This window comes from Ochotona curzoniae, unplaced genomic scaffold (assembly GCF_017591425.1).
Source record: "Ochotona curzoniae isolate NIBS_2020 unplaced genomic scaffold, NIBS_Ocur_1.0 contig_2235, whole genome shotgun sequence".
Classification (NCBI taxonomy): Eukaryota; Metazoa; Chordata; class Mammalia; order Lagomorpha; family Ochotonidae; genus Ochotona; species Ochotona curzoniae.
Genome location: NW_024465384.1, coordinates 2,965,132 through 3,026,079, shown reverse-complemented (window position 1 = coordinate 3,026,079; position 60,948 = coordinate 2,965,132). Strand labels below are relative to the sequence as shown.

Here is a 60,948-nt window from a genome sequence, read left to right as displayed (position 1 = left end):
GAGTGGAGCAGGCATATGGAAGATCTGTCTCTCCTTCTCTCTGTACATCTGCCTTCCCAGTAAAAATGCGTATCTTAAAAAGAAAAAAGTTAATTAAATTTGTAATTTAAAAAAAACCCATGCAATTTTCTCATAACTGAAGAACCCTAGGAGAAAAGTTATTTAGGCTAAGGTGGAATGCAAATCTTACAGGTGAAATAGGCTGTTCAAGATCAGTAAGTAAGGGATCCACGTAACACCAGTGACCACAGAGTCTGTGCTTTTCGCCTGTTCCAATGAAGAACCCACTAGAAGCTCAAGGCTGACAGAGAGCAGACCAGCAGAAATCACCTATGTATCCCCTGGCACACCTTCAACTATAGTAGCAGACGCCCAAAGACGCCTAAACTAAAAGCAAGCATGTCCCCTACGGAAAAACAGAAGAGCTTCAAGGAGAATGCATGACAGCGTCCATGGGAAAGAATCAAATTTTTTAATGAACAAGATGTTTATATCTATGGTAAAGAGCCCTAGGGGGAGAAAAAAAGCATTTTTATAAACATCTTGTTTTAAAATTATAGCATGAGCCTCACGAAGGAATAGCCATCAAAGAGTTAGCAGTTATGAACTCCAAGAATTGGGTCATTTACCTCTCGGCTCGACGTTTAATCAAAGAGGAACATGCAGAATGCAGGGAACTTTTTTTTATTGAGGCACAACAAGGCATTGTAACTCGCCTGTACTTGAGGCAGTCAGTTTAGTAAGCCGAACGTGAATACAGTTAAGGTTTAAGTGCAAACAACATACATTCACAGCTGGACTCGCGAGGCTACATCACAATTTTATAAAGTGCCAGATTAGTGCTAATTGTCATTCCGCCTGAACTTTTTCACCTTGGGGAGGAAAACAAAAAAAAAAAAGTAAGGCTCTCCTCCTTCCTCTAGGATAAGAAAACATTTTGTGACACCGATCCGTGCCAAGGGCAGGGATGACTCTGCCCTCCACCGCACGCGCCGTGAACACGAGCCTTTCACTGCCAACTCTGTCCTTTCAATCCTGGTACAGAAGGTAGCCTGAGAATGTGGAATACTTCCAGGTGCTGCCGTAGATGGCCCCCCTGTGCAGGCGCAGCCAGATGCGATCCCCCTGGAAGAGCTGCAGGACGGCGTGGTTGCTGGCCGTCTCGTGGTCCGGGGCGCCGTCGTTGGCGTAGGCCGAGACCAGGACCTCCTCATTCTTCATGAGGTTGACGTACAGGGGCACGTTGACGGCCAGCTTCAGCATGTGGAAAATGAATACGTACGTGCCGTTCACCGGGCAGTTAAATCTCCCGAGCTGCAGGTCGAACGTCTCCCCCAGGTTGTTGAGAAGGAGATCAAACACGATAGGCTGGTCCAGGGTCCCAGGCGCCAGGTTGGAGGTCCTGGCTGCCGAGAAGGCCACGCGCATCTGCTGCGGCAACGGGTACACATGCACTGGCAGGATGGTGGCGGCGGGGCTGGTCACGGGCACATCCACGGGGGTCATGCTACGCGAGTCTCCTTGGCCCGAGTCGGCGCTGTTGAAGGTCTCGCTGTCTCGTTCCGGGCTGCTCACCTGAGAAGAATCACTCCACCCTGCTGTTTTATTAGCAATAGTGAGTTTCTCATACTGAGGCAGTTAGCTTTGAACACAATAGTTAACATTAGTCGGCTACTGAAACTCAGACCCGAGACACATTTTATACCCAATCCCAAAGCAAAAGCAATGCAATGCAACTGGATTGTATTTTCCTAGGTACTTTTGGTCCTGGGTTTTCATAATATTGTTCTAAGGCCACAAGAGATTAGGTAATCTTGTCCTTTTTTTAGGGAAGGGAGGCTGTAAAGAAAATGTGTTCTCCAAAGGACTGGGCAACTTCACACAAGTAGTTGAAGTTAACAAAGATTAAAACATTCTCTCAGAATCCCTCAAAATTCATCTTCTACTCTAAGCGTTGGTGAAGAGGCAGGGGTTTGGCACAGCAGTTCGAATGTCACTGACATCCGTCTCCCTTACGAAGTGCCTGGGTGTGAGAGCCTGCTCCCCTCTCAACCCCAGCTTCCTGCTAACACTCACCCTGGGAGGGCCTTGGGGTCCCTGCCATCTATGTGGGAGACCAAGGCTGAGTCTCTGGCTCTAGAATTCCGGACCCAGCCATGCACAGCAGGCATCTGCTGCATAAACCAGTGGATTATAGAGCTCTGTCCTCCGTCTCTACCAGTTCGTGTCAAAGAACTGGGGGAACCCAAGCCTCAGCACAGAAGCCCACTTTTTGAAGGACGTTCTGGGCTGGTTCTCAGACTGGGATGAAGGCTCGTTTTTCATTCCCACGTTAAGGTGACATCACGAAATTTTGATATTTTAATTACACTGCAGAAACACTAGGCCAGACGTACAGAGTGACCACATAGCGACTACTGGCTTCCTACTCAAAAGAAGAAGAATGATGTTTCCTATCACAAATTCAGAATAGCAGAAGAGAAGAGAGAAAGAGACAGAGAGAGACAAAGACAGAATGACTCTTCTGTCCACTGGTTCACTCTCCACATGACCTCAGCAGTCAGTTCTGGGCCAGGCGAAAATCCGAAGCCAGGAACTTCACGCCGTTCTCCCACACAGGTGGCAGAGACTCAAACAGCTCCAGGCACAGAGGCCGGAAGCTGCATGCGAGTCCACCCTGGCACAGAACAAGCCCGGACAGTGGTCATCACCATGCCACCATGCTGAGCCCTTCAGGAAATCTTGACTTTTTCTCCCCCTTAAATTCCATGGAACCTTTAAATAGTCTCACGTTTAAAAAAAAAAAAAATGATTTCACCTACACTACTTTTGTCTGAGTAACTAAAAGTACTGTATCATTTTCTTAAAAAAAAAAAATACTATCAGCCTGCAATGCCACATGAAACCACGTGCAAGGAGGCAGGAATGAAAACCGTTTCTAAGTTTCTACCTGTTTCTAAGGTTCAATTAGGCTCTGATGGGAAACATTCTTTTTAGAAATCACACACTTCTGAGCAAACTGACAGCTGGCTGCCTAACTTCTCTAGTACCATGTCTAGTACCGTGACAGCTGGCTGCCTAACTTGTCTAGTACTTGCTTCTCTAGCAAGCAAGCCGGGCACCTCAGCACAAGGACAGGGAGCAGTGTGGCCTGCAGAGAGCCTGCCACATGCACGAAGAGCTCGCCATGTGTCTGGGTAAGCCACCCACATAACAACCCTTACCTCTTGAGTTTGCCCGAGGACCACCAGAAGCCCCTCCTCGCTTATAACACTGCTGGAAATTCTCCTGAAAGGAACACACAACATTCACCTTGGAGGACTGTCATCAGTGACTGCACAGCATTACAGAGTGGTCAATAAAAGATTCAAGCCCCTCGGTTCTCCACCAACCACTCCTGGAGAGACCGGTCAAGCAACAGCAAGGGTGGCAATACTGGCTTCATCTGTTAACGAACCTGCCTGATTGGAGCATTAATACTTAGAATTCTATGTGCAAAGCACACTGCCAGGGACAGCACCATGGTACACCGGTTATGCCCCAGCATGCAAGGTCTGGATAAGGCTCCGGGCTCCTGGCTTCTGCCTGGCACATGTATCCCTCGCAGATGAGGGCATTTAGGGAGTCAGTCAGTAGGTGAAGATCTGTCTCACTCGCTCTAATTCTCTGCCTTTCAAATAAATAAATCTTTAAAGAAAAAAAAAAAACTTCCTGGGTTGTATGGACAAAGCCAGCCTCCATATAACTCTGGAAAAGCAGTACCAATACAGGAAACTGTAGCAAAGTATGCACAATGACTGAGTCAGCTCCTATCCCTTCCCAGCAGCAACCACTAATTTCTTAGGTTTCTCAGGAAAACACATAGAACAGCATATCCAAGTATTGGAATACTGGGTTACTAACAGGCCTGGTTCTGAACCAATCAACAGCCCGCCCTCGCGTGGTTGCAGAAGATCCCGGGACAACAACTACACATGCCCGCGCCACGTGCTCATGACCTGTTCATTTAATCCTCAGAGTATCCCATGGGAAACCCTCACCACTCCTAACTGAGGCCCCTCCTAAGACAGCGGCACTCTGGGGAGGAAGCTGGTGCCTGTAGTACGGGCATCCCATATGGATGCTGCTTCGAGTCCCAGTTGGCCCGCTTTAGATCCTGCTCCTGTACCTGGGAAAGTAGTGGAAGATGTCCCAAGTGCTTGGGCCCTTATGCCCACATGGGAGATTGGGAAGAAGCTCCTGGCGTTGGCCTGGCCAAGCAACGGCCTTTGCAGCCATTTGGGGAGTGAACCAGTAGATGGAAGGTGACTGTCCTCCCTCACGTAATGAGGCTCTCCGAGGGCAGGCACTCTGGGTATCACCTCCAGCTCACACAGGCCCACCCATGGCCACTGCTTGCCACATCCTCATCTGCCCAGCACTCTGAGGAGGACAGGCACCCTGACATGCCCAGCACCCGAGCTCAGCCACACAGCACAGGGCAGAGTGCCACTCAGCTCCCCGCATGACTGCTGGGCTGGCATGGGGCGGTGCTCACTGCCCAGGTCACAAGGGGGGGTCCATCTGCAGACGGCAGCCTAGGGAAAGGCAGGAACCCAAGGCACAGAGTCCACTGCATGCATGCAGCTAGACATCACGGGCCACAGCACCTGCACATGCTGAGACACCCCCAACTGCCAGGCCTGGTGTGGATTAAGCTTACAGTCAGACACAAGAAGCAACAGGACGCCCGCTGAAACATCCTCCTGCCGTCCTTGCATTGTATGCAATAAAGAAAATCTGCCGAGCCATTCCAAGCAGACCTCAACCACGATACAAACTTAGAGAACAGCATCACCACACTTGACAGGGAAGCTACAGTCAACTTAAAGACTGGGGGCACTGGGCACGGCGGTTAATACGCCACTTGCGAGTTCAGATCTCGCACCAGCATGCGTCGGTTTGAATCTCTAAGTTCAATTCCAGCTTCCAGCTAAAGCCTGGGGTACGGGCATCCTGGCCGTTAGCAGGCGACAGCCGAGTACCTGGCTCCCAGCCACCCTCCCAGCCCTCTCCTCTCACAGGAACACTAGGACTGAGTTCATAGCTCTGGGCTTTCTCCAGGTCCACCCCTGACTACCATGACTATTTGGAGCAGTTAATCAATGAAGGGACATCTCTCTGCCTTTCAAACTAAAATACAGAAATGAAAAAAATGTTTTTAAAAAATGATGAGCTTCAGAGTTAGAAACAAAAGCTTCTTCTAAGTTCTCCCACCTACTTTGCAGAGTGACCTCAAAGTTACTTAGGCTCCAGTTTTTCTTGTAAGTTGAGGTGAACGTGAACAGCATGATTAAAGACGGGCCTGACACCCTTGGGAGCGGCAGTGCCACCTAAGCACCAGGGGCAATGAGGACGGTGTCAGTGCAGCCCTCCCCAGGAAGTCCAGGCTGTTCTCAGACTAAGAGCACTTTCACGAAGCCACCGATGCTGCTGCCCCAGCTGAACCACAGCGGACCACCAACGCCTGCTGCACTGGCCGTGAGGGGCACGGCCTCTTACCCTTTGCGAATACGGGGACCCGGGATAGTCTCGGCCTTGGAAATGCAGCTGGCTGTAGTTTCCATTGGAAATGGAGGGGAGGCCTCTGTAAGTATCAAAGCCTAAGGAGTAAAAAAGAGGGCAGGTTATAGAAAAGCAGGGATAAAAAAAAACCCACACCGAAAGCCTCAACAGTTCCCATTCTGAACTGTTCTAAAGCTCTGTTGATCCCACAACACCATCCCGGGCGTCAGGCCTTATGCAGGGACTATAGAACTGCAGAGCCAAACAGACAAAATATCCCGCTTTCTAATAAGTCAGGCTTAGAAAGATGCTACGAATGGGAGAGGGACTCCCTCCCCCCCTTCTATAGAAGATCCAAGCAGAAATCTCTCCACCTTGCCCCTCTCTGGCTACGCTTCCTGTGAGCATGTTTCTGTGGTTTCCTCAGATTTCAAATAAACTTTACTGAAACACAGATACATAAAAGCATGGAAAAAGAAATTTGTACTGCTGGAATGCAGGTGGAGGTTGAGGGTGGTACTGTAATCAGTTATTTAGAGCCTCTTTCCAGAATATTCTCGCTAATACTAAGCAGCCACTGAAATATTTAACAACCATACTGAAATTTAACAGTATTACTCTTGGAAGTCGCATTGTAGGTTTTGAAAAAAAGAAATTCTATGTTCTAGTCTGTGGATACAACAGCAACACCTAGAAAATAAGCATTGATTTAAGGCACTTTTTACCAAAACAAATTAATAAAAAGAAAAAGAATTTATTAGAATATGAAGACAAAATTTATGTCCTTCGAAACAAGATGGAAGCAGGCTGCTGTGATGCGGCCAGTCACGCTTCACGTGGCACACTTGGCAAGCCATGCTGCAGTGCCCGCTCCAAGCCTTGCCCGCTCTGTTTCCAAGCCGGCTTCCTGCCAAGGCAGCTGGGCAAGCAGCAGATGATCCCCACGGCCAGCCACGGGGGAGACCCAGAGGCACTTTCAAGGTCCTGTATTTGGCCTAGCCTAACACTGCCAGGGCTGCTGCAGAGATGGAGAAGAGGGAGGAGTAAAACCGCAGAGGGAAGATCTTTGTCTCTCCCTTTCACTCTGCTTTTCAACTAAATCAATCTGAAAACAGAGGTCACGATTATGGTGCAGTGGATGACGTCTTGATCTGTGACACTGATATCCCATATGAACACACCCATTCAAATCCCAGTTGTTTCACTTCAAATTCTGCTTCCTGACAGCGCGCCTAGGAAGGCAAACCGAAGATGGCCTATGTCTTAGCTTCAGACACCCACATGGGAGACCAGGATGGAGCCCCCGGTTCCTGGCCTCAACCTGGTCCAGCCCTGGCTGCTACGGGCATTAAGCTCTCTATCTCCATCTGTCCCTATATGCCTTTCGCATATATTTATCTTTAAAAGCCAACAGTCAGCCCTCATCATCCAGTGGCCCCCAGAACCCAGGTGCTTTTCCTGCAGAAAGCAAGCTCCTCAGGCAGGGCAGGTACATTCCATTATGTATCAAGCATTCTCCATCTTGTTATCACAGGCCAATGTGGAAGGGAACAAGGCAAGGCAGAAGCAGGCTCCACGGTCAATGTGCAAACTGCCAGCGTGACCGAGCTTCAGGCAGGGCCTACCTTTGTAGCCACCCGGCGAGCGGTAGGAATTGGTCAGTAGCCTGCCTCCGCGAGCACATCCTCTCACTGAGCCCCGGCTCCCGACGAAGGGCTGGGCAGCTCTGGGAAACACGCCGGTCTGTGCTGGGTAAAAGGCAAGGCTACCATTGCTTACTTGAATAGTTCCATCGGGATGATGATTTGCTGCTTAAGGAAACAGTTCAAGAGTCCAAGAGTTAACAATCACAAAGGGCCAATGCGCTTACTTAAAAGTGAGGGGTGTCAAAACCCATCACACTGCCTTCAAAATAAGTGTGTACATGTGAGAACACACACATGCAGCTATATACGGATGAAGGAGAGCACAAAGTTGCCTGATAAAGGAAGGTATTCTGGCACACGCCATGACACGGGCTCACATGAAGACACCGTACCATGTGAAATAAGCCAGCTCCGAAGGACACTTGTTGCTGATCGCGCCACCTATTTGAGTCCTGAGAGGGGTCGGGTTCAGAGTGAGAAACAGATGGGGCTAGTGCTGTGTTGTAGCAGGTTAAGGTGTCAGCATCCCGCAAGGAAACTGGTTCAACTCCCAGTTGCTTCACTTCTATCCGATTCCCACTGAGTGCCCGCACGATGTGCGAAGCTCCTGGATTTGGCCCAGCCCAGGCCCAGCCTCTGCAAGCCATTTGCAGAGCGAACCAGCAGGATGGAACAGTCTCCAAGCAGTGGAGGGGAGGAGAGCAGGAAGAGAAAGTTGATGGAGAAAGAGGAAGGTGACAAACTTCTGTAAAACACACCATGCTGTGGCTGTAGTTAATGCCATAAAACCATATGCCTAAAAATTGTGAAAATGGTTATTTTTGTGTTGTACATATTTAAACAAGGCAAATGTTCCAGGTTCTGGAGTAAAAGGAAAAGAATTCTAATTAGAATTCATAACTCGGAAGACATGATGGAACCACCTTGTCGGGTGAGAGTGTCAGTGCCAGGCAAGAAGTTACAAGAACGCATCAGCTGGCTGACCCAGGGCTCTGAACACCAGTGCACACCCTGGCAAGGGCACAGGGTCACAAAAAAAAACAACACCAATGTGGAACGTTGACACCTGCCGTCTACACGTGCTTTTCAATAGAAACGTGGATTTTTTTGTTTTTCATGATTTATAACAGCCCAAAAGATCAAATGTTCTCCTATCTCTAGGGAAATAGCTTTATAAGCACAACAAATTGTACCTTCCCATTCATTATTGTTTCAGCTACAAGGAAAAAGGACAGGCGTTCGGTGTATCATGTAAGATACAGCTCAGGACACCTGCAGCCCATTGAAGGGTTGCCTGGATTCATGACGTGGCTTCACTTCCGATTCCAGCTTGCTGCCACTGTGCCCCGAGGAGAAAGTAGGTGAAGACTCAAGGAACGTGGGCCACTACCACCCTGCAGAAGGCCATGGTAGGGCTCGTGGTCTCTGGCCTCTGCCTGGCCCACTCTGCTCTAGTGGCTTGGGGAGGTGGCCAGGGGACAGAAGAGATTCTTCTGTTTCTCTCTACCTTTTAAATCACCTTCAAAACATTTTCTTTATGATTTACTTTTATTGGTAGATCAGATTTATGGAGAGGACATGGAAAGTTCTTCCATCTGCTGGTTCATTCCCCAAGTGGCCACAACAGCTGGAGCTGAGCCGATCCAAAGCCAGAAGCCAGGAGCTTCCTCTGGGTCTCCCATGTGGTCGCAGGGTCCCAAGGCTTTGTCCTCTACTGCTTTCCCAGGCCACAAGCAGGGAGCGAGATGAGAAGTGGAGCAGCCGGGATACAAATCAGTTCCCACATGAGATCTCAGCAGTTGCAAGGCAAGGATTTAGCCATTGAACAATTGTGCCAGGCCCCCCAAAAATTTATAAAAGAGCAAGGAAAACAGAAAAGGCCAAATAATTATGTTTCTGCATTTTTCTAGGTATTAACAGAATGGTTTCAAAACCTGCAGGAAAGTACATCAGCGTCTAATCTACCTCAATCACCATGGATAGTAATCAGTCTGTAACAGTATTATAAAGGAGCCTGGTGTGGTAGCAAAGCAGGCTAATCCTCCATCTGTGGTTCCGGTATCCCATTTGGGCACCAGTTCAAATCCTGGCTGCTCCACTTTCCAGCTCCCTGCTAACGGTCTCGGAAAACAGTGGAGGATGGCCCAAGTCCTCGGGCCCCTGCATCCATGCGAGTGGCCAGAACAAGCTCTAGGCTCAGCTTTGGACAGGCCCAGCTCTGGCCACGGCAGCCGTTTGGGGAGTGAACCAGCAGATAAAAGATCTGACTCTCCTCTAACTCTTTCAAGTAAAATGACAAATCTGCATTTTTTTAAACATTAATTTTTTTTATTGGAAAGTCAGGTTTACAGAGAGGAGAGACAGACAGACTGTCCATCCCTTGGTTCACTCCCTAAGTGGCCATAACGGCCGGAGATGAGCTGATCCGTAGTCAGAGGCCATCAATTTTTTTCTGGGTCTCCCATGCGAGTGTAGGGTCCCAAGACTTTGGGCCATCCTCAACTGCTTTCCCGAGGGAGCTGGCAGGGATGAGGAACAGCCAGGACGCAAACTGGTGCCCACATACCGACACATGCGGGGGGGGGGGGGTGTTAGCCACTAGGCTACCCCACCAGACCCCAAATAATAACTATTTTAAAAATATACTATGGCAACCAACTGAGTACCACTGCTACACAATTAACATGGACATGTGAACTGAATGATACAGAGGAACTGTTCAAGGGACACGTGAAAACAAGAGCTGTCCCGCTCATGAAAGAATGCCCAGCATTCACTGCAGGTTGCTCAGCCACTAGCTCACCACCCAGCCTCCTGACCACTGCACGCCAACAGCTTACCAGTCTCCGGGGAAAGGACAGTTTGCTCCACGTGTATAGCTGGCAGCTGGCATTGGGGTGGGGTCTGTGTGCTCGCTGTAGTGAAACTCTGATTGTAGCCCGGTGAGTAAGGGGGGTCCTTCATCTCTTGTTCTTTCCGTGGAGGCAGAGGCGCGTTCGCATTAAACACCTTCAAAGACAAGGGTACACCGAGCCACCTGTGAGGCAAGCTTAGAGGTGACAACAGTCAAACATTGCTCAGGCCAAGGGCCCGGCAGGCATCTCTCGCAGGACGACAAAGGGTCGATCAACACAGGAAAACGTGCTCCGTGGGCCCAGGCCTTCGAGGAACGTCAACGAGCCTCGGGAAGACACCATCTCCTACCCACCGAGACGGCTATCATACAGAAGACAGAAACGGGCAGTGGGGAGCTGTGCAGACAGCGGAACCATCGCACACTGCCTGCAGGAACGGGAAGCGATGCAGCCGCATGGAGAAGGGCACAGTGGTCCCGCAGGAAGCTCAGTGCATCCCCCCCGCCACCCAAGGATGAAAAAAAGCAGGGACTCAGACAGACATTACTCCCATCAGACAAAGGTGCAAAAAACACCCCCATCCATCAGCAGACAGATGAACAAACAAAACAAGGTGCGCACACGCAAACCACAGAGCCCTGGTGCACACCCTGGCGACACCCATCACCCCGGGAAACACTACGCCGGGTGAAATGAACCAGAGCCTGGGCGACTCTCCACATGTGGGGTACTCAGACCAGGGAAATTCATGGACCCCAAAATGGAACAGAGGTCACCCGTGGCTGGGGGAGTGGAAAACAGCGGCTGACAGCTTAACAGCTAGGGTTTCTGTGCGAGGCCATAATCAAGTTCTGGAAACATTGGAGATGGCTGTACGATACTGTGAACACAGCCAGTACCACAGTACTGTGCTGCACCACGGGCGAGAAAACATCCTTCTACGATGGTATTGTAAGTTTGTGGGAAAATGCAACGATAACTTTATTTTAGTGTTGAAACAAAGCTAGAAATTTATGCATTTTTTTGTGATATGGACTTTTTTTTAAGCATCTAGATTCCTCATGTTGGACGCTGACAGCCAAGAATAAAAGTTTATGTTCTCCCTATTACGTTTTCATAGTACTGGAGGGCAAAGTGCTGGCACTTCCTTGGGCTTTTCCACGCCCCAGCCAGGGTGTATACAGGATTCCCGGGGGCCCCTCCAGCAACCCCCACTCGGCTCCCTGTTCCTCAGAGCAGGCTCTGCTCTCTCCAGACCTCCCACCTCCCTACGAAAGCCAAGGGTCCCGAGCACCAGGTCGCTTCCATTTTCAGGGCTGCAACCCTACAGCCTGGCGGCAGGACTTCCTGTATAACAGACAACCTGTCTGGGTTGGGGAGCTGTCCAACAGACAGGTGTGAGCCACGAAGACCCAGAGCAAGAATGCAGAAGGAGTCTGGAGGGGCGGGGCGTGGGCAGACCCCTGTGTCAGGCTGGGGACCCCACCCTGCAACGCGGCACTGCGTGCTTTCAACCAGGCTCAAGGAAGTCAGTACAACTGAGGCAGCAGTCCTCTGGGGACAGGAATACAAGGCAACTATATTTATTTTAGGGGCCCAGGGCCACATGGGAGTGTGAGCGAGCCATGGCGTCAGCAAGCAGCTGCTTCTCTGTGGCTGGGGCTGTCCACTCCGGCTGCATGAAGGGCTCCATTCACCACTGTGGGGCACCAGGCGCCATCAGGAGTGGCCCCTGTTGGCTCATGCTGGTCTTTTTCTCCCCCAGAATTGTCTTATACTAAAGTTTTAGCAATGCTGGGGGGAAGGTGGGCATGCCCCCAGTGTGGTAGTATATCAGGCCAGTCTTCCGTCTGAGGCACCAACATCCTATGTGGGTTGTGGTTCAAGTCCACTTCTAATCCAGCTCCCTGCTTGTGGCCTGGAAGAGCAGTGAAGGATGGCCCAAGTCCTGAAGCGCTGTACCCACGTGGGAGATCCAGAAAAAGCTCCTGGCTCCTGCTTTGGATTGGCTCAGCTCAGGCCATTGTGGCCATCTGGGAGTGAACCAGCAGATGGAAGATCTCTGTCTCTCCCTCTAACTCTTTCAAACGAAAACTGTATCTTTAATAAATAAACCTTTTTTTTAGAAGTTTCAACAATGACAGAACTACTGCTAGAATGCAGGTGAGGGCTGAGAGCAGGCGCAGGGGCGAGTTGTGCTGGTGCTGAGCTGCCACTGTGTGTCTTGCGTCTCTTGTCCCTGCGGACCATCCCTAGTATGCCAACAGCAGGGATCAGAAGTCTGTTCCTGGTGCAGCGTCTCAATGATGGCAGGCGGGTCCTCACGCTAACCTACCACTTGCACAGGGAAGCAAGCTCAGATCAAATGCCCTGTCAGACCTGGAGAGGCCGTGCAGTGACTACTCTGGCCACATGGAAATTCTACCACCCCCAGGACCACTAACCCAGGGTCCCAGCAGCAGATGTCAAGAAGCAACGGCCGTGCAGGGACAGTGCGCTGCAGCCACAGCCGCTTCATACTCACGGTCTGCATAGCTTGGAAGGGTGCAGTGTTAATGGTCACTGAGCTGCTGCTGCTTGCGGGAGGGGACAGGGAGCTCTGCTCAGAGCCCTTGGACATGGGCACGCCAGGCGAAGACGGCCGCTTGCTGGCGTTTACGGCGGCCTGGGGAGGACAAAGGCCATGTCAGCCAATCACCTGTCACGTAACGGGCAGCTAGCTCCCACTAAACCCCAAACTGGTGGAAGTCAGCAAGTTCTTTACGGTGGCATTTGAACACAGGAATGCAGAAGAACCGCTTTTGCTTACAGTTCCAAATCTCAACTGCTGAGGAGGCACAGCCGTGCGTGCTTTGTGCAGCTTGCTGACCAAGGGAAAGTGTCTTCCCGGCATGCGGGCCTTGCAGACCTAGTCGTGGGCACCTCGGAAGCCACTGCTGCCCCCAAGCCACACTGCGGGATTTGGCATCAGGCGAGCCTGGAGTGACCTTCTCTACATTAAATCATCCTCCTCTACAGCCGCGGACTCTTATAAACACCAACACATCATAAACCCCAAAGCTGCCTGAAATCTGTCCCTAGCACACAGCACAGCAGACAACTTGGGGTGACCCGGTGACCACTCCTCTTCTGCCAATGATGACCCAAGATTTCAACTGGGAGCAAGTCGGCACCACAGAAAATGACTGTCTGTATTTGACTGAATACACACTGTTACACAATAGTTAACTCCTAGAATAAGACCTAACCGTTGCTAAATGATCTCACCCCTAAATATTCACCTTCTGCCACTATGCCTCTATCAGATGCATCTGTTCAAATCTGGCAGACTAAAATTTGGAACTGGAAGCACAAACATAACATCATCAGAATGCTTCTGATGGAATTACTCAGAAGAGAATAGCTCATTCCAACTGAGCCCGTGCTAACCAACATTGCCAAGTCACTGTGTCTTTGCTGATACGATAAGTGGCTTTTCCCCTAAATGATCCTCAGGGCAAGCACACTGAGAAATGTGGCTGGGCCTATCTTAGACTTTCATCCTTTTCTATGTTCAAAATTAAGGAAATGAGGGGCCAGCCACCATCCCATATGAGGACCAGTTCTGGTCCCAGCTGCTCCGCTTCTGATCCAGCTCCTTGTTAATGGCTTGGGAAAGCAGTGGAGGATGACTCAAGTCCTTGGACCCCTGCACCCATGTGAGGGATCTGGAAGAAGTTCCTTACTCCCAGGCTCGCACCAGCCCAGTTCCAGTTACAGTGGCCACTAAGGGACAGAACCACAGGCTGAAAGAACTTTATCTGTCCTTCTCTCTGTAAATCTGCCTTTTAAATAAAAATAAACAAACCTTTAAAAACAACTGGGAAAACTATTCCATGAGATAAGGCAATACAGCGCATCATCTACTGCCATGGCGAAGCCACCATAAAGAAGCCGCCCAACTGCAAGAAGCAAACACACTGGCGATCTAGAACGTTCCCTCGCTCAGCTGAGGCAGACCTAGCCACCCCAACGAGAAGCCATTTCTGCTGCAGTTTAAAGACTGAGGAGAATCCCTCTTTTAATTACCTGAGGAGTCTCTGAAGTCACAAACTCTGCTTCCGTTCCCGAGGACACCTGGTCGGTAACGACCAAGCCAGCAGTGGCGCTGCAGGTGATGGGAGAAGCAGCCTGGACGCAGGAAGACAGAGAACACCGTCAGAGCCACCCCGTGAGCAGGTTCTGGACCTGTTCTAGGCCCTGGAGTTCCTGACATGCGCTGTGAATGCTCACTGCAGCCACGCCCCCTGCCAATGCTTCACACGCATTACAACACTCCATCCTATGCACTCAACCCTAGCAGTGAGGTCCCACTGCTCATCACCAGGGAGAGCCAAAACAGCTCACAGAACTTGCCTCGCATCCCACGAAGATCCAGCAGCAGAGCCAAACAGGCTGGGTCACCCAACTCCTCGGACCCCCAGCTCTGGAATCAGGGGTCCCGCACCCCAGCCTGTGACATGCGCAGTCCTTCAGGCACCCTCACAGCTTGCCAGGGAGCGGAAGGTGACCACTGCACAGGGCCACAGGGTTCCGCAATGCCAGGGCAGGGCACAACTGGGTACTGGGGCTGCAACTCTCAAGGAGCTGCCAGGAATGGAGCCTGTACACAATAGAGACCCAGGATGACCAAGCCTACAGCTTCAGTGCGGGATGCAGGGGCTCTGGCCACTAAAGGAAGAAGCCCACATCTTTGACAAAGTAAGCTTTTCAGCGTAGAACAATGACGACTGCCCAGCACTTCCAGGACTGCTGTGATGACAGCCAAGGTGAGAGCCACAGGAGGTAACCTGCCGGGCAGGCTTTCAGGAATCTGAGTTTCAGCTAAAAAGTTCACTGAACCAACATAAAAGAGACACGTTTTCACCATTCCTACTGCGCTAGTGCTGCCATTCTTGCTTCCAAATGAGCTCTCTGCTACAAGCTAGCAACAGGAAGATTCAAGTACGCTGGGACACCTGGTAGATGAGACCGCAGCTCCCAAGATGGGGAGACGCACCAAGGGAGGTGACACCCCTGAAGGTGACACCACTTTCTGCTCCTGGAAGACTAAGGCAGACCCGAGAAAGACATGGTCAGGCCTGCCCCTCAGGACAAAGCCGGCGTGGGGGGAAACTCGTCAGAGGACAGCCTTACGTTGAACACAGATGGGAGCTGACCAAACAGATCTGTCTTTGTTAAAGCAGTGAGCGGAGTGGAGACCCCGCAGGTGCCCCAGACTGCAAACACAGTTTGAAAACAGAGGCTGAGAGCCAGCTCTTTGGCTGAGCAGGCAAAGCTGCCAGCACATGGGCACCGTTTCGAGTTCCAGTGTGCTTTTGCTCCAGCTCCCTGCTGATGGCCTGAGCAAGTGGCAGAGGGGGACCCAAAGCCTTGGGATCATTTCCCGTATGGGAAGCAGCTCTTAGATCCTAGCTTTGGACAGGCTCAGCACTGGCGACTGCAGCCATTTGGAGAGTGAACCAACAGACAAAAGATCTCCCTCTGTAACTGTCTTTTGAACAAGTTAGTAGCGGTTTAAAAATTTAAAAAAAGCAAAACAAAGAAGAATAAGAAAATCGAGCCCCATCTTAGCAAATGGCGTAGAAGCCACCATGCAGAAAACAGCGTTCACTGGGCAATTTTTGGAGAAGCAACATTACCACGGTCAGCCAGTCCAAAATACCCAACTTCCCATCACTGTAAGGGATGCTGCCAAGGGACCCCGAGACCAAGGCTTTGAAAGGCTGAGACCAGACACTGGTGAATGCTGGACCAGCCCAGCGGGGAAGGCAGCATGGCCCTCTGGACCTCAGCGGCCTGATCCCTGTGGCCAGCCAGGTGCATCCTGAGTAAGCAAACCAGTAAGGGAAGGAGGGCCATGCAGTAACTACAGTTCAAACTGAACGAGCTGCCATCTCAGGGCAGTGGCCTGGGCCCATGTACCAAGATCACAACGAGGAACTCAGACAAGGGCCCCAGGAAGACCTCAGGCTTGCTCATGCCTTACCAGCTGCTAATGTTATTACAACAGATGACTTCAACACAGCCATCAGAAGTCATTTCAGAAGGCTGGCACTGTGGCATCACGTGACACCAGCATCCCATGGGAGCTCTGGTTCGAATCCCAGCTGCTTCACTTCTGATCCAGCTCCCTACTGATACGTTGGGAAAACAGCAGAAAACAGTGCAGGTGCTTGCCCCCAGCACTCACAGGGAAATACGAACGGAGGAGCAGCTTGTCTAGGGTCAGACCCAGCCTGCTGGATCTGGCGAGTGAACTAGTGAACAGATAATCTCGCTAACTCAACCATTCCCACAAATCTCTGTGGGAGAGCAGGAGAGATATTTTAGGACCTGCCGCACTTAACTTTAAAAATTAGCTAGAAACTTGGAACTTCAATACACCGGAACCATTCTCCTCATGCTTAAGAAAGCGAGAGGCCCTCCGCCAACAGCAAAGCATCATGCACGAGGAATAACCTTGGCGACGTTACCTGCGATGGCTCCTGAAGAGACTCACTGCGGCTGGACAGCTTCTGCTCCATCGAGGCTGCACAGATGCAAGTAACAGACAGTTACGGCTGCCCGAATGTCACCGTGCACCCCCCAGGGGGACTCTCAGGGTCACACTTAGTTGTAACAGCAGGAGTGGGAAGGACCAGGTCTCACAGCCCTCAGGCACTTCGGAGCGTTAGAGCGAGAGCAAGCAGCACAGGAACAGGAAACGCTGGTCCCATCTGCAGCACACGGGCACATTTTAAGGCTGAACAGGCAAGAGCTGCACGTCAAGGCTTCTAAAACTAAAGAACTGAGTTGTAGATGTCACTGGTGACCTTGGCTACTGCTACAGCCTAGCACGTGAAGCAGCAGTCTATGACGCCAGCACCCCATAGGGGCGCCAGTTCACGTCCCAGCCACTCCGCTGCTGACCCAACTGGCTGCTAACGTGCCTGGGAAAGCGATGGCAGGGACTTAGAAGCCACAGTTCACACCTAGGTGGAGAGCCAAAAGGTCCTAGTTCCAGAACATCCCAGCTCCAGCCAGTGCAGCAATCTGGGGAGTGAACCGGTGAGTGGGAGATCTTTTTCCTTCTCATTCTGTATAACTCTTTCAGATAAATTAAATAAATCTTAAAAACAAAAAAGCAACCTGGTGATAGTCACCTATAAGATAAAATCTCATCTGTTGCAAATAGCAATTAATGAGTCTCAAAGTAAATTTTAGCTAGGTTATCTATTTAGGTTTTCTTATTCTCTCATGTAATAATGTAATAATTACACTTTTCCAACTGCGCAGATCTCAGCACAGTTCTTCCTGTTCATTCCTCTCCATTTACTGTTTCACCCAGCCTCCCACGCCTGTCTGCGCTTCCTGCAGACACGCCTGGCTCTGAGTCTGTTCTTGTCCCCCGAGAGAGGAAGTTGGAGCAAAAACACTCAAGTTTAAAGCCCCAGGCCAGACCCTGATCTACACTCCACCAGCTCTGGAGTCAAGATCCAAGAACTTCAGCCCCAGACTGCAGAGTCCAAAGGAGGCTCAAGTCCGAGGCAGCACCTGTCCCAACAGAGAGAGCTGCAAGTTCACTGGGCAAGTTCACTCACCCACAAGGAGACCTCCAACATGCAAGCTAAGCACTAGGACACTCATCTCCTAATGCTGACCTTCCTACAGTAGCGGATGACGGATGGATGCAGCTAAGCCAGGTCACCAGAGACGCAGCAACACCCTCAGAATACCTCGAGGGAAATTCTGTGCAAGCCAACACCTACAGGCCCCATGCGGTCCAGCCAAGTCACCCACCTCCTGGGCTCTCCGGAGCAGGTGAAGGCGGCTGTGACGATGGAATTGCACTTGAAGGTTTCTCAAACTCCAGGATTGATTCCTAAAACAAGATTTGAAATGACCAATAGGAACAATTCTTCATTTAAAGGCTGTCATCATTCATGATGCTACCCACAACTCATCAGGGTCAGGTAGTTAATTAAAGGTACAAAAGTATCCAGCTAATAACCATCTCAGTGTCAAAAAAATAAACTAGAGTTAAAAATAAAATCTAGGGCCAAGCACGGTAGCCTAGCGACTAAAGGCCTCGCCCTGAACACGCCAGGATCCCATATGGGCGCCGGTTCTAATCCCGGCAGCCCCACTTCCCATCCGGCTCCCTGCTTGTGGCCTGGGAAAGCAGTGCAGGATGGCCCAAAGCCTTGGGACCCTGCACCTGCGTGGAAAACTTGGAAGAGGCTCCAGGCTCCTGGCTTTGGATCAGCTCAGCTCCGGCCACTCCAGCCACTTAGGGAATGAACCAAAAGATCTTCCTCTCTGTCTCTCCTCTTCTCTGTATATCTGACTTTGCAATAAAAATAAATCTTTAAAATAAAATAAAACCTAAAGTAACTGACAAACCTCAAGACTTTCTCAAGCGTTAAAACAATATTAAAAAGGAGAAAAAAGAACTAATAGTAACATAGACATACACTATGCAAAACCTTCCCTAGCTCCTGAAATGCCAAACTTGGGAAACAAACAGCTGACCCGAATCTTGGGCATAAGCATTCGTCCTGGTCTAGCTGGAACCTGCCTTTTCACTATTGCCAACAGTGAAGGCATCTGTCTTCCCAAGCCCAGGCTGCTCATCGCTACCACTGTGAGAACTCAGTCTCGAGCTCTAACATAAGGAGTTACACACTCAGCATCCGAGGCTTGTAGTTCTGTTACCTTCCAACCCACTGCAGAGACAGGTAAATAGCTGGAGGGATGGGTACTTGACACATCAGAAATCACAGGGCTGGTGAAGTTACAATAGGAATTTAAACCCACGCCTAAAATGCTCAGAATCCCTCCCCAGGACCAAGAACCACTCTACTAGCCTCACGTTTCACATGAAAAAAGCTGAGCGGCAGGTTGTCTGCCTCAGCCCTCACAGCAGAGAGGGCAGGCCCGGTGCTGGTTCCGGACACCAAGCCCTGCGACCAGCAACAAGGCCCCTGGAATACCTCCACAGCGCCATGTGTGTTGCGTGAGGCTTTGTAAAATGACTCATACTTGCATAAAATTACAGGTTCCTTGAATCTGGGTCATCAGATCCTGCAGCTTTTCTTTCCTCAGGACTGGATCCTTTGGGAGGGCAGAGGAAGAACCTATGGGCTGGTGCACAGGGCTAGGCACCTGCAAGACAAACAGATCCACAGTTCCGAGAGGGCAACTCAGCATCCACCGGCAGTGCCTACTTCTCAGACCTGCCACACGTGCAGAATTGCCACCTGAGCGGTTTTTTTTTTAAGTAATTTAAGCAACTTGAAACAGTTCAGTTCAAGAAAATTTTAATGAAAACTTAGGTATAACACAAATGGTGCTTAAAAAGCTACAGTGCAGAACTTCCTTGTTAAGTGCCTTCATTTCCAACATCAGTAATAGCGCCATTCTATAACATCACTGGCTACTGGGAAGTATCGAGAATTTATTTTCGTCCATGGTAAAAACCACTACTACATTAAACATGCAAACCACTTTAAATGGCTCAGCACTGTAGCCTAGTGGCTTAAGTCCTTCTCTTGAGTGCACCAGGATCCCATGTGGGTGCTGGTTCATGTCCCAGGTGCTCCACTTGCCTTCCAGCCCCCTACTTGTGGCCTGGGAAAGCAGTCATATGGACGGCCCAGAGCCTTCTGACCCTGCACCTATGTGGGAGACCCAGAAGAAGCTCCTGGCTCCTAGCTTCAAATCGGCTCAGCTCCAGCCACTGGGACCACTTTGGAGTGAACCAGGAGGTAGGTAGAGGATCTTTCTCTGTCTCTCTTCTCTATAAATCCAGCTTTCCAATAAAAAAGTAAATCTTTTTTAAAAGACAGTTTTAAAGATGCTGCTAACTTAAAGGCATTAAAATGTTAAATACATACATACACACACACAGAGAACACCCTAGAGTTGAAGTAAATTTAATGATGTTTATTTTTATTGGAAAGGCACATCCACCAAAGAGAGAAAGATCTTCCATCTGCTCATTCACTCTCCAAATGGCCACAACGGCCAGAGCTGAGCCAATCTGAAGCCAGGAACCAGGAGTTTTTTCCAGTCTCCAACATGCATGCAAGGTCCCAAAACTTTGGGCCATCCTCTGCTGCCTACCTGGGCCACAAGCAGGGAGCAAGATGGGAAGTGGAGCAGCTGGGACACACATCAGTGCCCACAGCAGGGATTCCCAGCATTTGCAGACAGAAGACTAGACAGCTGAGCTGTCACGCCAGGCCCTGAAATAAATGATTATTCTCTTACAAGCTAAATGTATTCTTGAGGGCTGATGCTTACAAGGTGGTTGGTTTTCACACTAACATGCATCAAATTCACACAAATTAGACCAAATGCACAGTCATTCCTTACAACATTGAACCTGCCCAGCTCCTGTCCTCACTCCCCAAGAAGTTACACGGGCTGAACTAGTCCAAGGTAACAGGTGTAACGTGCAGACGAGGGGTTCTTCTAGGGGACAATTGGCGCTGCATGACCGCGTCTCACCTCCCGGGTCTGACCTCGCCTGTGTCCCTGTTCTTCTTGCTCACGCTCTGGGCAGCTGACACAGAACACACTCTTAGTCATGGGGGGAAACCCCACAATCTCAACTGGCCCTTGTATCATTAAAGCAAATTAACTGCAAGTTCTGACCTCGCCACAAAGCATCGCAGATTCTAAATCCTAAAGCAACAAAGGGCAAGTTATCACAACGCCGGTGCAGTCAAGGCTCAGCATCTTAAATGAAGCTTTTCAACAGGTTAGAGTTTTGAATACTTAAGTTTCTCGAGGTAGTTATCACACTACAATTATAGTTGTGTGAAATCCAGTTCCTAAGGTTACTGATCTCCCGCAGCACGGGAATATGATAAAATTAACAAAAGGAGGACAGTGTGCAGGTAACTACAATTCCCTTCTCGTGAGGTGGCAAGTGCCTTCCCACTGGCATTGCTTCTGCACTGTTACGAGGACTCAAGACTTAACAGAAAAACCTATTGCTGGAGCTGTAGAGAAGTACAAAGAAACCTATCCCCAAGAGATTGGGGGACTGGGGTGAGGCCGGAGCCCCACTCCTCAGCTAACAGCAGGTTCACACCTGGGAATACTGCCTCCCCCCCCCCGCCCAAGGACCTTCACCACACAGCTGGCCCTACCAAACAGGGCCTCATCCACTCAAAGTCGCACTTTAAACATCTAGGGACCAAATATTTTTAAACCTGTATTTTGAAATCTCTGGAAAAAGCCTTACTTTGAAACAGAAGTAGAGAATGAACTCAGATCTTTCTTCAATTCCATGAGTTGCCCAGAGCCACCGTGTATCTGTTCTCAAGTAGGGGTACCACTACTCTACGGAGTAGTAAATGAGCCAAGAGAAGCCACCCTGGAGCCAGCACATGGCTTAGCGAGTAAAGCAGCTGCCTACAGTGCCAGCATCCCATAAAGATGCTGGTTCATGTCCTGGCTGCTCCACTTCCCATCCAGCTCCCTGCAGTTAGGTGTGGGAAATCAGAAGAGGATGGCCCAAATGCTTCAACAATTGAGATATCTATGTGGGAGACAAAAACTCCCAGGTCTGGACCTGCCCAACCCCAACCATTGAGGCCATTTGGTGGGGTAAACCAGAGAAAAAATAAATGAATGAATAATCACCTCTCAGCCTTTTGGCTAAGATCAAGTGAATGAATAAATGAACAAATGAATTGGAGGGGAGGAGGGAGGGAGGCAGGCAGGAAGGAGTACTCCTGCCAAAGTTACCCATGCACAGGGTAACTGCAACTTCATACAAATAACACCTCACCAGCTGCCTGTCCTATGAGAGACACTTCCTTCTGAATTCACAGTTACCACTGTGCCTGACAGTCATACTGGGCCACTGAAATTATGGCATTAAGACTTGATCCATCGGACCAGGGCTATGGCTATCAAGTTAAGCCTCTGCCTGTGACACCAGCATCCCATATGGGTACCCGTTTGCATCTTGGTTGCTTCACTTCTGATTCAGCTTCCTGCTGAAGGCCTGGGAAAGCAAAAGATGGTCCAAGTCCTTTGGATCCAGCTTCAAGAGCCCAGTAGAAACTCCTGGCTTTGGACAAGCCCAAGCCATTGTGACCATTTATGGAATGAACCAGCAGAAAAAAGATCTCTCCCCTTCTCTCACTGTAACTATCTTTCAAACAAAAATAAGAGAAATGTAAAAGATTTGACACTTAATAATTGCAGAAAGTCCATCTTTGGTTAGGTTCAAAGACATTTGCTAGTGAAACTAGATCTACCCGTTGAACAAATGAAACCCTTTATAAACATCAGTTTAGTTTGGATTTTGCTGCTCTGTTTTTGAAGAGAACCAACAAGTTACCATTACTGCAAGTCCTTTCTTTAAAAAAAAAAATGCCATTCACATCTACTTCAAAGGCGGAACAAGAAAAAGGAGAAGCCTTCTATTACTGCTTCTTGCCACAGATGTCAACAGCTAGCTGTCTAGCTGCAACAGCTAGAGCTTGGCCAGTCCGGAGCCAAGAGCCCTGAATTCCATGTAGGTCTTCCACCTGGTGAGGCGCAGTACCCAAGGGACTTGGGCCACCACTGTTGCCTCCCAGGAGGCATTAGTGGCTAGGCAGACTAGGAATGGAGCAGTCCGGACTTGAATAGGCACTGCAAAATGAGATGCAGGTACCCTGAGCTGCAGCTTACCCCACCATTCCACTATGCCCTCCTCCCCTGTTAGTTCTAAACGCCCAGGAGGACAGAGGCAAGTGGACACAGAACGACTCACATCTTTGGGTTCCGCATTGAACTTCCTGGGCAGCAGTGGGTCACTGGGCATGAGGCTTGCAGCAGCCGCCCCCCAGGACTTCGCAGAAATCTGTGAGTGCGGTGTCGAGGAGTGCTTCTGACCCCTCACCCCGTCCTCCCAGGTCTTCGGGGACCCGAGCTGTTTGGACTCCTGGTCTTCGCCCAGGGAAGGGGTCCAGGACTTGGTCAGGCCCTGTTCACTGTGCACTGGAGGCGTCCAGGACTTGGGCGGCGATGGCTTCTTGGGATCCTGCTCTTTCTGCTGCTGACCAGGCCAGGGCTTCGAGGGCCCCTGTTCCCTCTGCTCCCCTGCAGTACAGCTGGCCTTGGCCTTGGGCACTTCCTGCTTCCTCTGGCTGGGGGCCGGCTTGGCCTTGGAAACGCACTGCTTCTTGGGATCTTCCTGCAGAGTGGACCTAGGCTTCGGGGCCTCCGGCTTCCTTGGCTCCAAGCACACAGCCGGCTTGGCTGCCTCTGGGGGCTTGGCTGCAGACTCCCAGGATTTGAAGGGCTCCTGCTGCTGTTCCTGGCCATCTGGTTCAGCCAGGACATTCCAACATTTGGGGAGATTTGGTTTTCTAGCATAATCGGCTTCCCATGGCTGCTCTTCTGGTTTGCTTGAATAATCTACTTCCGTCATATAGTGCCTGTTAAGAAACTAAGCCAGAGGAACACGGCATTGAAGTCCCAGAATTCGAGGTCATTTTGTATTCCACTGATCCAAGCCCCCCGTGCTAACATGAAGTTTTATCCTTACCCCTCTTGAATAGATTAAGTTTTTTGTTTTGTTTTTCAAATCTGAAATGCAGATTAAGGAACAAAAGGAAGGACAGGGAAAGCTCTTATATTCATCAAGCTCACCTGCCAAATGCCTGCAAAGCTGGGTCTGGGCCAGGCTGAGACCAGGGTCTAGGAAGTCATTTGGGTAGCAGAGTGCCTAATTACCACCTGCTGCTGCCTCCAGGGGCACAGATAAACAGGTTCAAAGTAGAGCCCAGCGTTGAAGCCAAGGACTTTGAAAGAAGTTGCAGGCAACCCAAGCTGCAGGGTAACCACTGCATCAAATACCCACTCCTAGAGGACTTCTTTGCCTTTTTTCCTAACGTTAGCAAAGGCAAGGGCTTGATACTTTGAAAGCATCAAATGGAGCCTGCACTGAGCCACAGCAGGGTAAACCACCACCTTCTGCACTAAGACCCCATATGGGCACTGCTTCAAGTCCTGGCAGCTCCACTCCCAATCCAGCAGCAACTGACGCCTGACTCACTCAAGCCTGGCAGGACCCCATTGGCATAATCAGGCTCTATGGGTACTCTGCCATTCGCAGCCTCAAAACCCTGCTACTCAATGCACTCCCTTCAGAACTGAGAGAGAAGACAGGGGCTGGAATCATAGTGTAGCATGCTGAGCCTCTACCTGTATAACACCAGCATCCCATATGGGTGCCGGTTCGAGTCCTGGCTGCTCCACTTCCACTCCATCTCCCTGCTTACGGCCTGGGAAAATGGTAGAGGATGGCCAAAATTCTTTGTCCCTAGCACCTACATGGGCGAGTCATTAAAAGTTCCTTGTTCTTGGATTCAGGTTTCCAGCTGTGGCCATTATTACAGCCACCTGGGAAGTAAACCAACAGATTCAGGTTCCCTTTTTTTTTTTTTTTTTGGTAACTCAGCTTTTTAAATAAAAATAAATTACCTTGAAAAAAAAAAAAGATTGTTCACCCAGAAGAAGTGGTGCCATTTCAACGTAAGCTGATGTTCCCTGAATCACCAGAAATTTCACTATTTCCCTTAAGTATTAGTTATTTCATGCTTTTACTTCTCCAAGTTCAGAAAGCAAAGACACACCCTTTCTATTCGTGATGGCAATGAACTGTGGACACTGCAAAGTCCTGATCATCTTGAAATCCCAATAGAAAGGGCAAAACCAACCACAGCAGTTAATGCTGTGGGCACTCACTTGCATGCCAGGCCAAATTCTAAGCAATTCCAAATGCAGCGAGTTCCTTCCATCCTCATGATACACCCAAGACAGAGGTCAATGTCTAGCCACATCTTCCATGCAGGAATAGCAGACACAGCCAGCCTACATCTGGCCAGAGTCCTAAGCTCGGAAGCTGCAGAGAGCCAGGGGGTGAGCTCAGCCTGGCTGGCTCCCGAGCCTGACCGCGGACGCAGTCCTGAAAGCTACCATCAGCACATTACCTCTCGGGATCTTACCTCTTGGGGCTGTATTTCTGGCTGTGCAAGTTCCAGCAGAGCATCTGCAAAGATCAAAGAAGAGTAAATCATTAGTAGGTAAGCTACAAACCTAAATGTAGTTTCCAAAAAAGGTTCTGAGAGACCTATGTATAAGAAGAGTGTTCCCAGCTAAGGGTCATGTTGCAGAAGGCTGCAGGTACTGAGGGTGGGCTGGGCTGGGGCCAGGAGCTAGGAAAGCAACCTACATCTCCCAAGGAGGTGGCAGGGTGTCAGGTCCCTGCCCCCATCATCACAACTGCCTTCCGGGGGCTTCTCCACTTCTCCAACAGGAAGCAGGAATGAGAAGCCAGAGCCAGGGATCAAAGCCAGGCATTTCAAGGACTTCACGTCTTACCCATGAGGCTAAGCAGCACCAGCCTTGTTAGGCTTCGCATGACAATTCCAGCAACGTATCTCAAATGACTCAGAAGAGCAATGCAAAAAGCATATTACAATGCTGCTTAAAAAAAATTGTGTCCCAAGGTTTCAAAAACTCAGGGAAAAGGCATATTGCAATAATAATAAAAAAAAAAGAGGCTGGTGCTGTTGGGCCACCTATGATGCCAGAATCCCACGGCAGCACCAGTTCAAGTTCTGGCTGCTCCACTTCTGAATCATCTCCCTGCTAATGCAAATATCTGGCAAATAGAAGGTAACAGTCCAAATGCTTCAGCTCCTTCCAGCCATGCAGGAGACCCAGACAGAGTAAACCTGCTGAATTCTTACATTTTCCAGGGACTTTTTGAAGAACCTATAGGCTCTCCTATAGGCGACATTTCGCTACAAGAAAGTTTCAGTTAAAAATTGATTTGTGCTGGAAACATTATCATCTCCTCTTACCAAACACACCTTCCTTTTCCAAGCTGAAATTACAGCTCAGATCTCAGCAGTCATTGTCCACTGCAAACCATGGCCAGGAAGACCGTCCCCTGGGCAGGTTAAGGTCAGCAAATGATCACGGGAGCCACTGAAGCACCGGGCTTGATCCTGACACCCAGAGGGGACAAGGCCTGAGACAGGACCAGGCTCTCACCAGTGGCTATAAGAACCTGGATCCACCTCCTCTTGGGAAGACACATCTCTTTCTTTAAAAAAAATATTTATTTTTTATTGGAAAGGCAAATATACAGAGAGAGGGGGAGAGAGAGAAAAATCTTCAATCAGCTGGTTCACTCCCCTAGAGGCCACGACCGAAGCTAAGCTAACTCGAAACCGGGAGCTTCTTCCAGATTTCCCATGTGAGTGCAGGGTCCCAAAGCTTTGGGCTGTCCTCTACTGCCTTCCCAGGCCACAGCAGGGAACAGAACGGGGAGTGGAGCATTTGGGACACGAATCAACAGCGCCCATATGGGATCCCAGCAGATACAAGGTAAGGCTTGTCACTAGGTTATCATGCTGGGTAAAGAGACACATTTCTTTATGATACTAATCTATTTAGACATTTAACCTGAACAAACATAAGCAGAAGTGCCACTTGCTCAAAATATCGCTTTCCCAATTGGAGAGCAATTTCAGGGGCCAACGCAGTGGAATAGCCGGCTAATCCTCTACCGTGTGGTCCTGGCATCTCAAATGGACATCAGTTCCTGTCTCAGTTGCTCCACTTCTGATCCTGTTCCCTGCTCACGACCTAGAAGAACAGCAGAGGATGGCCTAAATTCTTTGGTTCCTGTACCTGCGTGGGAAATAGGGAAGAATCTACTGGCTTTGGATTGGCTGAACTCCGGCTATCGCTGCCAACAGAAGAGCTCCATCTCTGTCCTCTCTCTAAAATCTGTCTCCCAATAAATAAATCTTAAAAAAAATAAAAGGATAGTTGAAATGTACATGACTTCCTTCACAAATTTTAGCCAATGTTTTTCCTGCATCAGTATTTTAATCATACTTTATATTCTTCTACCATGTTATTATAATCTGTAGGACACATTTTCTACAAATTTACATAACATTATTTTACTCACGGTAAACAATAATTCACTCCAGTGTTTAAAGCACTTCATTAAATTTAACCCATGTGTTCTACTGGAACCAATTACAACCTCATGTTTCTATCAAGGTCCACACCACAAACCACACAAGTAAAGGTCAGAAAGGTTTTCCAAACTTGTAACTATCCTACAGCAAGTGTTACCTGCACATAGAAACCCACAGAAAGAAATAAGGCCACCAGGGCAGGTGTGCTGGCACAGCAGCTTACCTGCCCCCCTGGGATGCCTACATCCCACACTGGAGTGCGTCAAGTCCTGGCTGCCCAGTACTTCTGATCCAGCTTTCTGCCAGTGCACCTGCGAGGCAACGAACATCCCAAGCATCTTTCTACCGCCCATGGGGAAGCCAGCAGTAGCTCCTGGCTCCCTCCAGCACCAGCCCCAGTTGCTGCAGGCATCTGAGAGGTGAACCAACAGATGCCATGTACCTTTCCCTCTCCTCTGCCACTCTGTGCCTCATTACTGAAGAAAAGGGTGCCATGCCTTCATGATTTGAACGATCGCGCTATCACTACACAGATTATCAGCAACCACAGCAAACCTGACTCTGCGACAGGTTCAGTCTTCAACAACTGTTTTTTCTTCTCCGACTGTATCAGCAGTTCTTCCTCCAAAGACACTTTTTTTTCTTTAGCATTTTTGGGAACTGGGATACTTTCAAAATAGCCTGAGTTCAGCAATTTTGACAGGAGATCTTTCATGTGTTTATCTAAGAAACAAGGATGAACACTTAGTATCACATACACTAACAGTCCACTGAAACTCAAAAGCAAAAGGAATCTTAATTCTACTCACATATCGACAGCACTTTTCTTTGGGGAGACTCAGAAAAAAATGGTTAGTTCTACGAAATCTGCACTTTGCAGTCGATGTTATTTTACGCTTCATCAAAAGAAATGTAAAAAAAGAAAAAACAATCTCAAAGTTGGGTGAGTTATTTAAGTCTGTCTAGACTATGGAATTAAAGATCCTAATCAAGCACTTTCGATGCCACAAAATCCCTCCTTTGCTGAGCTGAAGGACAAGTCCCTTCCCCCAAGGACACCACAACTGGCGACTTCTCCACCTTCCCAATAGCTAAGTCTCAGGAGGAGAAAAGGATCATTTCTCAAACAAAACCAAGAGAGAACCCTACCTTGGAGCGCGGCCAAGTATTTTCAAATCAGGAAGCGGCGTGATTAAGCTCCCCCGCTGGGGTCACACTGCATCTCTCTCCCGGCACATCGCCAGGTGATAAAGGAGAATAATCTTACAGGGGGCGGGCTACGGCCTCACTGGACATTCCAGATTCAGTAAGAATACTACCCCAACTGGAAGTGTGTCTCCTCTTCCTTTCACAGGGATGCTGCCATGCCATTTTTGTCTTCCGTTAAGTATCATCAATACAACTCACCGGTGCCAAGCATACAGCTTCAGCGGATGTATGGTCATGTGACCACGAGGCGGAGACACACAGCCTCGCCAGCCCTCGGCTGCTCAGCCCCGCTCCAGCCCCACCCCAACCCCTGCTCTCATCCTAGCAATGCCTCTGCTGCAACTCGTAGCAAAACTGGCACTCGTGCAGGAGTTTTTCCTTTTTTTTTTTTTTCCTTGTGGGGGGAGAGTGGTGAGGGCTATCTGGCTTTCCTTGCCCAGCAGAATTATTTTCATATTCATACGTGAAGTTACATGAATCAATCTCCATTCGTTCTTCAGATGAGTAGATTCTGCCATATGGTTACACTACATTTTGTTTATCTATTTCTCAGCTGATATCCATCTAGGACTGTGTCCAGTCTGGAGTTATTATAAATAAAGCATAAATATTCACGCGCAAGTACTTACACAAACATGCTTTCACTTTTCAGGTATCAGAAATACAATTACTTGGTCATAATAAATTCACACTTATAATTTTACAAATTATCGTCAAATTTTCCTAAACTATTTTTCTCTATAAAAAGAAATTTTGGGGGCCACTGCAATGGCACAAGTTGAGTCTCCAACTACAGTGCCAGCACTTCTACATGGGCGCCAGTGTGAGTCCCGGCTGCTCCACTTCTGATCCAGCTCCCTGCTAATATGCGTGGGAAAGCAGTGCAAGACAGTCCAAACACTCGGGTCCTGCATCCACATGGGAGACACAGAAGCAGCTCCTGGCTTCGGATTAGCTCAGCTCTGGCTATTGTGGCCTTTTGGAGTGTGAACCAATGGATGAAAGACCTATCTATCTCTCCTTCTCCATAAATTTACCTCCCAAATTTAAGCAAATTGTTTAAAAGTATTTATTACTTGTTTGTTTCTTAAAGATTTATCTTATTTTTATCGGAAAACCAGATATATACAGAGAGGAGGAGAGACAGACAGAAAGATCTTCCATCCGATGATTCACTCCTCATGTGAGCACAACAGCCGGTGCTATGCCCATCCGAAGCCAGGAACCTGGAACTTCTTCCGGGTCTCCCATGCGGGTGCAGAGTCCCAAGGCTTTAGGCTGTCCTCGACTGCTTTCCTAGGCCACAAGCAGGGAGCTGGATGGGAAGTGGAGCTGGATGGGATTAGAATCCGTGCCCGTATGGGATCCTGGTACATTCAAGGCGAGGACTTTAGCAGTTAGGCCACGCTGCGGAGCCCAAAAGTATTTATTGTTATTCAAACGTGAAAGGGCTTAGAAATCTTAAAAAAAAAAAAAAAAAAAAAAGAAAAGGTTCATGTCCTAGGGAGATTTCATTATCCTAAACTAGTACAAAAAGCCTTGTACTTGAGGCCCGGACCCCTGTCCTTGGTCATTAGGCCACAAGCTATTTAGGGAGCCAAAAGGACTAACTGTAACATTTCCAGATTGGGGGGTGTGGGGGGGCGGGAAAAGACCAATGTTCCAACACACAATGCTACCAACCTATTCACACCTCTCCATCTGATCTTGCCGACAACATGTCATGTAAAAATGCATGGATTTGACATTCTTAGGTAGACTAGGTACCATCACGCAGAACAGAGACTGAACCTCAAAACGTTCCGGGTGGGGTTGAAGTCAGCGCTGGTACGTAGCCCCTGTCCCCAAATCGTACTGCCATGCCACTTGTAACATCTCCCCAAGCTCCACTTTCGTGAACAGGATTATGTGACAGCACAAAGGGATCACTCGCCAGGAGCATCAGACATAGAAGTTCTGATGGACTCAGTGCTGATGGACCCTGCACATCATACTCAACCTGCAGCCACCAGACTCCACTAAGCCCAGAAGGGAGAGCACTCACATGTCGTTCCTACTACTGCTTTCTCGCTACCTTCCAGAAGGTCCCAGAAGTACAAGGATGACTGCTCCATCTGGTCTTCAACACTGACAAGGCAAAGCAGCAGCAAAACAGAGAGGCTTCAGAAGGAGGCAGAGATGGAGTGACACAACGTACACAATGAGCCCATCAACCGTCAAAACACTCCAGTGTTCATTTTGTCTTTTCACTCTTTGGGAATCATCAAATTTTAAAAAAAATTGACCCTGCTCATTTATAAATTTCAAATGCAATGGCTTTTCCTCAAAACGAGTCAAATACAGATTTTACCCAAGTTAAAGTCATCAACCCACAGACCAAGAGGAGCTGTAACTGCCAATGCTGTGTCATTAGCTACCAGGTACAGGGCCTAGCTAGAAGAATGGTAACAATCAAGAGGAAAGCATTGGTTAAACAGCAGCTTAGTTTTCATATTAGCGTTAAGCTGCATCTCACGAATCCACAAAAATGAGAGATGCAGCAAACAACCAAACGGGTAGTGAGGGAGCAGGCTGTCGGCACGAGAATAAAAAGACAGTAGTGCTAACCATATGCCTTGAAATGCCAGCCCGTATGGGGCACCTTGCATCCTGGATCCTCCACTCATGGCCTGGGCAAAGCAGTGCAAGAGGGGCCAACTGTTTGGGGCTCTGCATTCATACAGGAAACCTACATGAAGCTTCTGGCTCTGGCCTGGCCCCGTACTGGTTGCTGTGGCCATCTGGGGAGTCAATCAGTGGAGGAAAGATTTCTCTCTCTCTAAATATTTCAAAATAAATGAATAAACCTTAAAAAAAGAGAGGGAGAGAGACACCTAGCCAAGCACAGATAGCTGAGGGCTTCACGAGATTTCTTTGTGACTGATTTCTAGTGACAACTTAAGTCTGACTCTATTTACGCATGGCTGACGGATGCTAAGCCGGAACATGCATGCTTCAGGAGGCCGAAGCAGAAAGACTGAGCCATTCCTCACTCCACTTCACACACCCAGCTCACAGATAACCAGAGAGGAAAAAAAACCAAGGGGCCCAGACTTGCAGTTTCAATATCGGGTCGCGGCATTAAAAATGCAAACTAATTCTTACTCTGATTCTGGCCAACCTCCACATTACTTTCCTCTCTGTAAGCAGAGCAGGCGTACAAAAGCAAAGATTCCGATTAAGAGTTTCGTGCACATGGGCAACAGTCCTTGCACAGGATCACAACTTATCAGATGCTCTTAAAACCAGTCTCTTCATCAACAAGCATGAGACCATTCAGATTCACCTTCTTTCCAGGCCTCTACCTACCCGAGTCTGAGCCGGACAAGGCTTGCCAAACTCCATCAGCTGCACGCCTATTCAGTTAATCTCTCCTTTTATAAGTAACTAAAAGGTCGATGTATAATGCAACTTCAGGCAAACCTCCTTCCGAGCTCACCTCAGACTTTCATTTCTCTCGGGGCAGGTGAGTTTTGAAAATTTAATGAGGTAGTCGAGTTCTTTGGAAGGCAAGTACACTGCCCCGTTCAGGCCCCCTTGGAAGTCCTTCTGCACATGCTCCTGGGCCAGGTTCTGCAGCACATACTGGACCTGAAGGATGGTCCGCAGCTTCTTCTTCTCCGCCTCCAGCTTCATCAGCTGCTCCCGTCTCTGGGCCTTCTTCTGCGCCTTCAGCAGCTGCGGAAACAGACACGCACTGAGGGAGGTCCCGCTCGTCCCCGCTCTCACAGCAAACCTCTGGAGACCACACATTTTAAAGGGAACACTTTCATGAATGCTTCGGGTAGATACTGCTTCATGGTCACACCATTGCAAAAGGACTTAAAACTAAAACAGCCCATTCCACACATGATGTAAATGTCATATAAACAAAACTGAACATATTCTTTCCAGGTGGAAAGCTGCAGATTTACCGTAAGTAGTTCGCCTTTGTCAGTCTAGAGACATCTAGCTGAAAAGAGGGGTATGTAAAATGAAATGGACTCTAGGTTTTCCCTTAAATAATGTGTCTGCATGAAGACTGAGCTACTCTAAGCCTCAGTACCATACCAAAGCCTTACAAGATCACATAACGTTACCACCTTTTTTTTTTTTAAAGATTTATTTATTTATTTATTTATTTACTGGAAAGCCAGATATACAAAGATGAAGAGAGACAGAGAGGAAGATCTTCCGTCCGATGATTCACTCCCCAAGTAAGCGCAATGGCCGATGCTATGCCAATCCGAAGCCAGGAGCCAGGAACTTCTTCCGGGTCTCCCACACGGCTGCAGGGTCCCAAAGCTTTGGGCCGTCCTCGACTGCTTTCCCAGGCCACAAGCAGGGAGCTGGATGGGAAGTGGAGCAGCCGGGATTAGAACCGGCGCCCATATGGGATCCTGGCGCGTTCAAGGCGAGGACTTTAGCCATTAGGCCACCATGCCAGACCCAACGTTACCACCTTAAAGCCACACCTAACACACAGAGGTTACCAAAACATCTTTAAGTAAAACCTTTTCTAGCCATCAGTTAAAGTATTGTGACAGGGAAGGCATGAATCCCCACCTCAAGAGCAAGCCTGGAAGCAGATCCTAGGACAAGATCCGGCGGCCAGAGGAGAACCGGCCAGGGCTGTGTGGACAAGCCCATCTCAGGACGGCAAAGGCTGGGGAAGGCCTCTTCGGAGACCTCAGAACCCCAGTACCAGTGGCCCCCTATGGGACAGATCACTCTGGCAACAGAGGGTGAGGAGCACCTACCCAGGCCTTCTCTACAGCCTGGTCTCCCCGGGAGAGGGCGAGGAGCCCACCCACCCAGGCCTTCTCTGCAGCCCGGCCCCCAGCCTTGCTAACAGGATCCTCTAGAGCCTGCCTCCCCTGGCTGCGGCAGACCTTTCTCTGGCCTGTGTTTCTGATCCAGCTCCCTGCTAGTGTGCCTGGCACAGCAGCAACAAACAGCCCAAGTGCTTGAGGGACTGCACCCCCCGTGGGACACCCGCTGGAGCTCCTGGCTCCTGGCTCCGGATGTGCCTAGCCCCACTGTGGCCACCGGGGGAGTGAACAAGCAGATGGAAGGTCTCTGTCCTCTCCCAATCTCCTTCTCTCCCTCCAGTTCCCTGTTAACTCTTCTTTCAAATAATCCCATCTTTTTCAAGATGTGACAAAAGTCCATTTCCTTATCAAGGCAGACAGTACATCTTCCTTCTTTTTCTGAAGACACGTGAAATAAACTGCTCCCAAGCAAAAACAGGACTCATGGATAGAATGTACTTCCTGAATCAGGACCTGCAATGACAAACCCAGCCACGCTCGCATCTCAAAGACAAGGATGACACAGCTTGGCCGCGAAGTGCAGAGGCAAGGCAAGGTCAGTACCCCACCAACAGCACAGAGAGCTGACAGAGGGAAAACTTCCAGACCGGAGCAGCCCAGAAGTCACAGATAAAGCCTGGGGAAAGATCAATTCAGGAAGGCAAGCTTGGCAGCAACAGCAGCTCAGCAGGCCCCCTAGATAGAAAGTCCATTCAGAGTAACAGGCCAGGAAGAATAACCCAACCCAAGGTGAGCTGGGACCGGGGACCACATCCCAGCCCCGCCTCCTGCTGCCACAGGGCTTTGACTCCAGGCCTCAGGCACCTCATCTGCACAATGAGATCACTGACCTGTGCAGCCTAGAAGGCTGTAGAAGCCAAGTGTGATAAGCTAAGCCTCAGAGAGAGAGAGCACAGAGAGCAGAGGAAATGTGGAGAGAAGAGGTGTGTTGAACGTGATGGTTAGGAAGCTGCTCAGGACACCTTGATCCTTTATCAGAATGCCTGGTGCAAAGCCCTGCTCTCTGCTTCCTATCCAGCTTTCTGCTAGTGTGCAGCCAAGGCGGCAGCAACTTCAAATACGTGCATGCTTGCTGAACATGTTCCTAGTCCTGGCTTGGGCCCTGACTGCTGCAGGAAATTGAAGCAGTAGATGGAGGAAGTCTGTCTCTTTCAAATAAAATAAAAATGTAAAAAAAAAAAAAGGACTTGAAAAAGTTATATTAGAAAAACTTACTTTTTTTTTAAGATTTATTTACTTTTATTGGAAAGGCAGATTTACAGAGAGAGAGAGACAAAGAAGGATCTTTCATCAGCTGATTCACGCTTCGAGTATCCACAATGGCTGTAGCTGAGCCAATCCAAAGCCAGGAGCTTCCTGAGTCTCCCATATGGGCACAGAGTCCCAAGGCTTTGGGCCATCCCGACTGCTTTCCCAGGCCACAGGCAGGGAGCTGGATGGGAAGTGGAGCAGACAGGACAGGAACCAGTGCTGTATGGGATCCCAGCACATGCAAGGCAAGGAGTTAAGCCATCAGGCTACCATGTTGGGTCCACAACTGCACTTCTAGCCAGTCTAGAAGAAAGAGGATGTAAAAGATGTTTTCAGAGTAAAATGGACCAAAGCTGGAGAAAATTCAAGAGGTATAAAAAAACAGGCATTCAACCAAGTAGTTAAACACTTGAGACCCCCACATCCGGTACAGGAGTTCTCAGCTTCACTCCCATTCCCAGCCTCCTGCTGATGTGCGGGGAGTGACGGCTCCAAGGGTTTGATCCCATGGAGACCCAGACTCAGTTTCCAGCTTGACTTCCGCCTGGCTCCCATCCACTGAAGGTATCCAGTCAACCAGCAGATAGGTGCTCTCACTGCCTTTGTAAAAATATGCATTTAATTTTATTAGAAAGGCAGATTTACAGAGAGAAGAAGAGACAGAAAGATCTTCCTTCCATTGGTTTACTTCCAACTGGCCTCAAGTGGCAGAACTGAGCCACTGTGGAGCCAGGAGCTTCTTATTGGTCTCCCACGCACGTGCAGGTTCCCAAGGCTTTGGACCATCCTCCCCTGTTTTCCCAGGCAACAAGTAGGGTGCTGGATAGGAAGTGGAATAGCTGGGACATGAACCGGTGCCCATATGGGATCCAGGCACTTGAAGAGGAAGGATTAGCAAATTGAGCCACTGCACCACCAGGCTCTCCACCTTTCAAATAAATTACTTCATAACAGTGAAAACTAGCAAAAACTGCCAAAAGGAAACAATAAATGTGTGAGCTGCCACAGGCTGCAGATGACAGAGCTAACCTCTTGCACCCGTATCCACCTCAGGACCAAGACAACAGGACGGGGCAGCTTTGGCGAGGCTACACAGTTCCCTGCACCAGCACTCCTCCTAGAGGTTAACTACAGAGAACGTCAGAACTACAGTGCAAGCACTGGGATCAGGGCAGTCTTCATTTCGGAGATTCCTCTCTTCATTCCAGTGAGAACAGACAGAAGAATGTCACATCACTATCAAGAGTTGGGAAACACTCAAAAATTAGAAGAGGCGATCTGAGAGCAATGCTCCCTCGGTCAGGAATGATGTCACGAGGAAATGTTTCCCGCTGACCAAAACAAGACCCTCATGGGCTTCCCAGGCCGAGCCGTGACAGATGCGTCATCGAAGGACACTGACAGACCCGGTCAATGCAACCCTGGCCCGCCAGCATGAACCAGGCACACAGGGAGCCAGGGTGGGGACCGACGGCAGCCCTCCAAGCACGCACTTACCATCTTCCTTGGTGGTCGCGCGTCCACTGTGGGAGAAACACAGGCTCCACGCAGCCGCCCACTAGCCTCCCCAGCCTGTGTCATCACACACCTTTATCTGAGGCTAACCTTTCCTTCAGCATGGCTAACGTGGTCTCAGGCAAAGCAAAGCAAACGCACTCACATCTTGACTTAGTCCAGAGAAGGTTTTCTGGAGCTCCTTGGCAAATTCCAAATTATGTAGCACTTCTTCGTATTTCTCTACTGCCTCCTACCAAAAAGAAGAAAGCATCCGTTTTGTGATCTTCTCAATACAGACACATCAAAATTGCTGTTCCTTAAGTACGGAAGGAACAACTCAGGACTTTGTGAACTCAGAACTTAACACACGCAGCAAGATACTTACCTTTTTAAAAAGTCACAGAAAGATTAACTTTAAAATACAATTTTTATTCCTGCAGTTCCATTCTAAAGCTAGTCAATCAATTGTGTTTTATTATTTGGAACTTTGCTGTTTTAATTTAGTAGCTAGGATCTTTTTATCTGAAAAGTCAAGGGGCTGGTGCCTCGGCATGGTCAACCAGCTTCTCCCTGTGGTGCCAGCAGCCCATGTGGGCACCAGTTTGAGTCGAGCTGCTCTATGTCATCCACCTCCCTGCTTGTGGCCTGGGAGGGCAGCAGAGAATGGTTCAGGACCTTGGGACCCTCACTCGCGTGGGAGACCTGGAAGAATCTCCTGGCTCCTGGCTTCAGATTGGCTCAGCTCCAGCAGTTGCAGCCATCTGGGGAGTGAACCAGTGGATAGATGATCTCTTTTTCCTTCTCCTTTTTCTTCTCCCTCTCCCTTTCTGTGTGTGTGTGTGTGCGTGTGTCCTCTAACTCAACCTTTCAAGTAAAATAAAACTTTAATTTAGGGGGTCAAGAGGGAGGGGTAAGGCTAAAAGACTTCCTGATATATCTTCCTTTGGTTGGCTCACTGCCCAAATGCCCTCCTAGGCCAGGCTGAAGCCAGGCGCCAGGAACTCCCTCTGTGTCTTCCACGTGATGGTGCCAGAAACCCAACTCATTAAGACTTGAGTATGTGAGGTTGCATCCTATCCATTCCAGTACAGACATGGACTTCCCAAATGGCAGGTTAACCCACAGCACCCTACCATGCAGCCCAGAAATCCACTTCTACCGGAAATCTGTGTACAAAGCAGAAGGTGTGAAGTCAAGTCTTTGGGTGTTAAGGTTACGGAGCCAACGGGATCCTTTGTCAATATCCACTATTAACTCACCACAGCAGTACCACAGAGCATCACAGACGACCAGCAACCTCAATACACACAGTATCATGGAAAAGACATGCCAACAAGTTGTTAAATTTATAGAAAGTCAGGACATAAAAGGAAAATTTGGGGGCTAGAGAAGTGTTCTGAAACTACTCGGTGACAACTATCTAACTCTAAATTGACTATAAACGACTAAATTATACATCTACAGTGTACTTACTTTATAAAAATTCATTCTTATTTACGTGAAAGGCACAATTACGGAGAACGAGGAACAGAGAGAATAAGATCTTCCATCAGCTGGTTCACTCCCCAGATGGCTTCAACAGGCCAATACTAGGAGCTTCTTCCTGGTCTCCCATGTGGGTACAAGGGACTTGGGTCATCCTCCTGTTTTCTCAGGCACATTAACCAGGAGCTAGCACCAAAACAGGGCAGCCAGGATTCAAAACAGTTCCCGTGTGGGATGCTGGCACTGCAGGTGGCAACTTAACCTGCCAGGCCACAGTGCCAGCCCCTGGACTTTTTTGTGATACGCAGCATTATACCTCAACAAAGCTACAGGAAAAAAACACGTGGGTCCAGGCAATGGGCAGCTCTGGGCTAAGCCAGTGCACAAGGCCCTTACGTCAGAGGGCCGGTGAGTGCTCCGGCCCTAAGTCCATCCCAACCACCCTCACTAATGCTCCTGGGAAGTAACAGACGATGCTTGCACCATGTCAGACCTTGCTGCCCACGTGAGAGACACACAGCAGCTCTGGGCTCACAGCCATCACAGGGGGAAATCACAGGCCTTGGGGGAATGAGCCAGAACATGGTAGAGCTCTTTCTGTCTCAGTCACTGCCTTTCAGGCAGACAAAAACACTCAAAAAAAAAAAAAAAGTCAAAAATCACACATACATTCATAAAAGCAACAGATAAGTCTGATAATATTAAGTCTTTGTAAAGATACAAGGCAATGTACTCTCCCCCTTGAATTACCAGTGTTGATCAAAATCAATGCAATAATTTTTTAAAAACGATTTTGACATTTTTGCCATCAAAGTTACTTATGGGTATGAAAAACACGCTGATTCTTTTAGATGTCCAAAATGTAATCTTTCAAAAACCAAAAAACAAAGAAAAAAAAAAACCTGCAAGGCAACAAAACGCAGCCATCACACCCTGCAAGTTAGAGAAAAAAAACAAACACAGCTCCTTGCATCATTCTAACAAAGCCATCATCCCGTTAGCCCTTGCCACAGTGGGACCCACGGGTCAGAGTACCGTCTGTGCTGGCTCACTCCCCACCTCTCTTCCCATCATGTCACCAACTGTCCCCTACAGAGTGCAACCCAACATTTGCCACAGAACTTTCTGGAGTGCGTACTGCCTGTGTATTGCTGAAGGAGGGAAGGGTCACTGAGAAGAGTACCTTGGGAACCTCAAATATGCTTAGGATTCTAAACGGATTTTAAATTTTCCAACAGACTCCTATCCTAGAATTTGTTTCAAGAAAAGGACGCTGGAAACAACAGGACTCATGACCCACCCCCACCAAAAAAAATCAAGTCTCCAAGGCGAGTAGCTCAATTAGGAGGTTTCTGTAACATTTAGACAAGCAGCGTTCACCCATGTGAGAGAGAGAGCATGCCACACTCTTCAACCGGTTTATCATCAGAGCTCAGTAGTAAGTATCAAATCCTAACTCATTTTGCTTTTCAAAATGTTTTTTCTGTACTGATGTGGGAGACAGGGAGAACGAGGCAATGCGGACATGACAGAGCCCGCCCCTGCCCCAATGCCCACGATGGCAGAAGAGACTGGGGATACGACACCCCAAAGCTGGAATCAGGAGCTCAGTACAGGCGTTCCAGGCAAGTGCCATGAACCCAACCCCTTGAGCCATCACCACTGCCTCTCCAGAAAGCTCGACCCAGGAGCCGGAGCTGCATCTCCAAGTCAGGCCTAAGATGTGGGCACCCTCCCTGGCAGCTCGACCACCCCAGCGAGGGTGAACCGTTCTCTGCCAGGGACCATCTGTGTATTGATAACTTCACTCACAAGCTATACAAAATGATCTACTTACAATCAGCCTGCTAATGTTGTACTGGATTCCCAATCCTACCCAGCACTTGGCCAAGCATCCACCTCCATGTGACCCTAACAGCAAGAACTTCAGGGGATCAAAAGACTGTAAAAATGACTCTTGCCAAAGGCTTGAGAATTCACTCCCATCTCTGTCCTCCATTTCGAATTCAGATCCAAATCAAAACATACTAAAGTTACAACAGATCTCCAAAAGCAGAAACTGTGGCATTTCTCAAAGTGGGTGGGCACTGTGGTATGGCAGATCAAGACATCACTGGAGACACTTGCAGCCCAGAACCCAAGTGCCAGTTCAAGTTTCCGCTGACCATTTCCCATGGAGCTTCAGGCTCCCGGACCTGGGAAGGCGCTCATGACCGCCCATGGTTCCTGTCACCAGCGTGGAAGGCCTGGATGGCGGTGCAGGCTCCTGGCCTCAGCCTGGTCCAGCCCAGAGGATGCAGGCGTTCAGGGGATAAAACAAGCCAAGGGAACATTTCTCTCTCCCTCTCCCTCTTTTTGTTACTTTGTCTTTCAAAGAAATAACACTTATATTTTTCTTCTAATAAATAATGAAGATGCAACATTGAAGTAAAAAAAAAAAAGAAATTTTAGACTCCAAATAATTGTTAGAAAATCTAACCTTCATCATTAGAAAAATCAAATGAACCAAAAGAAAGCAAAAAAGTTAAGTAGAAAAGAAAGAACGGAATAACATAAACCAAAAAGATAAAAAGCACACCAACAGTGAATTTAAAAAGCTAAGTAATTCAACCACACAAAAGTATAAGTAAATGGGAGGAACCACAGAAACAAGTAATACTGAACTTTTACTTTAAAAAAAAATCCAGGCTGGCCTTGTGGCATAGTGAGTAAAGCCACTGCCCAGCAGGCCAGCATCCTATCCGAGTGCCTGTTCAAGCCCTGGCTGCTCCACTTCTGACCTAACACCTTGGTAATGGCCTAGGTAAAGTAGCAGGTGGTGGTCCACGGTGTTTGGCCATCCCCTCCCACCCGCGCGGCTGGAGAAGGCTCCTGCCTACAGCCTGATCACTGCCGCCATGTGGGAAGCACACCCAACAGGTGCATTCCCTCTTCTGTCTCTGTAAGCCTATCAAATACATACATCTTTTTTTTAAAAATCAACTTTTTCCCAATCTAGGAAAATAGTTTTTAAGAACTGGGAAGTATACTATTTAATAAGAAGTTTATTGAACTCCAAAACGAAAAAAACTTAAACACACTTTTTCTAAAGAAAATATAGACAGCATGTCCAAAGACAGTTTCACACGGGAACCAACCCAACCTTAGAGCCTGCGCGTCCAGGCAGCCATGCCAGGAGGAGGAGCAGGTAGAGCTGAGGACCGCTGGGGCCGTCCACCTGCTCGGTCGGAAACTGTCAACACCCTCAAGTGTCAGATGAGCAGCTGGGGCTGAAAGCGACTTGTGAGGGCAGGTCTGTCCGTGTAAACCTGTTTCCTGAGGGGCGCCCACAGTGCACACAGCTGCGCCCACACGTGGGGTGCACCACACGACAGCCCTGTGTCTCATGCATGTACTGTCCTGTCATTGCTGATGAGAAAACAAAGCTCATCCAGAGGCAGCGCGGAGGGGCAGGGATCTGGCCCAGTGGTCACGATGCTGGCGCCGAAGCCTGGAGTCCAGGGCACCGTCCACTGCCAACTCCAGCTTCCCGCTCGCACACACCCTGGCACGGAGCAGGGGGCACCTCAGGTACTCGGGAAATCAGACGGAATTTCCAATTACTGCCTTGGGCTAACCCCGCCCTGGCACCTGTGGCCAGTGGACAGGAACCCACCGCGTTTCTCCCCCAGGAATAAATCAAATCTAAGAAAAACCAAGAAGTATTCCAAATTGCGCCCCCTCCATGAAGTGCCTACAGAGGGCCACGCTGAAGAGAAAAATGGAAAGGGAAGGGTTAATTATGTAGCCTTACAGTCTGGAAGGAGATAAAACCACTTGTTACTAATTATCCCAGCAGAAAGAGCACCTAGTGAGGGGTGAGAAAAACTGCATCTTTTTAAGTACGTCACAGCTTCAGAACAATGTAGCTATTTCAAAAACTGAACTCAAGAGCCTTTTCGATTAAATACAGTAACACGGACACCAATCCCATTTTGTTTTGTTTTTTCTCTTCTGTTTTCTAACTTTCCTACTTTAAACATACATTGTTCATATGAGATGTCTCCAGGTACCATAAACGACACACTTGGTCACAAAGATGGAGGATGCAGCCCACTTGACACAGAATACATCCTCAGTGTGTCACGCTATTTTAATGCCACTGTGTACTGTACACTAGGAATGCTACAGGAAACACACCAAGCCTCGACTGGCCTGGAACTGACAGTACAAAAGGACAGGGACAAAGTGAAACGTCACCACCAGCCAGAGAAACGCTCGCTTCCACAAAGACAACCACCACGAGGACCAAAGGCCTGCGGACTGCCAGTGTCCCCATGTGGCCGAGGTGACCTGCAAGCGGAAAGCAGGAGAGCGGGCACTGAGCCACTGACACACAGCAGGCAGAGCGTGTGCAGGTGCGCGCGCACGCACGCGCACACACACACACACACACACACACCACAGCCGTGCCCGGGATGCACAAGGAGCTGCTGAAGGAGCTGGCCAGGGAGCGGTGGGCAGGCAGCCCAGCTAGGAGAGGTGCTGGGGAAGGAGCCTAGGCCACAGGGGTGCCAGTAGAGCACAGAGAGGGCACCACGCCTGCCCCCCAGGAACCCACAGGGAATTTTTTTTCTCATGTTTATCTAAGAGGCAGAGAGACAGAAGTAAAAGAAGCCATCAAGACAGAATCCACCCATCAGCTCACCCCTCCCAGATACCTGCCACGGCCAAGGTCAGGAAGCAAGGGCCCAAGGACCCAGAGGTCCAGAGCACATGCAGGAATACAACTGCTTCAACCAACACGGCTGCTGCCCGGGTTCTGTGTCAGCAAACGAAACTGGAGTCAGCCACTGGAGCCAGGAACGACACCCGGGTACCCTGCCACAGGAGGCAGATGTCCTAACAGGCTACATGCCTGGCCCAAGGGGGACTTATAAGCAGACGAAAGTCCATCTCAACAGGCTTGCTGAGGGAACTAGAATTAGAACAGATTTCAAGAGGGTAGAAAGAGAGAAGCCTGTGAGAAAGCTATGACAATGCAGAAGGAAGACAACGTCACTTGGACCAGGACGGCCCAAGCGCAGTGATGAGACATGGTCAGTTTGTTCACTGCTGCAGCCATCACAGTGCTGCTGAGATGCACAGCAAACAAAGCAAGGCGATGAGACACATTGCAAGCTTTGCAGGAATCCCAATCTTGCAGCTGACCAAGCCACCAGCCTGATGCAGCCGAGATTAAAGCAAGAAGGCTTGGGGAAAAGGCAGGAACTAGGAGACATGAGCAGATGTCTGCTAGGCAATAGGACACAGGACTGTGGCCTTCAGATGACACATGTGACAACAATAAAAAGCTGGTAACTGGCAACTCATCATTCAAGAGATAGAAGTTAAGGGTTAGCAAAGGGTACAGCAGGTTCAACCGCTACTTGTAATTTCAGCATTCCACACTGCAATGCCAGTTCAAGTCCCAGCTACTTGTTTTAAATTCAGCTCCCTGTTAATGCCACTGGTGAAGCAGCAGCAAATGGCTCAAGCCCTTGGGTCCTTGCAACCCACGTAAGAGACTAGGACACGGCTTGCAGTTTGGGACTGGTCCAGAACTGGCTGTTGCAGCCACCTGAGGAGGAAAACTAGGTAAAGAACTCCTCTGAGACTCTGCCTTTCAAATAAACAAATCCTAGAGATAAAAGCTTGTATTTGTATCACAGAAGCAACATAGTGTTAGGACAGCAATCAAACGCTGGACTGCAGCTTTCCTGACGCAGGTCTGCACCGGGGCACGTCCTTGGCGTTTCTTACTGAGGCACCATGAAAACCACCAACCCACACGGCTGGAACAGAAACCCTCCCTTCAAGGGTAAGGCCATAGATGGAGGCCCCCGCAGGGGTTACCGAGCATACCCCGTGACTGCCAAACAAAGCCGGGAGCCAACACTGGTGTAAAGCTAAGCAGGCACACCATGCTCAGAGCTCACACAATTCCAAACTACACGTCAGCAAAATCACACTGTACCACATCACCAAAATTCCGGGTCAGTGGAGAAGGGCCAACGAAGCAAGCAAACAGGCCCCACACGCCAGCCGCAGACACATAAAGATTGCCATTGAAAAAGACAATCCATTCACAGGCTAGGTCAGGGGTCAGGCAGTTTTGTTTTTTTTTAAACAGATTTTGTCCCTTCTCAGCCAGCACATGGGATTGGTTCAAGAATGCAAAGGCTGGTGAACTTTATTTCCATATGGTCGAAAACTCTTTTTTTCGTAAATTAGAAAGTTGCCCCCAGGAAACACATCGCGGACCAATTCAACAATGTAACAAAGCGTGGCCAGGAGTCGCATCAGGGTGCGGGTAACACCAGGCAGAAAGCAGGGAGGCACGAAGGCCACTGAACAGAAGCAACTGGAAAAGCGGAAGTGGCTGACAGCAATATTCTGTATTTCAAAGCAGGACGCAGTCAGGGTCGGAAGACAGCCGGGAAGGGTAGGAAGCTGAGAGCACCTTCTCATCTCCTTTGTGTAAATTTAACAGACATCTTTAAGTTGAATATTGCTGATGGTCTAGCCTTTCCATCTGTATTGACTTCAATACCCCATCCACACACCTCTGAGTCTCCAGTTCCACCAATTCACCTTCCCTAGGAAAGTGACACCGGAGTTAGGACAGGACCGCTGAGCACTCACCAACTGGTCTGGGTTCAGGTGTTCTCCATTCCTCAGGCGATCCTTGTAGTCTTCCAGTTTGAGCTACAAAAGAGAATCGCGGATCTGCTATGGTCTGATAAAGCTGGCTGCAAAGGAAGCTCATTCCCAGCCCTGCCCTCCCTTGAAAACCAGAATCTGAAGTCACCCGTCTCCAGGCACAGCAATAAACAGCAAAGGGGTTCCATTGGGCAGGGAGCAAGCCCTCACACCCAGAGATTAGTCTGGAACTATTTTGAATTAGCCTGTTCAATACACAGGGACTTACCTGGTCAAGCACCTGCAGCAACCAAGCCCACCGGTGATGCATCAGGGGCAGTTTCCCCCCTCCTCCTCGCCAAAGATCGGGCCAATTCTGGGGATACTTCAGGTTATCACAACAGGGAGTGAGGGCTGGGGGAGGGGAGCCACTGGTCCCTGGGGTGCAAGCCAGAGACTGCCTCTCTCCTACTATACCGGGACCCGACTCCCCTCAGGAGGCAGACTCGGCAATGCTGCAGTGCTGGATCCAGAAGGAATTTCATCAATTCCATACCCACAAAGTCCTCCCCCCGCCAGTAACAACATCCCAGAAGAGAGAGAAGGAACGGCAGCACAGCCCGTGCCCTAACGACTACAGCCTCGATCTGCAACCTGGACTCCGGGTTCCTCACTGAGACAACACCTGGCCTGGCAGGTGCATCGGTTCAGCACACTCCTTGCTTCCTGCTGCTGCCTCACATGGCACCAAGACAGGGACCTCTGGTCCAGCAGTGCCAGTAACAGCAGCAGAAAAATGGACAGGACTTCCAGAACACTAGCAACATCAACTTGAAGCTATTTTTTTTTCAACACTCAATTTGATATTTTAAAAAATCTACTCGGTTACTTTCACTGGCCCCATATTAATGGCATACATCCACTCCGGTATACATATAAGATCGTATTTCCTTAATAGAGATGCAGAGAGACAGAAGTAACCTAAAACCATCTTTCCGGCTTCTCTTGAATTGGCTTTATGCTCTTCAAGTTGCATCCTTAAAATCCTGAAGCACAAATACTGGTTCAGAATTACAATGTCCCAGCGTATATGCACAGCATCCCAGCAAGGCCACTCAGCAGATCCTTCTCTGGGACAGGGCATTCCGCCAGCAGGTGGGACACCGCGCCCCACCACGGCCCAGTGCTGAGCTTTGGCTCCTGTCTCCAGCCTCCTGCCCACGCACACACTAGAAGGCAGCAGGCAACAGCTCCTTCCCTTATCTGAATCCCTGCCCCGCCGTGGGGGAGGCTCCGACCCCGTTCCAGCTCCAGGCTGGAAGGCCAGCTTCTGCAGCATACACCAGTTCTCTAGTTCCTCTGCCTCTCAAAACACAAAAAGTAAAAACCAAAAAGATTCTCTTTGGCTGATTTCTAGAAACAGGGCGTGCGATGCGTGCTGACACAGCCACACTGCCCCTATCACACGTGGGGTCAAGAGCACGCGTTTTAAAGACAAGGAAAGCCACAGGAAAGGTAACAGCACCAACCCTTCTTCCTAGCTTTGAAAAAAAGGAAGAGCCATCAACCACATCTCCTTTAACAAAAAATGCCCTAAGTTTTAACCTGGCCCAGCAATAGTTAAGAGCGAGTGATACAACTCGCCCTGAGCTGTCGGAAGCCCAGGTACACGGGGCCCCCACACGATGCAGCGTGCAGCTCACTCACTCCATGACTCAGGGATTGAAGACAGGATTGCGATCTAACCATCAGCATCTCCTGGAACCTCAGGCAGCCAGAATCCACGCAGCCCGAGTTCCACCCTTCCTCCAACTGTTCCTGAGCCATCAGCTCACAAGACAAACAGGGCTGTCACAGGGCCTGGCTCCACCACGGGCCAAGCTACCGCAGCGGCCACACTGCAGCACCACCAGCTGCACAGAGTCCCAACAGACGCAAGCTTTACCTCCTCAAAAGCAGGTAGGAGGACTCCACCCAGGCGGATTCACCTGGCCTCCAAGAGTCTGCCCTTCAAGCACTCCCCCAGCTTGCACGAGTTAATGTTTATTCAAGGAACAGAACCCGGGATACGCCCAATTCGCAGCCTACCTGCTTAATTGTTCTCAGCCAGTTCATTCCCAAGGTTAATTAGGATGCTCGCCCATCAAATCAATCAGCTTCTTAACCCTAGCTGACGTCAAGCATACTGCTGCTAACAGGAGGGGGAAAAAAAATTTTTTTTAAGTTACCTTCTTTTTCTCGATGTTTCGGATCTTGTGTTTAAGGCAAATGAGTCCATTGTCAATATAGGTCTCGTAAGCCTGGGAAGCTGCGGAAGTGAGGGCGGCCTGCAGGGGACTCATGGCCCGCGGGCCTTCCCCGTGCGGGCTGTGGTTCACCTGGGGCTTGGCGGCCTTCATCGTCCCCTGCTCCGCGTGGCCTGAAGGTGACTGGGAGCCAAGCGCGGAAGACAGCTGCACCATTGAAACAGATGAGGCTGAAGGAGAGAACAGGGCATGAAGCGCACCAGTAGACCGGGGTTTAGGACGGGCACGGCCAAGCTCCCCGGACACCCCCTCCCACCTGCAGCAGGCGCTCCGGCTACTTCTAAGGGAGCCCTGTGCACGAGTGAAACCCACGCTCCGTGGGGGGACGCTTCCAGAAACTCACAGCTCCACACAGCCAGGGAGGAGGCGCAGCTTACCCCGCATTGGCCTCGGAGCCGCTCGCTTGTCAGGAGAGCAAAGCGCGCACCGAGCCCTGCCCGGGCCCAGGAGGCGGGGGGGAGGGGGGGACCCTCGGCCTGGTTGTGCGGTTCCTCCCCATGGCCCAGGTCGACCTTCCCAGGGAGGCACCCTCCCCAACTCAGGTGCCTCAACAAGAAGGCTCACTTGCCCCGGGTGGGGGGGAGGCCTACGGGGCGCGCCCTTCCATGCTGGCCCCTCGCGGCCGGCGGGGCCGGGGGGTTGGGAGAAGCTTGCTCAACGTGCAAGCGCCCCCCGAGGTATCTCTGGACTAACCCCCAACGCCCCTAAAGCAGCCCGCACCAGCGCCCCTGCGCCCCGCAGCAAGCAGCTCGCTCTCCACGAGCATCCGCGGCGCCTCGCCCAGCGCTCCGGGAGCCCCGACCCGCCGCGCCCTGCCAAGCCCCTCCGCACCGCCGCGCCCCGCTTCACCTCTCCCGGCCGCCGCAGCCCGGGCCGGCCTCCGAAGGCCGGCGGGAGCCAGGAGAGCTGCGGAGGTGGCCCCGCGCCACCCCGCACCGCGTCTCCGCCTCCCCGCCGCTCCCGCCGCCCCGCTCCAGGCCGCGCGTCTGCGGCGCCGGGCGCTCCGCCGACCCCGCCGCGCGTGCCCAAGCCCGCCCAAGCCGCCGCGCGGGGCACATATAGGCGCGCCCGCCCTGCGCTCCGCCCCTTTCCGGCCTGCTCCCCCGCGCAGCTGCGGGCGTCGGCGCTGCGGGCGTGGGTGCGTCCGCTGCAACCGAGTGCCGTGTCCCCGCCAGGTGCACCCCAGGGATGGAGAGCCGAGGGGGGAAGGAAACCCCTGCGGCCGGTCCTGTCCCGCTGCCCGGAGCGCCCTAGCCGCGGCCACCTGGAGCAGGTGCCTTGCAATAGCTGCACCAAAGGGCAGCGCGCCCAGTGGACACAGCCTGGGGCGCTGGTGGACCAGGGACTGTAGGAGCAGAGCACCGCGAGTCAGCAGAGCCACATCAGAGGAGGTGACTCTGCACCCTTCTGCAACGGGCTGCGTCCTTGTCGACTGTGTCATTCGCTGCTGTGGAAGGTGGACTAGACGGCATTGGGAGAAAACGCCCACGAGTGTCCAAAGCAGAGGGTGGCATTTCTTTCACCTAAAGAGCATTAGCTGTTAAAAGCAGTCAATACCTCGCTCTCCCAGTGTGCCCAGCAATTTCATCACGTGGAGTTGTTTTTTGGGTAGACCCTGTTTATGGGCTTTGAAAAAAAAAAAAGATAAAGACTAGAAAGAGCTGTGGCTGGGCCAGGACAAGCCCGGGAACCAGGCGCTTCCTCCAGATCTCCCACACGGGCACAGGGGCACAGGGGCACAAGCCCCTGGACCATCCTCTGCTGCTGTCCCAGGAGTATCAGCAGGGAGCTGACTGCAGGGGAAGCAGCCAGGATTTGAAGCAGCATCCATACAGGGCATCCCCCTGGCAGGCTGCAGCTTGACCCACTGGGACACCACCCAAGACCACACCACCCCACCCAACACCACCCAACACCACCCCCACCATGCTGGTTTCTTCACCAGCTCCTTCACCAGGCCAGAGAAGGTGCCTGCCCCCCTGGCTTGCACAACATACGCTGCTCCGTGCTGTGAGAGCAGCAGGCATAAACGAGGCATCTAGGCATGTTGCTCCTGTACCTGTCCTGGTGAGAAGGACTTCTGTGGAGAGCAGACAGCAGCTGTTGGGGTGTCCCGTGGCAGGTGGCACATCAGCAGCAGTGGCCGATGGTCCATGGGCGGCCTGCAGGAGAGTCTTGAATCCAGGATGCCCCTGGGGGAGGGTGAAGCATTCCCGGTGAACAAGAGGGCAGCGGCATCTGGTTGGGGGCTGCGGGCTGTGGGGCCAAATTCCTGCCTCAAATGCACACGACAGGGATGCCTGACCCCTCAAGTGTTTCCTAAGAGGCCCTGACGAAGGGAAAGGGGTCCTTGTAAGCCCGTGCCCAGAGATGGCATGGGAGGCCACGCTGGACACTCATGTCACCTAGGTTGTGGCCCCTCATGGACACACACACACAGACACACACACAGAGACACACATGCACAGGCCCTGTAGGAGAGAAAGACAGTGGGCAGGCAGGCAGGAGGACAGTGACAGACTCCAACACCTGGGAAAGGGGGTGGTAACTGCACCGCCAGGAGGAGCAAGCAAGCAGGCCATTGTGGGGAGGCCGCAGCCATGCACGTGGGCTTGAGCTGTTGAGTGATCAGGTAGGCACCAGGGAGCACGGGAGACGCCCCGGAGCCTGAAGACACGCACGAGGGAGGGCAGGGCTTCTGCGGAAAAGCAGGAGGGTAACAAACCTGTTGCCAGAGACCACCAATAAGCAAGTGAGCAGGCGAGCGGTGTCTATCAGGGCAACTTGAGATGAAGCACTGAGCGGGCAGGGGTATACAGGGCAGCAGTGAGGGCCTCCAGGAGGGGCTGGGGTGCACGGCCAAGGCGGGGGCAAGCGGGGAAGGGGCGAGTGGTGTCTGAGTAGAGGCCTGGGAGCACAGGCTGTGAAAGCCCTCCCTTGTCCAGGCCTTGGTGGCTGCCCGGCCTCCGTCATACCTGCTGGGCAGCGGGACTGCGTGTTCCAGGATGCTCTCAGAGCAGCTAAGGCCTCGGACTTCCTATTCCAGATGGCTGGTGACCTCTGGTGCGTACTTGCCCATCCACCTGCTCCTGGCTCATGAGCCCACATGCCCAACGACCACCCAGCTAAGCAGAGGAAGGCCGAGTGGTGTGTCACCCTAACTGCCACCCCACACATGCAAAAATACACGAAGCCCTCTCCGCAGCCCATAGGGGACCTGCTGTATTTGCTAAAGAACGCCCAGGGCCTGCATCTCAGGGTGCTCTGCAAGGAATGGGGATGGTGGTAAGGTTGCTTCAATGCTAGTCAGCTGATGTGCAACTCCACCTCCCAGAGAGCCTGTGGGTACGCTGATGTGGGACTCCAGCTCCCAGAGGGCCTGTGGGTGCCCTGAAATGGTACATTGTTGACAAGTGTACCCTGCCACTTCCTATCACAGGGGCCCGGGCTGGTGCAAGGCCCCAAGGGTGCTCCACCCCCTCCCAGGCCTTATTGTGTGGGCATTCAGCCTTGCACCCCTGATCTTCCGACGACACGTGTCCAGCAATACTGTCCGGGATTCCTGTCTGACCCTAGGATGGCTCAGGCTCCTCCCTCTAGTGCTCAGAAGGCCTGAGCTGACCAGGGTAGAAAGGGCAGCTTCACACGCCCTCTTGTGGCCACCAGGACTCAGTGCAGGACGCTCCTCCAGGCTCTCCTGCCAATTCAAGGGAAGCACCCCAGGCCAAAGAGGCATTCCTTGTGAAGGACTCTCCTGTAGAGGTTGCACAGGAGTCCCATGATGGAAGCCCTACACACGCACGCCCTCGGGGTCTGCATTGGCAGGAAAAAGCAGTCTAGAGCCACAGCACAGCGCACAGCACACTCCCTCCCAGGAGGCTAGCAGCTTTCTGTCTCTTCCTGACTTCCTGCCTCCCTGCCTGCCTGCCTGCCTGCCTCCGTCCTATTTGCTTTGAAACACAGAGGAACAGAGCAAACTTTCTTGCATCTGCTGGCTCACTTCCCCAAGGACCACCACGAGAGCCAGCTGTGGCTGGGCCAGGACAAGCCTGGGAACCAGGAGCTTCCTCCAGATCTCCCACACTGGCACAGGGGCACAGGGGCACAAGCCCCTGGACCATCCTCTGCTGCTGTCCCAGGAGTATCAGCAGGGAGCTGACTGCAGGGGAAGCAGCACCTAAACAGGGCATCCGCCTGGCAGGCTGCAGCTTGACCCACTGGGACACCACCCAAGACCACACCACCCCACCCCATGCTGGTTTCTTCACCAGCTCCTTCACCAGGCCGGAGAAGGTGCCTGCCCCCCTGGCTTGCACAACATATGCTGCTCTGTGCTGTGAGAGCGGCAGGCACAAACGAGGGATTGTTCATTCCTGGCACATACTGTTCTAACTGAGACATCCCATAAAGCATGGGAGGTCAAGCGACGTGAGTCAAGTGTACTGACCTCACTCCCACCTTCCTCCCTTCTTCTGTGGTCTTCAGCAGCGCACTCCTGGACGCCACGGGCGAGCTAGAGAGATAGAAACTGAGGGACGCTTCTGGTTTTAATCCTCATTTCAGTGCTCCCAGCACATGCGATTCTGACGAGTATGTCCAGGTGCAAAACCAGGATTTATTTGTACTGGCTTGAGTCCCAGAGCTAGCATGTCACAGGAATGGGGGGGTGGTGCTGAACGGAGATACCCATTGGGGTGCCTCCGCAAATACAGGGATGCCACAGCCTGGCTGCCAGCTTTGAGCTTTAGAGTGTGGAGAGAGTTAGTCTGGATGGGCCTCTTTGCATAACTATGCTGCTGTGCTGTGCACCGCCACGGTGGAGCACACATGTTTCCCTTGGCCCTTCCGGGTCCCTTCATCGTTAGAAATATCTAACAGGATGTGCAAGTTCCTTTTGTCTCTCCTAGGTCACTGATCTCAGCAACAAAAGGGATTATTGCTAGTTAACAATGGGCCAGACCCCAGACTCCCGCTCCCCCTGGGGAGAACTTAGCATTCATGAACTTTCTAGCCTGAGATTCTTTCCCTTTGCAGGTCCCCCTGCCCCCCCCCCCACTAGGAGTATGTGATTCTATGTGTCTTTTGTTTCATGGTGTATCTCACTGTTAATGCTGTGTTCATGTGCTAAATCAAGGTTTTCCTGTGTTATTGCAACTGGCTTCAGGGATGAGGTCTCCCGTGCTTTGCAGTGTCTTTTGCCACTTTCGTTGCTGTTTGGTCTCGCTGCTGGTTTGCAGTGTCATCCTAGCTCTGCTCAGATCCGGCCTCCAGTGTTTACACCTGGAGGTGCTCGCTGTAAGGAGGAAGAGATTCTGGGTGTGAGCTTGTGTGTTCTGTTAAAGTGGACACATTTGATGGCTACAAAGATTCTTGGTAAAGTTTCAAAAGCTGCTCATGCATATACTGGCAGTTATGTTTATTGGTCAAGTCGTCTTTTAATTGTGAAGCTGGACCAAGTTGTGGGATTATTTGTGTTCTTGCATTGTGTATTATGTACGTTCTGATTTGCAAAAAAAAAAAGCATCGTTCATGAGGATCTGCCTTGCAGGAAGACAGCAAGTTCTTAAAGGATGTATTACCATCGAACATATTGTGTACAACATTCTCTAAATGTTCATCTTGGGTACAATGCAATTAATTAAAATCTGATTCTTTGTCAAGGCAAAAGTTTTTTTTTTTAACATCCCTTCCAGTTATTTTCATCTTACTGGTGACTAAATCTGCTAGCTAGCTCCAGCATAATAATGAAATGTAACACTGCTATTGGTACAAATGTCCAAGCATCACTAATGTCTAACTCTTGTTGTTGTAGGGTTTTTGACCCCGAATACGGCAGCAACCTCAATTCTTGTCTCGCAGCAAAGAAGAATTTTCGTGCGGACACAGTTTTAGTTTTAAAGCAAGATGTGTTAGAAAAGCTGAGAAGAGAGACTCCCGTCCTAGTGATGGGACGGGGTTTTGAGATAGGACGGACCCTTACCCCCTGCCATAGTGGCAGGAGGAAAAGCAAAAAGAATGCCCTAGTGCTCTGCCATAGTGGCAGGAGGAAAAAAAAAGAACCCGTATTAAAATTGGGGAATGCACCTTTTAAAGGTTTCCCTCAAAGATGTTTCTCCATGAACAAAGAAAATTCCTGGTTTCCATGGCACCTGGCCTCGGGACAGAAGGCCACAGAGATACCAGACATAGGACATTCCAGGCCTAGGGCAGATGTGTATTACTTCTTCCTATTCTCCTTTTAATGATAAAGAGATCAGCCTGAGGCCCTCCCACACATTGGCCGATACTTCAGGTGGGGAACTGATATGTTAATAGCACCCCTGTCCCTTGGAAGAAAGGTGCTCTGGTGAATTCAAGACATGGTGGGGAAAATTCCCTTCTATATTTGAGAAAAAAATGACTTGGGGACCCAGAATACCCTAACTGCCTACTGCCCAGTCTAACTCCTCTCTCATTCTTGCATTATTGTTCACAGTTATCCTAAGGAGCAAACAGTGCAAGTGTGTGTAAAGTCCTACAGGTGGTTCCACAGTGTGCTGTATAAAGTAAATATTTTGTTGATTGATAGCTTAATAATTAGAACAATGAATGTTTCACCTTCTAGGTTCCGACTAAAAGCATTTTTAACTTGAGTTACTAAGAGCAAGATATAATTCTAAATAACTGAGAAGAATAGAGAAAACCAAGACCCCATTTTAAAGCCTGGCCAAATTCATACACACCCATGACTTTGAGGTTAACCTTTCTGGATACAGTAGCTATTCCTTGCTATCTGCTGGCTCTCCCAGTCCCCCGGGATATTAGATACCTCACTGTTGCATTTGAACTGTGGATGGCAGAGTCCCACAGGAGACCTTGAAGGTCAGACAAAGAGGAGCCTGTCCTGTGACTCGTGTTTGTAGCCAAATCTAGAACAGTCTCACAGCTGAATGTTCGGGGGGAGGGGAGCCGGGGGAGGGGGAGCTGTACGCTTTGCACCTTGACAGGGCAAGACAGCGGATCTAGTCCAGGAAGGAGTCAAGGACACATTTTTGGCATGCTTAGAACACGGCTTATGCCGATTGTAGCCTGAGCTAATGATAAAATTGAACTGGGATTTCAGTACTTTACTCATAAACATACTCAGCTCTTAACTGACCGGGCACCACCTAGCTCCTGGGTCGTGTAGAATCAGTTCATAGATCCTAAATATTCCACTAAGTGCAATGATTCTGGGTAATTTCATACAGATTTCCTTCCCAGTGTCAACTGTAAACAAGAATCAAGAAAGGGGCCTGGTGCAGTTGTTGTGCCGGATTTTGAAATCCCCAGATAATCATCAAGTCTGAAGTCAGTGCTAAGGCATAAAAGTGGTTTATTCAGGTTAACCTAGGACTCCCAGCCAGCTCCCCCAGCCCAGCATGGCTGGGCAGGGAAGGGGCAGCCACAGCGAGGCTGCTGCAGGATCCACAGGGAGGGCAAAAAAAAAGCCAGAGCCAAGAGAGACAGAGACAAAGAGAGACAGAGAGACAGAGACAGAGACAGAGAGCCCAAGTCCCCCAGTTCTTATACATTTCAGGCTATTAATTATACAGTCATGATTTAGCAGGCTTCTATCGGTGGGTTTGAAACAAGCAATTTTCAAAAAGTACAAATCGATGAGCCATTGGGCTGTGAATCTTATCAAACACCAGGTACCTCCTTCCTGAGGAGTGGTCTGCCTACGTGACCTGCCAGGTGTCCTGCGGGGTGTCACGTAGACTATCAGGCCTGAGGTTCACACAGCCCCCAGCCAAGCCATTAAGGCAGAATCACAAAAGGTAGAAAATGCCTAGGTTCTTCAGGCAGCAACCTAGTGGCTCAAGTCCTCGCCTTGCAAGTGCCAGGATCCCATATGGGCACTGGTTCATATCCCTTCCCTTCTGGCACCCTGCTTGTGGCCTGGGAGGGCAGTCGAGGATAGCCCAAAGCCTGGGGGACCCTGCACTCACATGGGAGACCCGAAAGAAGCTCCCGGCTCCTGACTTCAGATCCGCACAGCTGCGGCCGTTGCTGCCGCTTGGGGAGTGAACCAGTAGACAGAAGATCTCTATCTCTCCTTCTTTCTGTAAATCTGCCTTTCCAATAAAATCTTTTAAAACAAACAAAAAAAAGAATCAAGGAAAAATGTAAAAAGTAAAAACAATGGGATTCCCTACCCCAGAAGGATGAGTGTGCGTGCGCGCGCGCACCCCTAACTCTCATGGGAAAATGAACCACAACAGACAGCAGCACCGTGTCCTCTGCCGAGGAGGAAAGGCAAAAGCGCTTCCCCTCGGCACACCTGCAGCTGCTGGAGCTGCTTCCCTGGGAAGCCCCGGGCCCATCCCCCAGTCCCATTAGCTGGGGTTCTGCTTGTTTCTCTCCTTCACCGCCTTCTTCCCTAACACCTGCCTGGCCTGTCCTGCTTGCCTGTCTTGCACCGGTCGTGGAGAGCCGCCTGCAAGACTGGCAAGGATTTACTGTGTTTGAAGTATAATGTTTTTTTTTACAGTCCGTAACACAGGAAGAGGTAAAGCTTGTCCTATTCAAGACAATCCTGTAGGAATGTTCTGGGCTCAGCGCAGATCACCAGAAGGTTGGCCAAGGTGCTTGCTGGGCCTGCATTCAATTAGAACCCAACGCCTCCCTCTGGAGCAGCTTGCTGCTTTCCCTCCAGGAGCTCCAGTTCCAGGGGGGCCTTCCTACATTGCTGGTGGCCAACGTCCTTTAAGTTTGTGCCCTAGGGGAATCATACCTGCCACGGTCATTAAAATTTAGCTTGCAATTCACAGGTAGCTTTGAGTGGGTGACTTCATCTCTGTAAAAGCAGGCTTCACTGTCCTTGAAGAAAGGAAATCGGCGTTGCCTAGCAAGCATGCACAGTCACCTGACGCGGTGTAACTGCGTGCTATTGAACCCGGAGGGATGAGTTCACCGAAGGACAGGCGAGCTGGCAGCGTGAAGCAGGAGGCGCCGGAAGCTGTCCTGGACCTTCAGCCGCAAGTGATGGAAAGTTGGTTTTAGGACACCTTGTTCAGAAGAACAGTGACCCTGAAAAAATGCAGCGTCCCAAGGACCAGGGAACCGAACGTAGCTGGAAAAACTGCGACCTCAGAATGTGCCCAAGAAGGAGGCAGATGATCAAACATGTGGCTGGGAGACGTGGCTGGAGTCCCCTGCTCCAGTCTGACCATCGCGGCCGTGTGTGGAGTGAAACACTGCACGGAAGACTTTCTCATTGTCCGTGTCTCCCTCCCCACCCCCCATTCTGCCTTTCAGATAAATAAAAAAAAATTTTTTTAAGATTTATTTTTATTAAGTTAGATATACAGAGAGGAAGAGAGACAGAGAGGAAGATCTTCCATCTGATGATTCACTCCCCAAGTGACCACAACGACCAGTGCTGTGCCAATCCAAAGCCAGGAGCCAGGAACTTCTTCTGGGTCTCCCACACGGGTGCAGGGTCCCAAAGCTTTGGGCCATCCTCGACTGCCCTTCCAGGCCACAATCAGGGAGCTGGATGGGAAGTGGAGCTGCCGGGGTTAGAACCAGTACCCATATGGTATCCCAGCACGTTCAAGGTGAGGACTTTAGCCACTGCGCCACCGTGCCAGGCCCAAATAAATCATTTTGTAAAATCTGTTCAAATACTTAAGGAGAAAGTGGTCCTGAAACAGCTAAGGGTTATAGACCTGTGAGAGGAAAGCAGTAAGAGGTCCTAGTAGCTCCGAGCCTTTTTCATAGAATCCCCAGGGGCCAGCACCGCAGTACACCAACCTGCTTTGAGCAGTGCCATCATCCCATAAGGGCCCCAGATCTTCACCTGCCAGCTTCACTTCGGATCCAGCTCCGTGCTAATGTGCCTGAGAAAGAAGCAGGAGATAGCCCACGTGTCTAGGCCCCTGCATCAGGTGGGAGACCTCCATGAGGCAGCTGGCTCCTGGCTCCAGCCTGATCCAGTTCTGGCCATTGTGGTCACTTGGACAGTGAACCAACAGATGAAAGCGCTCGCTTTCTCTCCCTCCCCAGCCCCCACACATACTCTGTAATTTTTAAATAAATAAAAACCTTTTTTTTTTTAAAAAAAGGACAATTTCTAATTCCTAAGATTAATATTCTTATGAGTTTATTTTATAACATTGAAATTACCTATTGCTAGTAATCCAGTTTGATTTTTTTTTAATTGGAATTGGGCCCTGTGTGGTAGCCTAGGAGCTAAAGTTCTCGCCTTGCACACACTGGAATCCCATTTGGATGCTGGTTCTAATCCCTGTGGCCCCACTTCCCATGCAGCTCCCGGCTTTTGGCCTGGGAAAGCAGTCGAGCATAGCCCAAACCCTTGGGACCCTGCACCCACGTGGGAGACACAGAAGAGGCTACAGGCCCTGCTGTTGATTCGGCTCAGCTCCAGCCATTGGGGCCGCTTGGGGAGTGAATCATCGGATGGAAGATCTTCCTCTCTGTCTCCCCTCCCCTCTGTATATCTGCCTTTCCAATAAAAATAAAATAAATCTTCAAAAAAAATTTGGAATCAGTGCTTTTGTCACATTTCATAATTTTATCTCCTCTATGTGAAACTTGCTTCAGAGGGGTGATTCATGTAGCTGACCTGATGGCCTGCATCTTCCGGGCTGGGCTGCCTCAGCACCCCAGGGTGCTCTGGCGGGTCACCGCCCCGGGGGTGTTGGTGACTGACATCCGCCCCCCAGAGACAGTGTCTCATGGTTTGACCTGAATGTCCCTGCGTCTGCGTCACACTGATCCTGATCCTGAGGCTGACGGTTTTCAGGCAGAGGAGTTTAAGGCGCGTTAATCAGAGCTTGCAAGCACATAAGCAGAATAAATTCCGTGAATTACTTATTTTTAAAAATAAGACCATGTCCCTTAATTTCAGTGGCAATCCTGAGAGCAAACATATTCTTTCCATAGTTTGGTGACAAATTGTGCTGGAGAAAGAAAGATGGATTTTTCACAAGAAATACGGTAAGATGTAGGTTTGAGGAACCCACGGAGGTGCCCCACCCCCTGTACCCCAAAAGCCGACCAACTGATGGGCAAAATAACATCAAAATAACATAGCGAGGGGAACGGCTGACAGCAGCTCCTCTGAAGTGCTTCGCCCTTGGTGCAAACTACTATTACTATTATTATTATTTTAAGATTTATTTACTTTTATTGAAAAGTCAGATTTACAGAGAGGAAGAAGAGAGGAATTCACTTTTTGTGGCTAAACAGTATTCATCTCTCTCTCTCTCACACACACACATTTCCTGTATAAATCTGTCTACTGCAGTCACCTGACTCACTCCCACATCTTGGCCACTTAGAGAACGGAGCTGAAGCGAACGCCAAATCCCAGGATCTTTCACAAGCTGATCTGATCTCAGTTACTCTCTTTTTGGAGTTTATTTTCTGCACCTCAGGGGCACAATGCTAGAGAGGAAAGCTTTGCTCTAACTCACAAGCACACAGCTTCTCTCTCAGAACCCCACAGCCGTCCACTTTCAGAATCATGGCTAGACAGGGCGTGCCACTAGGATGCCGGGCGCTCCCCACACCGCCAGGAAGCTCCCGAGGTTTTCTCTTTATTCCAGGGTTCCAAAAGCTCAAAGAGAAGCATTTAAAAAAAAAAAAAAAAAGGCTAAAATGGGCCTGGCACGGTGGCGCAGTGGCTAAAGTCCTCATCCTGATCGAGCTGGGACCCCATATGGTCACCGGTTCTTATCCCAACAGCTCCACTTCCCATCCAGCTCCCTGCCTGTGGCCTGGGAAAGCAGTCGAGGACGGCCCAAAGCTTTGGGACCCTGCACCCGCGTGGGAGACCCAGAAGAGACTCCTGGCTTCGGATCGGCATAGCATCGGCCGTTGTGCTCACTTGGGGAGAGAATCATCAGACGGAAGATCTTCCTCTCTGTCTCTCCTCCTCTCCGTATATCCGCCTTTCCAATAAAAAAATGAATAAATAAAATAAAATTAAAAGAATAAATAAACCTTTTTGAAAAAGGCTAAAATACCAGGTGTTTTCATCATAAAGTAAATGTCCAACATTGGAGGAAGTGGACACACCTGCCCTTGCTGGGCGCGGCAGCACAGTGTGTGTGCAGACGGACGCTTCTGCCCAGGACCCTCCCCAGACGGATGGGTGCCTTGGGCTTAGGGGGACATGCCAATCAGATTCTCAGTTCTGGGATGACCAAAGAATTATTTCTCTGACAAAGTCCCACTTTCTCTCTCTCTTTCTCTCTCTCTCTCTTTTCGGAGTCTCTTACTCAAATGTTTTATCTCCAACGCTGAGTTTCTAATTTTCTTTCTTATTTGATATTACTTTATCTTTAAAAAAAAAAGATTCTTTTTTTTTTTTTTTTTTTTTTTTTTGTATTGCAAAGTCAGATATAGAGGAGGAAAGACAGAGAGGAAAATCCTTCATCTGAAGATTCACTCCCCAAGTAGCTACAAACGGCTGGAGCTGCGCTGATCTGAAGCCAGAAGGCAGGAGCTCCTCCGGGTCTCCCACGCGGGTGCAGGTTCCCAAGGCTTTGGGCTGTCCTCGACTGCTTTCCCAGGCCACAAGCAGGGAGCTGGATGGGAAGTGGAGCTGCCAGGATCAGAACCCTGGTGCCCGTAAGGTGTCATGGCATGTACAAGGTGAGAACTTTACCCACTAGGCCACCGTGCTGGGCCCTTGGCAGCCATTTCTGTTGATAATTCATTATTTAGCAGCAAGTGAAAATAGAATGATATTTACCACTTGAGCGGAGCCCCCAGAGCATGCCCCACATCGGGGACCCTGGGGTGCAGTTTCTCCCTTTATCTCCCGCCTTACCCCAGATATAGAAAAAGAGAATGTGGAAACAATGGCCTTATCCACTTTCCTGTAGCCCTTGACCCTTTGTGCCCTAATCAACTATGTAAAGCTCGTCAAAACTAAAACAAAAATAGAATGTTTGCTTACTAGGAGTGTTGCTGAACAAGGAGGTTTGAAATTGGCCTTTGACAGAGTGGTCAGGATGCCAACTGGGATGCCTTCCTCCTATCAGAAGACATCAAGTCTAGTCCATGTCCAACCCAGCTTCGTGCTAACATGCACCCTGGGGGGGCGGGGGGCAGCAGCGATGGGTCCCCGAGAGCTACATGGGAGATACGGAAGGGCATCCTGGCTCCTGTATTGTGACTGACCCAGTCCTAACCATTAGATTCTGCCCAGTTAGCCAAAAGTGCACCGTGCAGTCTTAGCTTGTTACGGATTTGGACCAATGAGTAGAAGCTGCCGTGAGGTTGATTCTGAACCGTGATCTATTGAGAAGTTGGCTGTTGTATAACTGCAGATTGAGCTTGGTGCTCACTGTCTGAAATAACACTGATCTGCTGAGGATTCAAATGGAAAATCACAGCCCAAATTCATCAATAAAAGATAATACAGAACGTCATCACTCTTGAGTCATGTCAAAGACCAACAAAGTAATATGAAAATTAGCCTAATTGGAAATATTGCAAAATTATTTTCAACACCATATGTTAAATTAAGAAACTGCTTTGAGTGCTACGTGCATAATAAAAATAGGCAAATTAGTAGGGTTGGTTACAGTTGCACCAATACTTTATAAATTACTTATTTTCTAGTACTGTCACTGCACTTAGTAGCGGCACATTTCCCAAGAGCTCAGAGTTCAAGTGCAAAGAAGATGAGTTACACAGACAATTTCAAGAACTTGTCTTAAAAAATCTCTCAGGTCGTTTCCTCTTTGGGAGTTAAAAAAAAACATATATTGTCCAGCCTCTGTTCGTCTCCCCAGCACCTATTCAGTAAGTATGCATAGAGAGAATAAAGATGGGTGGGGGCAATTGTTGAAGACATTTGAAAGGCAGATTGGCAAAGAGGTGGGCAGAGAGAAAGAAGGGGAGCTGGAGAAGCGCCTTACAGCCAGTGGTTCACTTCCCAAATGGTGGCAATGGTCTAGGCTGGGCAGAAGCTGGCAGCTGGAACTCCAGCTGGGTCCCCCAGCTAGGAGAGACCACCACGCACTGCATTCCCACATGCCTTAGCAGGAAGCCGGACAGGAAGCAGAGCAGCCAGGAGTCTGGTGCCCCCAGGGAATGGTGGCATCCCCAGCAGTTAACCTGCTGTGGGGCGCTGGGCATTGGGTACGGTGCCTAAGTCACCGCTCGGGATCCATCATCCCTCAGCAGGGCACCTGGTTCAAGTCCCAGCTGCGTGGCTTCCTTACCAGCCGTCCACCAATGTGCAGCCTGGGAGGCAGCAGCTGGCAGCGCAATGCTTGTGTCCCAGACGCTCACATGGGAGAGCCGGATCAAGTTCCTGGCTCCTGTCCTTAGCTGGGCCTAGTCCTGACTGCTGTAGACATTTGAGGGGGGCGGTGAATCAGCAGAAACTCTGTGCGTGTGCGTGTCTGCCTTTCAAAACAGGAAGAACATAGGAATTCCAGAAGCAACGAGCAGGGAAAAGCTTATCCCTTCACCTTGTAGAAGCCTGGGTGCCGCACGGGAACAGGTTAAGAATCGGCTGCGGCCCCTTCGCCTAGGATTGGCTCATTTTCCAAATCTCTTTTGCCGATTCAGTCCTGTCGCTACAAGTCCAGGCCCAGCCCCTGCAC

The 60,948-nt window shown here is 50.1% G+C and overlaps 1 protein-coding gene across 16 annotated transcripts; it reads right to left on the bottom strand.

Annotated features, from left to right (window-relative positions):
• Positions 1 to 678: 678 nt before the first annotated feature.
• On the bottom strand, positions 679 to 46,444 carry CAPRIN2 (caprin family member 2). 16 transcript variants are annotated; one of them, XM_040972251.1, is made up of 18 exons: positions 46,259 to 46,444; positions 44,034 to 44,096; positions 36,049 to 36,135; positions 31,766 to 32,004; positions 30,332 to 30,414; positions 27,634 to 27,801; positions 25,084 to 25,127; positions 22,845 to 23,522; positions 19,109 to 19,231; positions 17,867 to 17,948; positions 16,561 to 16,616; positions 14,114 to 14,215; positions 12,570 to 12,710; positions 10,031 to 10,199; positions 7,170 to 7,355; positions 5,542 to 5,642; positions 3,225 to 3,288; positions 679 to 1,598 (listed from the first exon to the last, which is right to left on the bottom strand). In XM_040972251.1, exons 1-18 carry the CDS (start codon positions 46,427 to 46,429, stop codon positions 1,030 to 1,032), a joined length of 3,126 nt encoding a protein of 1,041 aa, XP_040828185.1. In that variant the 5' UTR covers positions 46,430 to 46,444; the 3' UTR covers positions 679 to 1,029. The 16 variants fall into 16 exon arrangements, with proteins under 16 accessions (XP_040828185.1, XP_040828186.1, XP_040828188.1 ...); XM_040972252.1 differs by having other exon boundaries at positions 7,170 to 7,352; XM_040972254.1 differs by having other exon boundaries at positions 7,170 to 7,292.
• Between the last annotated feature and the right edge of the window lie 14,504 nt (positions 46,445 to 60,948).

Excerpts from the sequence above, each read along its gene's own strand:
- CAPRIN2 (XM_040972251.1), bottom strand. The coding sequence starts at position 46,429 with ATGAAGGCCGCCAAGCCCCAGGTGAACCACAGCCCGCACGGGGAAGGC. Across the intron at positions 44,097-46,258 it reads GAAACATCGAGAAAAAGAAG|CTCAAACTGGAAGACTACAA; the intron begins GTAACTTAAAAA and ends TCTCTTTTGTAG. Across the intron at positions 3,289-5,541 it reads GGTCCCCGTATTCGCAAAGG|GAGAATTTCCAGCAGTGTTA; the intron begins GTAAGAGGCCGT and ends TGTTCCTTTCAG.